The sequence below is a fragment of the Cannabis sativa genome, chromosome 4 (genome assembly GCF_029168945.1).
Source record: "Cannabis sativa cultivar Pink pepper isolate KNU-18-1 chromosome 4, ASM2916894v1, whole genome shotgun sequence".
NCBI classification, from domain to species: domain Eukaryota; kingdom Viridiplantae; phylum Streptophyta; class Magnoliopsida; order Rosales; family Cannabaceae; genus Cannabis; species Cannabis sativa.
Window position 1 is genome coordinate 3542832 of NC_083604.1, and position 67674 is coordinate 3610505.

General features: G+C 28.0%; 3 protein-coding genes across 7 annotated transcripts; 2 read left to right on the forward strand and 1 right to left on the reverse strand.

The window, feature by feature from the left end:
- The first annotated feature begins 11313 nt into the window (after positions 1-11313).
- Positions 11314-14802, forward strand: LOC115714566 (transmembrane 9 superfamily member 12). Of its 3 annotated transcripts, none has more exons than XM_030643305.2 (3): positions 11330-11746; positions 12018-12066; positions 12360-14802. In XM_030643305.2, exon 3 carries the CDS (start codon positions 12451-12453, stop codon positions 14428-14430), a length of 1980 nt encoding a protein of 659 aa, XP_030499165.2. In that variant the 5' UTR covers positions 11330-11746; positions 12018-12066; positions 12360-12450; the 3' UTR covers positions 14431-14802. The 3 variants fall into 3 exon arrangements, with proteins under 3 accessions (XP_060970785.1, XP_030499165.2, XP_030499164.2); XM_030643304.2 differs by having other exon boundaries at positions 12018-12056; XM_061114802.1 differs by lacking the exon at positions 12018-12066 and having other exon boundaries at positions 11314-11746.
- A 15847-nt stretch (positions 14803-30649) lies between these two features.
- Positions 30650-32826, forward strand: LOC115714913 (glutathione S-transferase U17). Its single transcript, XM_030643671.2, is given in 3 exon segments — positions 30650-30783; positions 30786-31004; positions 32252-32826. Coding segments are annotated over 3 exon segments (693 nt in total). The 5' UTR covers positions 30650-30678; the 3' UTR covers positions 32621-32826.
- A 1157-nt stretch (positions 32827-33983) lies between these two features.
- Positions 33984-38785, reverse strand: LOC115713987 (potassium transporter 6). Of its 3 annotated transcripts, none has more exons than XM_030642487.2 (9): positions 38713-38785; positions 38154-38360; positions 37567-38053; positions 37432-37485; positions 36743-37003; positions 36580-36632; positions 35888-36011; positions 35552-35806; positions 33984-35478 (listed from the first exon to the last, which is right to left on the reverse strand). In XM_030642487.2, exons 2-9 carry the CDS (start codon positions 38190-38192, stop codon positions 34409-34411), a joined length of 2343 nt encoding a protein of 780 aa, XP_030498347.2. In that variant the 5' UTR covers positions 38193-38360; positions 38713-38785; the 3' UTR covers positions 33984-34408. The 3 variants fall into 3 exon arrangements, with proteins under 3 accessions (XP_030498347.2, XP_030498348.2, XP_030498349.2); XM_030642488.2 differs by lacking the exon at positions 38713-38785 and adding an exon at positions 38602-38707; XM_030642489.2 differs by lacking the exon at positions 38713-38785 and adding an exon at positions 38457-38530.
- Between the last annotated feature and the right edge of the window lie 28889 nt (positions 38786-67674).

Sequence of the window (67674 nt, forward strand, 5' to 3'; positions counted from 1 at the left end):
ATTAATGGACGTTTTTTTTTTCAAAAAAAAAAAAAGAAAAGATAGGTAATAATGTGTACATGTAATAATAATAATGGGGAAAATAAATAAATTTTATAATGTTATTTTATAAAAATGGCACTTATTTTATTTGATTCTTAAGGTACTTATTTTTTACCACGATGTATAGTTTATGTTGCTTGTACTAATAATGTGGTGTAAAGGATTTTATTATGCTACATCAAATTAAAATTTGAGACATTTAAAAAAAAAAAGAATTGAGAAAAAAAAAAGGAAAACTATTTTTTTTTTTTATAATAAAAGTAAGTTTAGATTAATACTAAAAATTACACTACACGGTCATTACATAAAATGTTATCTGAAATCTCGACAATATCGACTATCACAGTTACATTCTTAGCAAAAGCCCATTTAGCCATTTAGCTATAAATGTGGTGTATTGTTATTTTTTAGAATATTTTGCTAAATTTTTTTTCTAATGGTGATGTAAAATGTCTGCTAAATTTGATACAAGCTAAAAATTGTATCAAATTCGGCACAAAATATAGTATGGGCCAAATTTTAGCCCACCATAAATACTACATTTTTTAAATTACATCTTTACCACTTTGAATCAGATATTAAAACAATATAAATAATATAAATTATTTTGTTTATTTTAAATGAGCATTAATGGTAATATTAATTTTTATAGTTAATTTGAATCTTGTGCATTTGAGCACAAATATAAAAAATAGACTAAATATAACTTTATGGTATATTTTAGATTAAATTTAACCTAAAATATACACTATCTATTGAAAATGGTCTTATAAACCACATGATTATATTATCTAGAAATAAAAATAAAAGTTACAACTTATTAAGAGATTTGAGAATTGTTTACATTATCTAGAAAAAAAAAATTGGTAGAATGTGAGTTGTATATATGGTAAAAAGTATTTCAGTATTTACCCTTTTTTGAAAATTAATAACCGAATAAATTTATAATCTTGTAAATAAGTTTATAAGCTCTTAACCCAAATTAACTAACACAATTTCGATAAATTTATTTATAAATGAAATGTTATGAAAGTGATGTACATATTATTAGGTAATTTTATAGTACAATTTTCTTAAAAAGACATTTTAGTACACTCTTTATTTATTTCAGCAATTAAAAAAACTTTTTCTTTTTCTTAACTGTGTATTATATGTTGTAGTTATTTTCTATTTTTCATAAAATTTTAAATACTTTATAATAACAAAATAATTTTTCTATTGAATTTTATTTTTAACATTGTATAATATACCAAATATTATAAAATTTCATAAATATGTGTAAATAACAATGATATATATAATTATATATAAAAAAAAATTACTCAAAAATTTACCTAATTATCCAAACAAATAGATAATTGATGTGATCAATGCATGATCAAACACCTCGCAAACAACACAATACAAAGAACTCGATTAAGAACAGAACTATACAACTGAAAATTAAACAATACAACTGTGAAATAAAATCAGTAAACCAGTTGCAGAAAAACCAGTAACAAGAACTTGAATTTGGCAATAATGGATAATCAATTTTAACAGTAAAAGAATTAAAGAAGAGAGATCAAACACAATAGATTTACGAGGTTCGAACAAGTGATTGATAGTCACTTGTCTACTCCTCGGCCAGAACAGCCCCAGTGGCTTTGAGTCTTTATTAATGCTAGATTGAGAGAGAATTACAAGTTGTTTTACAAAGTGTTCATGACACACATACACTCGAGAAGCAAAGCTTCAATTACAACTTATCTCACCAGAACTCTCTCACTGTTTTACAGTCTAAACTAGCTCTCAATAGTCTATCTCTCTTCTTCTTCTAAAAGATTGTAACTCATGGCTTTATATAGCCTTTGGCCTTTAATCTTGATCCTAACTGTCATAACTGACAGTTAGGTAAGTTAGTTAGAGTTAGTTGCTAACTTCTTAGCTAAAAATAGACCTCTATTAGTGACCAAACTCCACAAATAAAATCAAAATAGATAAAAAAGAAAATATAAGAGTTTTTTATTTTTATATTTTAAAATATTTTTTTTTTTGTATTTTTATAAAATTTTACACAAAATTTTTGTGGTAATTAATGAAATAAATTAAATGGGAACCAAAATTCTTATAACAATTCTATATGAAATTATACTTGGAGAAAAATTAGTAATGTGGTATGTGATTGTAAAGAGTAAAAAGTAAAGAGCGTGAGAAAGATAAATTGCAATGTTAAAGGAAGAAGGTAGTGAGTGAGAGTGTGGTGTAGGGGGGTGGGACCCAGTGATCAGATGGCCGCGTTTATCGGGATGATAAGGCTGGTTCGTTCATCTCTATCCAAACTCATCCGTGGGACCCATTCCAACCCATCACGCGCCATATATCCACTCTCAAAACTCTAATCCAAACCTATTTTCCACCTCACTCCCCAAATCCTTTTAATCTTTTTCTCTAAATTAATTTTTTTTTTGGTAAGAATTCGGTTTGGCTTTTCAATCCTTGTGCATCTGACGTGGATTACATGGAAGAAACGAGAGTCCTGGTGAAGTCGCCGGAATTAATGGTGGTTCTCTTTCTTATTACATTTTCGTTTCGATTACGTTGGGTTGCTGTGTAGTTGCACGATAGTTTCCCAGGAAGTATGTATCCTAAGTTGAAGGTGTGTAAGTGGTATTTGTGTAATTTTTTTTTTATTTAGATTGTATATTATTTATTTAGCCAGTTAAAAATATTTTTGTAATATTATTATTTTTTTTTGGTTAAAATTAAAAAAAAACCCTTATATTTAGCAGTAAAATCTCAATCTTGGTTGTAATATTAATTTCTAAGTTGGTAATAATAAAGAACTAATATTGTAATAAAATGGATTTTTTTTGCTAAAAAATTTACATTGGTAAAACGAAAAAATTTTGCTGCCATATTTTTTCTCGAATAATTAGTTGCATAAATACTTAAAATTTTAAATTTATAAGTAACATAAATTTAATATTTATTTTTAACAACATAAGTACTTAATATTTATAAAATTGTATTTATTCTCTAATTTTTTTAGTACATACTCTGTTATTGTTTTAAATAGGGTACATATAAGGCGCAGATTCTAGATCATTGAGTTTAAACAAAAACATGTAGTATTAGTTACTTTTAAATATTCCTTTAATAATTTTAAAATAAAGTCTCTACTAATGAAACTAGATAAAAATTAGAGTTTTATAAATATTTGGTATTTATTCCGCTAAAAAGAAACATTAAATTTATAATACATAAAAATCTAAAATTTTGAATATTTATGCCTCTATTTATTCTTTGATAATAATGAAATAAGGTAGCATTTGATTGGGAAGAATAAAAACATAAAAATATAAATGGGAATGCGAATTGGAATAATAATGAAATAGAAGAAACTTTAAAATACTTAAAACAAATTAATAAAAAAATCATTAAATTTTTTCTCATGTTACATTGAAATAATTTTTCCTTTTATTTCAAAATGAAATAATCATTCTACCGACATGATAAAAGAATATTCAATTAAAATAATATTTTAATACTTTAAAATACAATCGAATAAAGAAATGAAATAACTAGTTATTTCATTTCATTTTTTATAAAAATTCTATTTCATTTTATTACCTCAAATTAAACGACACCTAAATGAAAGTAGGAGGAAAAAAAAAAGTGTCTTTTCGGATATATTAGCCAATTACACACTGACTCGACCTATATATAACAAATAATAATATCTCCTTCAGTGGCGGAACTATGTTATTGTATGGGGTGGCCATGGCCCCCCCTAATATTTTGGGGAATCATTTTTTATATATTTATAATTTATAACAATTAAATTTAGTTATTAAAGAAATACAATTAGTTTAGTTTACCTCAATGTACATAAATAGATGGTGTATTATTATATAGGGTTGTATAGGTGTATTTTATTTCTTATATTAATTTAAAGGCTATGTGTAGAATTTGTCCCTCGAATTAATACGGTTATCAAATCGTCTTTTAAATTTATTTACTATTCCCTTTGAACTATGTCACAATGCTGAAATATAAGTCTTCTAATAAGTTTTGTCCAATGTTGCTAATAAAATAGTAATGAGAATTGTGTGTTATTGTCACATAAGTGCCACAAGTATAATTTAAATAAAAAATAATTTAAAATTTAAGAAATTTATTTTCTTATCAATAATTTTTAAGAAAATTTAAGATTAATTTATTTTTATTCATATAATTTAGGGTAAATACTATTTTGGATCTTGTATTTTGTAAAAAGTTACTAATTGGACTTTCTATTTTATTAAATGATAAAATGGACCCTATATTTTTTGAAAAATGTACAAATAGAACCCTGAATTGATTTTTTGTCAAAATAAAACTTAATAATAATCTAATCTAAATATGTTATAACAAATCTAGTTACATTTTTTGTATCTGTTTGTGTTAGAAATTATCTTAAAGTTAATTATATTAAAAAATAAAATTGTTAAAAGAGTTCAGGTCCTATTTTACCATTTTAAAAAATATAGGGTCTATTTTGTCATTTAACAAACATAGGGTCCGAAATAGTATTTATCCTATAATTTATAGGTAATAAGAAAATATTTTTTAAAATTTTAAATTAAATATGTGACACTGACAATAATATATCAAATACATTGACATGTTTTAGTAGAAAATTTTTTAAGGGGTATGATACGATCATTGATCATTGTAATAATTCAAGGTTATAAAATTTCTAAATAGCCTAATTTTATTATTATTTTCTAAAAAGAAAAAAGGTAAAATTACAATTTTCTTGACCTTCATGTTTGGCCCCTCCTTGGGTCTTTGTCTAGTTCCGCCACTGATCTCCTTCATCAAATATAAAATAAAGGTGTCGTTTGGTAACACTTTTGTTTTTTAATTTTTTAATCTAAAAATGAAAGTAAAATTTTTGTTTTTAAAAAATTTATTTTTGAAAAACAAAAATGCGTTCTGTAACTATTTTTGTTTTTCAATTTTAAAAACAGAAAACAAAAGTGTGTTCTGTAAAGTTCATTTTTATTTTTATTTTTTGATTTTATTTAAGTCGGGTCTAGGTCCGGGGTCGGATTCAGGTTCAAGTCAAAAGCCGGGTTCAGCGCCAGGGCCGTGGGGAGGGGATTTGGGGATTTGGGTCCGGGTCTGGTCGTAATCCAAAAGATTGATTAAGAAAAAAAAAACTGTTTAAAAAAATATTGAAAGTAATTTTTGTTGTTTTTAAAATTTTGATTCTAATTATAAAATTGAAAAGTAAAAACAGTTTTATAGAACATGTTTTTGAAAAATATTTTCACTTTTCTACTTTTAAAAACAGAAAATTGATTAAAAAAGTGTTACCAAACGCCACCAAAATTATTTGATTAGTTTTCTACTTTGTTTAATAATATTATATTAGTAGTTTCTAAAATATATATATATATATAGCTTTCTTGTGAAACCTTATGAAATACAACAAAGCATGAGGAGGATAAGTTTGTGGTTCTCCATTTATGTTTTTTTTTTATATAATATAAATTTAAATAAACAAGTTATAATTTATACACAAAATCTAAAGTTTTTTTAAGTTTACAAGTCAAACAAACCTACAAAATGAATCATGAAATTTATTAATGTTATGATTATTATTTGACGTTGATTAATGCAATGAAACTTGTTTGCTGATCTATGAACTCTTTGGATATTTTTTTAAATAATCGACTTAATTTAAATATTTTTTTTTTCTTAAGAACAACTAAATTTAGATCTTACGTTATTAATATCCTTATATAGTTAAGGATAATGTCATATTTATCAATAAAGAAAACGTTGACATAATTTTTTTTTTTAAATCTGAGTTGACATAATTATCATTATTATTTTGTTTTATCTATTTTTGCAAGAAAACGTTGACATTATTTAAACAAGTATAACAATAAAAATCATGACAAAATTGTAGTGGTGTCAATTTTGCAAAATTAAAAATAGTCAAAATAATTTACAAAAAATGAACTGTTGTTCTACAATCAGCTATGTCATATAGGTAAACTCTATATCTATGTCGCGTTGACTTTTACTAATTTAAATCATAATATAATTTTTTTTTTTTTTTGAAAGAACAAAAAAAAGAAGAAGAAAATTTGAGTTGGCACTTGTGATTTGTGAAGAGACTGAAGAAGGGTGATTAAAAAGGTACATGAATCATCTTTATCCAGTTGGAAAGGTAATATTGAGTACAATAATTACATAAATAAGTGGGGTTAATGTGGCAATCAACACACCCTAAGTCTTACCCTAGTTTCTTCTCCACTTAAACTTATATCATATTAATTTTTTGTAATTTCTAAATATAGATAAAGAGTTTACTTTCTTTTTTTTTTTTTTTTTTTTGAAAAGGGATAAAGAGTTTACTTTGTTTTTGAGTTTTGGACTTTTTTTAAGAGTAGAAGAAATAGCATACTGATTGGCTAAGGCTAAACAATATTGGATATGGATACCCTTTAGCTAATTGGATTAGTGCCAAGGCCCATATTGAAGTAGTCCAACTTCAAGTGAATACCCATATTTCATACCCAAGAACAACTAGACTCTCTAATATGGGATAAATTGATAACTACTATTTTTTTATTACACATTAACCAAATATAACTGTAAAATAATTTTATATCATATTAATTTTTTGTAATTAAGAAAAAATATTGATAAAGAGTTTACTTTGTTTTTGAGTTTTGGACTTTTTTTTAGGAAAATTTACATGTTATACTAACTTTTGTCATTTTTTTACAAAAATACTGTCAGGCGGTTTTTTTTACTTTTTTACTGTATTTTTTTATAAGTTTCATACTGCAGTATACTGTGTTAAGTTTTCACTGGTGTTCTACTGGTGTTTTACTAGTGTTCTACTGTTGTTTTGAGTTGTTCTGCTTTGTGTTTTACTGGTGTTTTATAAAAACACATTATTTTTGTAAAGATTTCCGTGTGAGTATTTTTGTAAAAATTAACCCAAATTCCAGTATTTTTGTAAGTTTCCCTTTTTTTAAGAGTAGAAGAAATAGCATACTGATGGGCAAAGGCTAAATAATATTGGATATGGATACCCTTACTAATTAGACTAGTACCAAGGTCCATATTGAAGTGGTCCAACTCCAAGTGAATACCCATATTTCATACCCAAGAACAACTAGACTCTCTAATATGGGATAAATTGATAACTACCATTTTCATTACATATTAATCAAATATATTTAATTGATAAATACTTTCTTTTATAATCAAAGTACTAAATATAACCTCACATAACTTATTAAAATTAGAGTCCTTAACGCACATAATGAGAATATAACTTATAAAACTGGGTATAAGTTAAAGAGTAATAAAATGAAGATAAAAATTAAAATAAAAAATGAAAAATGAGTATACCGTGTAATTTTCTACTCTAATAGCAACTATTTTGTTATGGATTGATTGTATTGAGAGTTTGGGGTCTTATGTTTCTTTTAGGTTTTTACACAAATTATTATATTTTACGTATGTGTTAACTTAAAATTTCGTTAACATTAAATGAAGTTTAGGTAATTAGGGCCCGTTTGGCACAGCTTTTGGAAAAGCTAAAAGCTGCTTTTCAAAAAAGCTGTGACAAAAAGGTGTTTGGTAAGCAGTTAAAAAGCAGCTTATTGAAGAAATTATGGAAAAGCTACAGCTAAAAGCTAAAGCTGGTACAACCCAACTTTTAGAAAAAGCTGTTTTGATTAAAAGACTTTATAATAAATTATTTTTACTAAAAATTTATTTAATTATTTATTATATATTATAAAAAATAAAAATATTTTTTAAATGAAAAAATATTTAAAAATAAATAATATTTAAATTTCTAATTTTTTATTTTATTTTAAAAAATATTTTATATTTATATTTTTATTATTAACAAATAATATCAATTTATGTTTCTTATAAACTACAATTTTATCTTTTGCAAGTGATAAAAATATAATTTAAAAATATTAAAAATTATTTTTATCAAATGCATATAAATTTATACTATAGAAAAAAATAATTAAAAATATATAAAAAAATAAAAAATTTATATAACATATTTTTATATATATATTTGTAATTATAATGAACTAAATTAAAATATTATCATTATTGTAATAGAATCTTAACAACTCACAGCACTTTAAAAATTATAATTTACCAAACACTCAGCTCAACTTTTTTCCACAGTTCTGCTACAGCTGCTTTTTCCCACAGCACAGCTACAGCTGCTTTTCCCCACAGCACAGCTGTGCCAAACTGGCCCTTAATACTTTCAATATGAACATTAATCTAAACAATATATGCAATACTAAATAATTAATAAAAGATAGGGAATTTTTAACGTTGTTTTATAGTTAATTTTACATACTTCATGAGTCTATTTTTTTTTTAGAATCATTTGAATAAAAATACAAGATTGGCAATATTTCTTTTAGTAGGAAATTTGGCCATCCTTTTTACATTGTGATTAAGGCTCAAATTGGTACATTTTAAGTCTTTTTTTTTTTAATATATATATATATATATAAATAAACTGGATCGATTTTATTACCAATCGGCCAATAAAATGACCCTTAACCCATTGGGAACAGGTTCCACAATGGAAAGACGATCAGGATTAGAACATGAATAGCGAGCCAACCAATGAGCCGCCTTGTTCCCAGATCGTTTAACAAAAGAAATAACAATAGTAGGGAGAGTTTGAAGCAAATATTTACAATTTGAAATTATTAAACCAAAAGGAGAAAATAAAGGAACCGAATTAGACAAGGATTGCACAAGGACAAGACAGTCCGATTCAACATAGATAGTCGCAGTCTTGTAGATAGAATGGGAAGTCTCGTCTTCAATTTTTCTTTTAAACTAGCTGAGAACTTCCTTGAGGCCAATTGCTTCTACCATGTGAGGGTCGACACAACCAGTTTTGCACCGTGTTGCAGGCTTGCAGCTTCCAACAAACAATTTCGTGATCTCACACTAGCAAGCCAAAGCCGAACCAATTATCAGTAGCAAATAAGGCAGCATCACAATTAATCTTAAATATTTTATAATTTTAATGGTAAATTTATTTTTATTAGAAATATTTAATTTACTTTAATTTTAAATTTTATGTTATTTTTCATATTTAAAAAGAAAATTGTATATATGAAATTAGAGTCTAATGACACAAGCCCATTAAAAGCAAATGAAGCATCAAGATTAGAATCCTTTGGACTCACATGATATATGTCTTCAATCAAAGCTGGATACATATGGAATGGATCCTTTATTTCAAGCAAGAGAAAGTTGGTCCATGATTAAATTGGTTCCATTTCCAGCGTTTTCCTCCCTTCCATCACACACCGACGCACGCATAAAGCCAGCAATAGAAGCGCACCACATGTCCGCATGTTCCCACTCTCTCTACCATTATCTCATTTTTATCAGCTTTTTATGCCACTAAATTAACTGGTACACGAAAATACTAATTTTATGAGCAATATTTATCAATAAATAGAACCCAAAATTATTGTAAAAGAATTATATTTTAACTAGTGGTTATTATACCAACATTTTATCTTTTTCTTCCTTCTTTTTTATTTTGGTGTAAAGATAATATTTTTTTAGGTTAATTTCTTTGGCAAGACTCAAGTGTAAGTTCATGCAATTTTTATTTTTCTAATATATTGATTCTCTTTGGTGCCAAAATAAAATTTAATAATAATCCGATCTAAAGGTATTATGACAAAACTGTTTACATTTTCTGTATCTGTTCGTGTTAGGAATTCTCTTCAAGTTGGTTATATATAAAAAAAAAAGTTGTTAAAAATTAAGCTTAATGTCTTATTTTTACCATTTTGGAAAATACAAGGTCTATTTTATCATTAAACAAAATAGAAGGTCCAATTGGTAACTTTTGCAAAACACAAGGTCCAAAATGGTATTTACCCTAATTATAAATATAATTATAAAGAAATTATAAAATAACCAAAAATGGTTTATTATTTTTACTGAAGATGTCTTTTTGTAAATAAAAAAATTCAAAAAGTAAAAATAATTTTTTTTTTGTATTGATGTATTTTTGTAATTATTTTCAAATTTTTGGTTTGTTATTATGTAAATTTTTGAAAAAAAAAGATGTAATTTGTTTTAATTAAAATAGGGAATGAAATGTTATGTTTGGTTGGACCCAAATCTTATGAAAAAAATATTATTTTATGTATAGTATGAATTCTTGAACACCTGTTTTGTAATGATTGCACGAGGTTTAACTATTTTTTTTATCTAATACATGAACGCTTTTTTTTTAAAAAAAAAAATGTAATAGTACATTTTTTTTTTTTAAAAAAAAATGTAATGTAAAAAATGTAGGAATTCAATTGACTATATTAAAATTATTTATTCTGTTAAATTACTCTAATATTTTGTAAATATTGATAAAAATCCAATAAGTCATTAGTGGAAGTTTGGGTAACCTAACTAAATCACCACACTATTTTAGTGGGTAATCACATGTAACATGTATATATGAAAGCTCCTAATTATATTTTATTAATATAATTCCATCCAATAATAGTCTAGGTTTAACCTTGTTGATCTATTCCATTAAAAATTAGACAAAGTCATACTATTATCCCTATGTAATTATCCGTTTATAGGGATTATTTTACAAATATACAAAAATAATAAAAAAATTACAAAAATACAGTTTTACAGAATTTTAAACATTTTACGATTTTTTCGATTTTATTTTACAGAAAATACGATTTTTTTTTGTACTCTTGTTAATTTGATGTTGATTTTTTGTTATTTCCATGTTATTTTTTGTTCTTATTTTGATGTTATTTAGATATTATTTTTATGTAATTTTCTTAATGTTTTCGTACTATTTTTATAAAAAATTTTAAAAATGTAAAAAAAAAAATCTTTAAACATATAAGTATAATTTAAAGAAAATACGATATATTATGTGATTATTCATTATTTATATATATTATAATATTGTATATGATAATATAATAAATAATTTTATTTTTATTTTTACACTTTAAAATAGTTTTTTATATATATATTTTTATAAAATTTCACGCACAAAAGCAACTTAAATTCATATAAAAGTCCACATAAAAACTATTAGAGGAAACCTAAACTGTAAATTAAATAAAAAATTAAAAATAAAATAATTTCCGTATATTAAATAATCAAATTAAATAATTAAAAATATTTGATAGTGTGGTGACTAACACTGATTGAAATAAATAACTATAAAATAATATGCTTTATTTTTTATTTTTGGAAACAACTTTGAACCCCATATTTAAACCAACGAAAGTTGTCTCACCTTCTCTGTGACTCCCAATCCAATCCCATCAAAGGAGATCCAAATCCAACCTTTCTTCTTCTTCTTCTTCCACTCTCCTACCCTCCTTTGCTTCCATTTCACTCCTAACGGAACCCTTCAGATCTGATCTGGTTTTGCCTCCATCTCCATCTCAACTTCAGATGCGTTTTCTATTTTCTTCATCTTAAGGAAAGGTGCGTTTTTTTTATCTGATCTGGTCGACCGTCTTCTCCAATCATCGGCCGCAATCTATCGCAGAATCTAACTCTCTCCATTTCCCAGCCAGCCATACTTGGAAGGCAGGCAGCGACAACACCAAGCTTAATTCCATTTCCTTTATTCGTTGGCAACCAACGACACCTCACTGTAAGCCATCTCCAATCTCCAAAGTTTTTATCGTTTTTTCTATGAGAACTTTGTCTTTGTTTGTTTCAAGATCACTGTTAATGATTTAGACATTTTTAATTTGGTTTGCTTGTAGTTTTTATGAAACAGATCAGGGTGTGGCCATTATTTAGGGTTTGGGTTCTTGATTTTTGATATGTGTATATATATACATATTAATCTCATTTTATCTCACGATCTCATCTTATATATATCAAATTTGAAATTAACGCTTTGTACTTGGGAAATTTAGGTATATGGGTTGTTGCCGCAACATCCATCCATTTGCATGGTGGGTTTTGGTTAGATCTCTTTTTGTGGTTCACTTGAATTTGTATATATTTATGTATATATATGTGCATAATGTTGTTGCCTTTTATTTCTGTTGGTAAATTAATTTGCTTTGGTGGGCTTCATTCTCAATTTTTACTTTTGGATCTGGTTTCATATTTGTGCTTTTGATTTAGTAGATCTTGTTGTAGATTGGTAATACCTTTGCCCACATTATGATTTGGGAATTTTAATTATGATTTTGGTAATACCTTAATTGAGTTTCAAGAGGCTGACATTGAAAAATTTGTTTATTGTGATGTAGATTGCATATTTGGCTTTATGAATGTTAGAATAGCATAGATCCACAAGTGGGGCATTTTCTCAAACACTTGGCGGGCGTTCGTTTTATTTCGATGGGATTATCGAATATGAGGTCGCCCTCAATCCAACGTGCTTTGCTTGTGTTGGCCTTTTTAGCACATGCTTGTAATGGGTTTTATCTCCCTGGAAGCTACATGCACACGTACTCTAAACAAGATGAGATCTATGCAAAAGTTAATTCCTTGACTTCTATTGAAACCGAGCTTCCATTTAGCTATTACAGCCTTCCTTATTGCAAGCCCAGAGGTGGTATAAAGAAGAGTGCTGAGAATCTTGGTGAACTTCTTATGGGAGATCAGATTGATAACTCCCCTTACCGATTTCGGATGAACACAAATGAGACAATATACCTCTGTACTACTAGCCCGTTGAATGAGAATGAGGTGAAGCTTTTGAAACAGAGAACTCGTGATTTGTATCAAGTGAATATGATCTTGGATAACTTGCCTGCCATGAGATATGCCCAGCAAAATGGAGTTAACATTCAGTGGACTGGGTTCCCTGTTGGGTACACTCCACCAAACAGCAATGATGATTACATTATTAACCATTTGAAGTTTAAAGTCCTGATTCATGAGTATGAAGGGAGTGGTGTGGAGATAATTGGAACTGGGGAGGAAGGTATGGGTGTTATTTCTGAAGCTGATAAAAAGAAGGCTTCTGGATTTGAAATAGTAGGTTTTGAGGTGTTCCCTTGCAGCGTCAAACATGATCCGGAGGCCATGTTGAAACTTCACATGTATGACAACATCTCAGCCATAAGCTGCCCTGGGGAGCTTGAGAAGTCTCAAATAATAAGGGAACAAGAAAGAGTGTCATTCACTTATGAGGTAGAGTTTGTTAAGAGTGAAACAAGATGGCCTTCAAGGTGGGATGCTTATTTGAGGATGGAGGGAGCCCGAGTGCACTGGTTTTCTATTCTTAATTCACTAATGGTCATAACTTTCCTTGCTGGTATTGTCTTTGTCATATTTCTAAGGACTGTGAGAAGAGACTTGACAAAGTATGAGGAATTGGACAAAGAAGCGCAAGCCCAGATGAATGAGGAGCTATCTGGATGGAAGCTGGTTGTGGGAGATGTTTTCAGAGAACCAGAATGCTCAAAACTTCTGTGTGTGATGGTTGGGGATGGAGTTCAAATTACAGGGATGGCAGTTGTTACAATTGTATTTGCAGCCTTTGGTTTTATGTCACCAGCTTCACGAGGAATGCTTTTGACTGGAATGATTATTCTTTATCTTTTCCTGGGAATATCTGCTGGTTATGTTGGTGTGCGCATGTGGAGAACTCTCAAAGGAACCTCTGAAGGATGGAGGTCTGTCTCTTGGTCTGTGGCTTGCTTCTTCCCCGGAGTTGCATTTGCTATCCTAACAGTACTTAATTTCATACTTTGGGCTAACAACAGTACTGGTGCTATTCCCATTTCCTTGTATTTTGTGCTCTTTGCTCTCTGGTTTTGCGTTTCAGTTCCACTTACCCTTCTGGGAGGATTCCTTGGGACAAGAGCCGAACCAATATCTTTTCCTGTGAGGACCAACCAAATTCCAAGGGAAATCCCTGCCCGAAAATATCCATCATGGCTCCTTGTTCTTGGTGCTGGCACCCTTCCATTTGGAACCCTCTTCATTGAACTTTTCTTTATCCTTTCCAGCATCTGGCTTGGAAGGTTCTATTATGTCTTTGGCTTCCTGCTAATAGTTCTTCTATTGCTGGTAATCGTCTGTGCTGAAGTGTCGGTGGTCCTCACCTACATGCATCTCTGCGTAGAGGATTGGCGGTGGTGGTGGAAGGCATTCTTCGCATCAGGTTCAGTTGCCCTTTATGTATTCTTGTACTCTATCAATTACTTGGTGTTTGACCTGCAGAGTTTGAGTGGACCCGTCTCCGCTGTACTTTATCTTGGCTATTCACTTTTAATGGCGGTTGCAATCATGTTGTCAACGGGCACCATTGGTTTCCTCATGTCTTTCTACTTTGTTCACTATCTGTTCTCATCTGTGAAAATTGATTAGAACCCATCCCAACTGGAGGAGAAGAGTCTACATAGGAAGATGAAGTTATTTTTTTTTCTTTAGTTTTTCACTTTGTTGCTACTTAAAGGTGATTGTGTAAGGCATGTTAGAAATATCTTAAATATATTGTATTTAGGCTTATCATAAGTTTAATGCTTTAGGGGAGGATTTCATTGTTGTTTGCTATCATGATCTGCACCATTCATCACCTTCCTATTTTTTGATCACTTTTTAACTAGTGTTGAGCTGTCTTTGGTTTCTACCTCTTTAAGTTGAATCAATTTGTTCTAGGAAGTGGTTATCAATGAATATGGTCATCACTTTCAAAAAAAAAAAAATAAGAAAAAAAAGATGAGCTTTCAATATTATAAATCATGTGTAAAGTTTCATTATTTTTAATTTTTTTACATTGAATTGCAAATGTGATGGTTAAAGTAGTTGTTTAATTATTTTAATTGGTCTGAATCTGGGATAATCAAAGTATTAGCTGTAGTTGGAACCAATCACTTCTCAGAAGTATTTTATTTTTACTTTATATATTATAGAAACTACTAGAACACTCATAAAAAAAAATATATTATAGAAACTATAAAAGGTACATTATTTATCACAATTGGTTTAAGAAATTAATATTAAAAAAATAATTATTTTGACAAATTTAGTAATATTGTATATTAGAGAAGGTTAAAAGTTATGGTCACCAAAAACAAAATTATAATATTTTGTTACATAATTATTTTTTCATCAGTGAATAGTATTAATGAGTGATAAAGAGATAATTAAAAAGTCATGTTATCTTTTGTGCCAAATTTAACACAATTCTTAACTTGAACTAAATTTGACACACATTTTATATCATTATTAGAATTAAGTTTTAGCAAAATGCTCTAAAACAAAAATGATATGAAATGGGGGGAAAGTTGCGTGAACTTGAAGCTTATAGGTACATGGACAAGTCCATTTGTTTTGAGGACTCAGATTGGGCTTGAAACGTGTTAAGTGTGAGTTCATTAAATAGAAGTACAGACCAAAAAGTGATTTGCTTCTCAAGTCCAACCCAGTCCACAAGAAAGTCCCAATTCTTATCCATGCACATAAACCCATTCCTCAATCTTTACCTATTCTTCAATACATTGATGAAGTACGGGTGCTTTCAAGAAACAAAGAGAACCATCTGGTGGCCAATTGAAAGACCCAACGCTCAGGTTGATAAGGTGCTAGGGTCATTGACATTTCCAAGCATTCTTCCTATAAAGTCTCCCAAGAATTTTTTCCATTTTCATCAATAATGAATATACAAGTGTTCTGAGGAAGCAAAAGAGATGATTTGATGGCCAAAACATGTACCCAACGCACGGTCGACACTGGTGTTGGGCCTGCACCTAGACTGACATTTAACTTGGTTGGCATGTTTTTACTACTCAAAAGTAAATTTTGCTCTGGACATTCCTCTTATCTTGGTCCAAAACAGAGTAAGAGACCTTGCTTGTAATCTGAAATGACATAGAAGTACCAGAACAAGTTCTGGGAAGCTCATTAATGAACACACAATGCCTAGGTTGGCATGTGACCTAGTGCGTTAGGTTCTGTTTATTCGATTCTAGTTCCGTCTTGAGCATCTAATTATTTTTTCAAAGTAAATGAGAGCTACAACTTGTGACAATTGAAAATCTACTTTTATAATTTACCTTTTTTGGCAAAGTGTAACATCAGCAAATTAGTTGCAAATATGGAAGTTTCGTGTCTACCCTATTTCGGGGAAAAGCAACATCTTTGAGAACTAGTAAACAACTTTACCAGAACTAAGAAATTGACTAAGTGATGTCAAAATATTACTTAGACATCAAAAAATACAAGTCTGACACGTTTTTTCACTCATACAATGTCTAGGTTAACATTAGGATGTCAACCTGGGTGTTGATTGTTGAACAACCTTCAATTAACAACCATAACCCACTCAATATTAATTCGATTGACACAATTTAAGTTGTGTTTAAAATATCTTTTCAAGATCTTTCTATGCATGTCTCACTTTCATATCTCAATTCTAAAGATTTAAAGTCGAAAATTCATCCCCAAGTCAAGGGCGATTTTTATCTACAAAAAGCTTGAAAAGTGATCCAACAGAATTGTTTCGAGCTCCAAAAATTTACAATTATAACCCAAAGTCATTTTAACCATTAGATCTTGACCAATGGTCAAGATTAGCCTTGAAATATTTTTTCATATTTTTTGTATTATTTATTAATATTTTAATAGATCTCTTTGCCTATAAAAGGAGAGCTCCACAAGCTCATTTTTTTACATTCTGCTAAGTCACCATAGGTGAGAGCATCTCTCTCTAAAAATTTGAGCTCTTTCCTTAATCAATTTTCTTGTAATTCTCATGAGAAATAAAAACGTAGCTCCATTACCATCGCGACATGGGGAGTGAACTACTATAAATTGTGGTGTCTCTGTTATTCAATTTCTTTCATCTATTATTTTTTTTGCCTATCTAACGAGTCGGCATTAGCTAATTTTTCAGCGGCAACATGCTCATTGTTGAGGCTAAACCAAGAACTCAATTATCTTTTGAACCTTATCATCATTGTTGACCGAGGTTTTCGGCAACCAATAAAATATTATAAGATTAGAGAGCTGTAAGAAAATTAGAGAAGGATCAATCCTAAAACATAATATTCTATTGAGATTTTTTTAACAATATTATAAATCATGTGTAAAGTTTAATTAGTTTTTTAATTTTTTACATTGAATTGTAAAGGATTCCTATTACCAAATTTTGGGCTACAAAGTTGATGGTTAAAGTAGTTGTTAAATTAATTTAATTGGTCTGAATCTGGGATAATCAAAGTATTAGCGGTATTTGGAACCAATCAATTCTCATAAGTGTATTTTTACTTTACTAGCAAAAAGTTACGTGCGAGGCACGTAACTAAATTTTATACTAATTTTTTTCTATGTTATTTGAAAGTTATACAATTAAAAATTAAAGAAAAAATGTTATTAGTTATTCGGTGAGATTATTATTATTATGTGTATAGGAAGAAATCACAAATTAATTAATCTTATAATCTTAACTTTAATCAAATAGGATTCTAGATATATAAACAATAAATAATCACGTAAAAATCAAAAATAATTATTTGAATAAAGAATTCAATATACAAAGTTATATATATGAATCTCATTAATCAAAAATAATTATTCAATATATGAACAATAATTTGTCACGCTATATGTTTCCCAATAAAGAAATCCACCTCCTCATAGTCAAAAATAAATAATACATGTAATACAGATCTTTGTAATGGAGTACCTAAAAGAAACAAAACTTCAGTTATCATAATCGGAAAAAGTTTAAGTGAACTAAATAATGACTAAGAAAATCTAAATTACAAAATGAAAATAACATGTCTATATGAGTATGATTTTTTTGCTATATGAGCATGATTGATCTAAGAGAAAATAGATAAACCTATAAACATATAAATATACTTAATATTAATTTTGTCAAAGAAGCAATTCAATTATAAACAATTCTAAATATCTGCTTGACAATTTCAACACACTAATTACTCATTAAATAACCATAATGTATATTTCATGATAATTTGATTTTATTTGATATCAAATGATAGAGATTATTGAGGTTTTCAGCCATGGAAAACACACTATGATCAAAAAGTAATGCTCATTAATCGTATATTTCAAAGAAACCCAAATTTCCATGAATGTCCCTAATAAGATATAAACAATCAAGTTGTAAATTAAAAAAAAAAAGTAGCAAAATTTCAGTTAATATAAGAAATAGAACAAATTGAAGATTTATACAATATTGGAATTTGAACTTTTAGAGGCCATTAGCGAAGGAGCGAAACTCGTTAGATCGATCCCTTAGGAGAACACTACCTTAATAGTCTGAACACAAAAATTGTAGAAATCAAAATATGAATAAATTAGCATCATCAACAAAAGGAAAATTAAAGGGAAAAGACTTAATAATTACGTGACAAATAATTATTGATTGAATTAAAAAGTTAAGATTATAAGATTAATTCAAATTATTATTCATATATTGATTCTAAAAAGAGTAAGAAAAAGAAACATCATTTCTTTGTGCCCAAACTCTTTCGGATTTTACAAACTCTTTGATATTAAAAAAATTGTTGCTTTAATTTTTCATCACACTGGAAACATATTGTTTTAGCTCTATTAGACAACCATATTTTCCCTCCTAAAAAGTCGTTTTTTTTTATAATTGAAAGATGTGATGTTTGAGTAATTACATGTATTGTGTAGTTGAAGATTTGATGTTGAGTAATTTACATGCTGTGTAATTGAAGATTTGATGTTGAGTCATTTCACACTGGAAACATATTGTTTTAGCTCTATTAGACAACCATATTTTCCCTCTTAAAAAGTCATTTTTTTTTTTTATAATTGAAAGATGTGATGTTTGAGTAATTACATGTATTGTGTAGTTGAAGATTTGATGTTGAGTAATTTACATGGTGTGTAATTGAAGATTTGATGTTGAGTCATTTTTTTTTATTTAATGATGTTTTTTTTTTTAGATTTAATGGGATTTATTTTATTATATATAAATAGGAAGTGATCCATGAATTTCTCATAAACCATTTTATTTTTAATAATAAATTATTTTATTTTTAATATAAATAAAAAGTCACCCACGAATTTCTCATAAACCAAGAATTCGGTTATATAGACACACTTTATTCTCATAAACCATTTTATTTTTAATAATAAATTATTTTATTTTTAATATAAATAAAAAGTCACCCACGAATTTCTCATAAACCAAGAATTCGGTTATATAGACACACTTTATATAGAATAGATATATTATAGTAACTTACTTTATATCTCAAAGCATTCTTCGATTGAGGATGTGGTGTCAACAACTTCTCTTAACTTTGTTTTTTTAGAGTGATGCTCAAAAAAAGTTTTCTAACTCTCCTAATAACTTGGGTCATGAGCGATGTGTTGAGCATTGGACTAAATCGAATTTACCATAGATCAAAGTTAATGTTGATGGCGCTATTTTCTCAGACGATGTTCGTTTTGGTTTTGGAATGGTTGCTAGGGATAGCATCGCCTCTGTTTCGGAGGCAGTTCAAATATGTTGTTTTGGTTCTTGGAGTCCTTTAATGGTGAAAGCAATGGGTCTCAAGGAAGCTCGAAGTTGTATCAAGAGGAAAGGGTGGCATCATGTAATAGTGGAGTCCGATTGCCTTACACTTATCAATGATCTTAAGAATGCTAAGACTTTAGCTTCTCCTTATGGTTTAGTGTTAAAAGATTGTAGAGGCTTGTTAACCTCTTTATTTTCTGTTGAATGTTGTTTGGTTAAACGATCTGTTAATAGGCTTGCGCATGCTTTTGCGAGAGCTTTTTTTTTTTAGGCTAATCGTGTTCTTAGTGGAGTATCTTTACCTGCTTGCTATTCTTCCATAGTTTTGGAAGATTTGAGTTGAATAAAGTTTTGATTTTCTCGAAAAAAAAAAAAAAACTATAAAGGGTAGGGTACATTATTTTTCACAATTGGTTTAAGAAATTAATATTTAAAAAATAATTATTTTTACAAATTTACTAATATTGTATATTTAAGAATGTTAAAGTTATGGTCACCAATTTTTTTATCACCCTAAACAAATGCAAAATATTATTTTAGATAAGTTCATAGTACGCCCTCTTAAAAAGTTGTTTCGATAAATTTTTTATCTATTTCGGTTAGAAGAGTTTTTAATTTTTTTTTTTAAGATCACGTTCGTTGCAGCTATATAAAATTATCTGTAGATTTTTAAAGAATTTTTGAATAATTTAAAGTGTCAAAAATAAAATTTTAATATTTTGTTACACACAATTATTTTTTCATTAGTGAATAGTATTAATGAGTGACAAAAAGGTAATTAAAAAATATAATATTTATTGTGAGCTAAAATTTGGCTATGCTATCTTTTGTGTCAAATTTGACACAATTTAAACTAAATTTAACACACATTTTATATCACTATTAGAATTAAGTTTTAGTAAAATACTCTAAAAAAAAAATGAAAATACATCATATTTTATAGCCATTGGAGAATAAGATATGAAATAGGGGAAAGTTGCGTGAAGCTTATAGGTACATGGACAAGTCCATTTGTTTTGAGGACTCAGATTGGGCTTGAAACGTGTTAAGTGTGAGTTCATTAAATAGAAGTACAGACCAAAAAGTGATTTGCTTCTCAAGTCCAACCCAGTCCACAAGAAAGCCCAATTCTTATCCATGCACATAAACCCATTCCTGAATCTTTACCTATTCTTCAATACATTGATGAAGACCCAAGGCTCAGGTTGATAAGGTGCTAGGGTCGCAACTCCCTGATTGACATTTCTAAGCATTTTTCCTAGAAAGTCTCCCAAGAGTTTTCTCCATTTTCATCAATAATGAATATACAAGTGTTCTCAAGAAGCAAAATAAATGATTTGATGGCCAAAACATGGACCCAACGCCAAGGTTGACACTGGTGTTGGGCCCTGCACCTAGACGAACATTTAACTTGGTTCGCATGCGGACATTCCTCTTATCTTGGTCCAAAAGAGAGTAAGAGACCTTGCTTGTAATCTGAAATGACATAGAAGTACCAGAACAAGTTTTGGGAAGCTCATTAATGAACACACAACGCCTAAGTTGACATATGACCTGGTGCGTTAGGTTATGTTTATTCGATTCTAGTTCCGTTTTGAGCATTTAACTATTTTTTCACAGTAAACGAGATCTACAACTTGTGACAATTGAAATTCTTACTTTTATAATTTACCTTTTTGGCAAAGTGGAATATTAGCAAACTAGTCGCAACTTTGGAAGTTTCGTACCTTATTTCGCGGAAAAGCAACATCTTTGAGAACTAGTAAACAACTTCACCAGAACTGAGAAATTAGTTAAGTGATGTCAGAATATTGCTTAGGCATCAAAAAATACAAGTTTGACACGTGTTTTCACTCATACAACGTATAGGTTAACATTAGGATGTCAACCTGGGTACTGATCGTTGAACAACCTTCAGTTAACGACCATAACTCACTTAATATTAATTCGATTAACACAATTCAAGTTGTGTTTAAAATATCTTTTCAAGATGTTTCTATGCATGTCTCACATTCATATCTCAATTCTAAAGATTTAAAGTCGAAAATTCATTCCCAAGTCAAGTGCGATTTTTATTTATAAAAAGCTTGAAAAATGATCCAACATAAACATTTCGAGCTCTAAAAACTGACGATTATCATCCGGAGTCGTTTTAACCATTAGATCTTGATCAATGGTCAAGATTAATCTTGAAATATTTTTTCGTATTTTTTCGTATTATTTATTAATATTTTAATAGATCTCATTGCCTGTAAAAGGAAAGCTCCATAAGCTCATTTTCACATTCTTCTAAGTCACCATAGGTCAGAGCATCTCTCTCTAGAAATTTGAGCTCTTTTCTTAATCAATTTTCTTGTAATTCTCGTGAGAAATAAAAACGTAGCTTCATTACCATCGCGACATGAAGAGTAAACTACTATATATTGTGCTGTCTCTAGGAATGGCAAATGGGGCGGGTCTGCCCCGCCCCGCTTCTGACCCGCCCCGCCCCGACAAGCTTTTGCCCCGCCCCGCCCCGCCCCGATTACCTTAAACAAGTCGGTGTTGGCCAATTTTTCAGCAGCAACATGCTCATTGTTGAGGCTAAACCAAGAACTCAATTATCTTTTGAACTTTATCATATATTGATCCTTATGAGTGGTGGTAGATCTGAAAGATTACAGTGTAAATTCATTACATTTATGGAATTCAACTTACGTAAAAAGATAGCAATGAACCTTGATAGTTCTTCAAGAGGTAAATTTTTCTATTAATCGTAATATATATGGAGGATCCTTGGGCTGTTACGAGGATAAACATAACTAATTTATTACCCAAAAATTAAAAGTAGAAAAGATGAATTTTGAAAGGTCATGATCACTAAAGGCGGTTGCAAGCACTCGAGGTTGCCATTGGAAAGAATTTTAATTCTCTAGCTTAATAGAAAGTTTGTAAGAAAAAATCACTAGAGCCATCATAACAGTGGAGAAACAAAGAAATATTACTGAGAAAAAAAAATAAGAATTGAGTTGAAAGAAAAAATTCACTAATATTATGTAAAAGTATGAATTTTGGACTCGTTTAGAATGTCGTATTAGGTCGTATTGTATTGTATTGTATTATATTGAATTAGATTATACATTATATTTTTATATAATATTATGTTAAACTTTAAGTTATACTAAAATATTATATATTTAGGTGTCCATAAAAGTTAATACCACATATAGTTTTATATAAAAATATTATATAAAATACAATTCAATATAATACAATACAATACGACCTAATACGGCGTTCCAAACAAACCCTTTATGAATTATATTTTTATTACTCGATGAATTTAGCACTATACAAAGTAATTATAGAGTAGTTAGTTAGATATGAAAAATTTATCATAAGCAATTAACTGAAAACTAGCTAGCACTAACTAACTTTCTAACTAAAACTAATTGACATTCAAAACTAACTTTCTAACTAAAACTAACTAACTCCAACACAGATGAAAAATTAAAGTAAACAAAGACATTGTTAAACTAAAACAATAGATTCTTTAATCACTATTTTAGTTTTTAGGCCCTCGCAAGCTACTTATAACTTCTATCTATATTTAACTTTTAAAAACTAAAATAATAGGTTCTCCCATTAGTATTTTCAATTTTTAAGAAAAAGTTTTTATCGATAGGCACATAGCATAAAAAGGTCAAAAAGTCATAATTAACTAAAACAATAAAAAAATATTGGGTCCATATAATTTAATATAGGAATAATTACATAAGGCACAATTTTTTGTAAAATATTTACATTTTTACGTTCAAAGAATGTTTTTTTACATTTTTACGGTTTTTCAAAAAATAACACGAAAACAACATAAAATCAACAAGAAAACAACATAAAAGTAATATGAAAATAACACCAAAATAACAACAAAAAAACAAAAAAAAAATAACATACATATAACAAAAAATTAACAGCAAATGAATAAAATTTCAACATAAAAAGACCGTATTTTATGTAAATAAAATCAAAAAAATCGTAAAAATGTTTAAAATTCCGTGAAACCGTATTTTTGTTGTTTTTGTGCATTTGTGAAATTAACCCTTTAATATAAGGAAGAAGTTGAAAAATATCTTTTTTTTTATACATTAACCAAATTTACCTTCAAATAAAATTTAATTCAAATATACATCTTTTTTATAAGTATTGTACACAGAGGCGGAGCCAAGATAAAAAATTAAGGGGGGCCAAACTATATTATAAATTTAAGTGATAAATATATTAGAAATACTTTATTAAATGAGATATTCGCAGTAAAATTTTCTTAGTATTTACATTTATTACATATGATCCTAATATACAAAAGTAGTAAAAAATATTTTACTTTACGATTTTTCACTAAAAAAAGCTTTTATTTATTTAACTTAAGAAAAATTGATTTTATTTTTCTATTCAAATTTGTATATTTTTAATTAAAAATATAAATAATTAATATCGTAAGATAAGATAATTTTGTCGCTATTTTTTTTGGATCATATGTGTACTGCAAATATTATGGGAGTTTCATTGTAAATATTCTTTATTAAATTCATAATTAAATTAAAATACATAATTTTTTTCTTGTATATCACAAAATTCATCGATAAAGGAATTTATACTAAATTTTTTGGCGATTTCTCTTTTAATATATATTTACAAACAATCACGTAAAAATTCATTCTATCTTTTCGGAGAATGTAATCTTCACTATAATTGTAGTTGAGAAAAATCACTTTGTGGTAGCTATAAAAAATGAAAGAGTAAGAGAAAGAATTATCATTTTATACTTAGGAAAATCTAAAATAGCTTATCTTACCAAGTAAATTAGTATTATTAGAGAAAAAAATAAATATCTTAAAAAAAAGAAAATAAAATAGAATTTTATAAAATTAATTCTAGAACATACCATTTATATATATATATATATATATATATATAATTTTAGTTTGACTTTGTCAAACAAGATCTCCAATACTCAATTATCAAAACAAATTGAATTACATAACTAACAAAAGAAGAAAAAAAAATCAAATAAAATATAGAAACTTAACCACAGGCATATAGAATATCTAGGGGGGCCATGGCCTCTTTATGCTATATAGTACGTCCGCCCGTCTGCCCCTGATTGTACTTAAATTATCCTCACATTCTCACATAATTAAGACATAATTTCAAACATAATAGATTTATGTTCTTTGGAGATGAATGTGTAGGTTTGTGAGAAAGTTTGGGCAAAATTTTAATTAAAGAAAAATGGAGACTATCGAGAAGTGATAGGGTAAAACTGGTAGAATAATTAAAAAAAATGTTAACATAATAAATTTTGAAATAGGAGGTAAAAATCAAATGCATCAATTTAAAAGAAATATGTAATGTAATTTGCTCTTAATATAATAACTTTTAGAGAGTATCGTTAGCCAATCACAAGGCGACATGCCTAAAAGTACTAGATATCACTTATACCTAATAACAATATATATATAGAAGAAGTATGAGGCGGTGACGTGCCGGTCTAAAAATAGTTTAAGGTCATCTTTCTTTTCTCCTTAATTAATTTATTAATTATGTATATATATTAATTAATATAAAATATATTTTTTCCTTAATTTATTTATTTTTTTTAAAAAAAATGATAACAAAAAATTTAGTTATTAGATTTTTTTGGCCACGTTTTAGCTTCTTTTTTTTTAAAAATAAAAAAATTAAAATTTAAAAAATAACATACAATTAATATATTTTTTCCTTAATTCATTTATTTAAAAAAAAATGATAACTCAACAAAAAATTTATTTATTAGATTGTTTTTGGCCACGTTTTGGCTTTTTTAATATTAAAATTTTAAAAAATAATATACAATTTTTTAAAATTTTAAAAAATCTATATCTTATCATATATACAAAGTTATTTTTTAATTATTTTATTATTTTTTAAAAAATTCTTCTACTACCATACAAAAATTTATTTTCTTTTTTTTTTTTTAAAAAAAAATCTTCTACCAAATTCTAAAAAAAATATAAATAATAATTATCTATATATATACATTAATTCTAAATGATGCATAAATCACATCACTTTTCCTAATATTTATATATATATACATTCATTTTTTTCATTTTTATTCTCTCATTTGGATTACAATATACAATATAGTTTATATAAGATGGTAATTTTATTAGGGTATTTTACAAAAATACTGAATTTGGGTTAATACTTTTCAATTTTACTGCCACACGGCAGATGTTACATTTATACTGTCCTTCCTTTTTTTTTCTTTTATACTGTAAATACCAAAAAAAAGGTATGAGACCTCTATCTTTCACAACCACAGACATAATCACTACAACAACACCAGGACAACCAGAAACAACCATTAATTCCGACAATATTGAGCAAAAACAGTGAAATTGACATCAAATAAATAATCATGAAAAAATAACTGTAAAACAACACTAAAACAATCAAACAAAACAAAAGAAAAAAATGATTTAAAAAAACAAACAATTTACTGCAGAGCCTCAACACCAGATGCAAAATCAACTATATTTGCAAGTTCATTCCTAAAAAATCATAATAAAAAAAACTACTAAAACAACACTGAAACAACACAAAAACAAATGAAACAAATATAATCACTTAGAAAAATATAAAAGAACCACACACCTCAAAACTATTTTGTCAGTGAGCTCGTTAAATGTATTTATAGGAGAACCAGAATAAAAAAAACTACAAAAATAACCAAAGAGAACGAAGAAGAAATGTATTTATAACCTTCATCTTCCACACCCACGGACAAAACCACCACAACAACACGAAAATACCCAGAAAATAACTATTAATTCCAGCGAGATGGAGCAAGAGCAGTGAAATCGGCGTCAAATAAATAAATTATGAAAAACAACAGTAAAACAACACTAAAACAAATAAAAAAAATGATTAAAAAATTAACTATCTTATGCACATCCTCAATACTAGATGCACTATATTTGCAAGAAAGTTATGGAAAATTAGAACAAAAAAAAAATCACACTAACTCTTATATTTTCCAAAAACGTGACTAAGAACTTCAAAAAAAATAAAAGAAAAATGAAAAGAAGATCTGAACAAGAAAAAAAATAAAAAATTTATATGTTAATGGAAAAAAATAGGGAGAACTTGAGGAAGTAGAGAGTGAAAAAAAAAAAGAAGAAGATGATGAATAGTAAGAGAGAATAATAGGGAAGTGAGATTAAATGAAAGAAATGGGTATTAATTTAGGGTATCATATTTTTATCTTCAATTTTAATTAAAAGAAAATTAAAAAAAAAAAAAAAGGAAATATGTCACTAAAGTGACAACACAAGTCACATCAAACTTTTATATCATTTAAAATATAATATATTTTTTTTTGAGGGAAAATATAATATAATTTTAATTAAAAGAAAATAAAAAATAAATAAAAAAATCTACCACTCCCACACATTTTTTTAATTTTGTTTAGTTTATATATATAATATGTGGATGGACAATTGTGAAAAGTAAAAAAGTAAAAAAATAAAAATAAAAAACAGTACACATATATAGTACAGAAAAAAACAGTAAAAATGTAATATTTCCCTTACAACAGTAAAATTGAAACAAAATAGGAAAAAACAGTATGTGGTGTAAATTTCCCTTTTATTATTATATTGTTCTCTTTAGTGTTTCTTTATTCTTTGAACCATACATATACCTATATTAGTTTGATTTTATTGACTTAGATACAGATCGTTAAGACTTTACTAGTAGATAATTTTTTATTTATAGACTCAATTACTATTAGTTTTATATTACCTTAATGAATTACAAGAGATAATTTTGACTTTTGTGATATGCTCTTTTTTATTTTTGTTTATTATGGTTTTTAATGAGTGTGCATTGTGATAGGAGTAGAAGGCTATAGAGAGGCTCTTAATGAATTAAGAGAGATAATTTTGACTTTTGTGATATGCTCTTTTTTATTTTTATTTATTATAGTTTTTAATGAGTGTGTATTGTGATAGGAGCAGAAAGCTATAGAAAGGCTCTTGCTCTTGATCTAAAGTCATTTATGTAAATCTCTAATAAACTTTTTTTTGAACTCTAATAAATTATTTAGATAATCACTTTTACAATTTTAGAAAATTTATGCATTGTTATGATGACAAATCACCTTTTGTATATGTATTTGTTCTCATATACATAAATTTAGATTTTTCACTTATGTACTTTATTATTAAAAATAAAAAAAAATTAACAAATTAGAGAGATTATATCTTTAATGAAACAATCACAAATTGGAATCTTAGGGCATAAAGTTACAAATTAATATTTTACAAATTATAAATGAGAAGTATGAGGCGGTGACGTGACGGTCTAAAATCTCTCTAAAGTTATTTTTTTTTCTCCTTAATTCTCTTAATTTTAAATATTTTATTAGAGCATAAATTTACAAATTAATATTTTATTATTATTTTAATAAATTTTCTATAAAAATATCTATCTTAAATTAATTATTTTTTCAAAAACATATAATAATAAATATAAACTAAATTAATAATATAAAATTAAATAATTATTCAATAATATATATATGTATTTATAACTATATATACGTGTGAATTTTTTTTTTACTTTGATGAATATAGAAAAAGTATTTTTTTAATAGAAAAAATTTATAATGAATTAAACATTATGAATTGAACAAAAAAAAAAAGCAAGTGTGATATTATGTAGAAGAAAAAACATGTGCGAGATTATGAATTAAATTTTTTCATAATGCATTATTTTTATATTACAATCTTATAAAGTTGATGTCATTATTGTAGCTCATATCCTCAAATTTCTAAACTTAACACTCAATTTATCGTTCTCTTAGTTGATTAATAAAGTGCCACATGTAAATATAGTATTGGCCAAACTAATAATTCTTTTAGAAAAAATAATTTTAAAAAATAAAAATTAATTAAAATAAATTCATATTATTTAAAAAAAATATATATTATATATATATTAAATAAAAATCAATTTTTCCATCTTCTTCCAGCCATATTATCTTTACAGATTAACAAACAAATTTTTTTGTAAGGAGATTAACTATAAACTTTGATTCTCGATTCAAATGCTATTTTTCAATTCTATTTTCATATATTCAAAATTGGGTTTTTTTCAATAATATACTTAACATTGATTTTATTTGCAAAAATACCTTTAACAAATTTATTTGCACAAAAACCGATGTGCCACATCAGCATAAATGCCAAAATTTAAAATTATTACCGAAAATGAAAAAAACTTAAAAATTCTCGCTTCCAGAAATTTCAGTGTTTTGCAAGTAAAAAAAATAAAGTAATCTTTTAGTTGCTTTTGATATAAATAATATATCAATTAGTTACTTTTCATTAAAAAAAATATATTTCAAAATAATTTTTCTCATACACATTTAGTTGCTTATTTTGATCAAATAACTTTAAAACTACGATTTTTTTTTTTTAAAAAAATTAGGCTATATTATTTAAAATACTTTGAGGTTACCTTTTTTTTAGCAATTTTAAATCATATTTTAAGTTGTTAGAAACACATATTTTTTCCGATATAAAAAAAGATGAACAAGATAAAAGTAACATTTCCCTTTCTTTTATAAATTATTAATAACTAAATATTATATTTGGATAAAATAAGTATACTATCTAATTTTATGGGTTACTACAATAAATATTATAATAGTTTATATTTAAGAGTTTGCTAGAATCTAAATAAATTTACTTTAAATAAGTAACACCAACACATCCTATCTAACAGAGAAGATATCATGTTTAAAAATTTGGTTTCTTATAAATTATTTTAGAAATTAGTTGATATTTAAAAATTCGATTTTCTAGTAAAGAAACTAAAAGGTTACTTCTGATTTTAATTATTTTTTCCGACAACAGTAATAAAATATATGCTTCCCATGTGTTAAAACGATCTCCTTGAAAAGTAGATCGTGGTGATATAATTTTTGAGCTCAAATAATTATCGGTGTAACCAAAAAAACTGTTTAAACTTTTTTTAAAAAAGACAAAAAAAAAAAGAGTTATTTTTTAATATTAAAGAAAATTATGAATATATTATGTATATATATTTTTTTAAGCCTACTAATTCCTCTCACGTAGCTACTGTTTTGGTGAAATGAAAGTGGCCAATAAAATGATATGGAATGCTTACAGGAGAGAGAAAACAATTTAGAAAAAGAAAAAGTTTAAGAGAAATAAAATGATATGAAATAAAACTTATCCTAATTTGAATGTATACCGCTTAGCAATTTAAGAGAATTAATATTGGGTATATCCTTAAATTAAATAAGTCATCATATATCTATAAATAAAATATAATTAACGTCTCCTGCTGTAATTAATCCTTCAAAATTCTCATTCCATAAACTTTCTAATATTTTTCAATCCATGAAAGAAAAATGCAAACTTTAATTCCCATATGAAAAATCACTCTCAATCCCAATAATCAATAGAAAGAACATCAAATTTCAAGTTCTCAAAATTTATAAAAATAAATAAATAAAAAAACAGATCTCATAAATACAAACTCAAATATGAAAACCTCAATAAAACACTAAAATTCAAACATTAAAAATACACACAGTAAAATTCGAACCCAGAATTTAACACACACATCAGAATGAAAATTAAACCATAAATGAAGATTTATGCTACTATTTTTCGAATTTCGGTATTTATTAGCAACAAATTTAATATTTTAAGTATTTATGTTAAAATTTTTTTAATAGTAAAGTTAAAATTTCAATATAATTTTACTAAGTAATTATTATTAATTAAACTACATAATCTATTTTTTATATATAATTTAAAATATTTTATATATTTGCCACGAAGCGCGGGATGTTTACTAGTATTCTATTGTTATTAGTGTAATTATGTATAGACTCCCACATAATTTAATTTAAAAATTATTAAAAAAAATTTATTGGTAAGTAAGAGACTATTCCACTCCACTCCCTATATAAATAAAGATATAATTCTCATATTGGTTCTCTTCTCACCTAATAAAAGAGTTAGAAATCATACGAAATGGGAGAAAGTTGCGTGAAGCTCATAGGTACATGGACAAGTCCATTTGTTTTGAGGACTCAGATTGGGCTTGGCATGAAACGTGTCCAGTATGAGTTCATTGGATTGAAGAGAAGTATGGACCAAAGAGTGACTTGCTTCTTAAGTCCAACCCAGTCCACAAGAAAGTCCCAGTTCTAATCCATGAAGATAAACCCATTCCTGAATCCTTAGCTATTCTTCAATACATTGATGAAGTTTGGGCCTCATCTGGACCCTCCATTCTCTCTCCTCATCCATTTGATCGCTCCGTTGATCGGTTTTGGGCCACTTATATTGATCAGAAGGTAGATATAATTGTTTATTACACCGTATGTATTTTATTATATAGTATTAGATTAAATTATGTTATATCATATTTCTAAGGGAAATTTACATGTTATACTAACTTTTGCCATTTTTTTACAAAAATACTGCCAGGCGGTATTTTTTACTTTTTTACTGTGTTTTTTTATAAGTTTCATACTGCAGTATACTGTGTTAAGTTTTCACTGGTGTTCTACTGGTGTTTTACTGGTGTTCTACTGTTGTTTTGAGTTGTTCTGCTTTGTGTTTTACTGGTGTTTTATAAAAACACAGTATTTTTGTAAAAATTTCCGTGTGACAGTATTTTTGTAAAAGTTAACCCAAATTCCAGTATTATTGTAAGTTTTTCTATTTCTAATATAGTATTATGTTTTGTATTAACTTGTACGTGTATATATATTTTGATATATAAAAGAAATTTTTAATAATGTTATACAAAATTTTCAAATATTATTATTATTTGAATTAATAATTTTTATTTTTTATATATTATAAAAAAAAATTAATTAAGAGACAAGTAATATTTGCTATATCTATTTAACCGCGTGGATTTGGTAATTAGATAATTTTTTTTTTGTGTGATTGAAAAAGCAAACATATTTGTTATATTGTACTAGTTATTATTTACTTTTACAACTTCTACAAATATTTATTAGTCATCTGTGTTAATCGATTGCCATCAAATATTGAGAAAATTATACTTTATAATATTTTATATTGTCCTATTTTATTTTTACCATCTTTTTTAAAGTCTGTTATTTTTACCTTTTTTTTTAAACATTGTACTAATTTTGTCCCTGTCACTTCAAGATACTCTCCATGTGACTCTCTTACGTCAGGGTATTTTGGGTACAATACATATAAAAATAGGTATATTTCAATTAAATATAAAATTAATGGTAAATTTGATTAATTGATTAATAAAAGTGGTAATTTTCAAATTACTTGTCAAATATTTTGTAACAAATAAATTGTAAAAAATAATAGTATTGAATTGATGTCATGTATATATGATTTGTTAATTAATTTTTTCACAACTAACCAAATATTTTTATGAATTGTTGTCTTTCATCTTTTTTCCGGAAATTGTTTTCTTGCTATGAAAACATAGTATAATATTGCAGCAATATGAAAATAATATATTTTTTAAAAAAATAACTAAACGTAAAGTTTTTACCATTTTTAAATATTTATGAAATAATTTCTAATTAAAAATGAGTTCATGCAGATGAGTTCAATCATTGGAGGTCTTGCAATAAAACCAGGTAAGGATGGAAAAGAAGCCACAATTGAGCAATTCAAGAGAGGGATAATGCTACTAGAAAGAACTTTCAATGAACGTAGCAAAGAAAAAGGAAAGGCTTTCTTTGGTGGAAATGAAATTGGGTTTATTGACATTGTATTTGGAAGCTTATTGGGCTGGATTAAGGTTTCACAACTTCGACATGGGCTGCAGTTATTTGACCCAATAACTGCACCATTGTTAGCCCATTGGGCTGAGAGGTTCGAGCAACACCCTCTTGTCTCTCCTCATGTACCTGATACACTTAAGCTTGCTGAGTTTGCTGAGTATCGTTTTATTCATGATAAAGATTAAAGCCTAACCTAAGAAGAAATAAGAATAAATTATTATACAATATTTGTGTTTTCAATAATACATATGAATTCTATGAAGGTAAGAGTGGTTATGAATGTTCTTACTACTCCATAGATTGTATTTTCTATGTTGAAGAACTTTTTTTATTTTTCCTTTTATGTTAACCTTACACATATATCAATATACAATGATTATATTAATAACTATTTTTAGATAGTCATGTAATTTCTAATCATAACTTATATAACAGTTATGATCAATTTATTTATGTTTTAACATCAACTAAATTAAAAAAAAATGAGGGATTCTCCTTCCTAAATTTATAGTTATAGGAAGTTGTCTTTTTTCTCTGATAAGACTTATTTGTCTTTTTTGGGCATATGTGCAACTTGGTCGAGGTTGTATTTTGCTATTGCGATTCAATTTTTACTACCGTGATTAGTCTTATTTTTGTGACATAGTTTTTATGGTTTAATATTTATCTCTATGATATTATTTTGTGTGTCTTGTCTATGTGACTTTGATTTTATTTTGTTGTTGGTTCTTCTTTGTTCTTCGATGGCTCGCCAATAACAAGTTCTCTATGACTAAAGGAGTTGTTAGTAGTGCAGACTGTGCAGTTACGTACCTTGCACAATAGTTAAGTGCTCAAGTTACGAGATTGAAGAAACCTGCTACAATAATTTCTATTGTTGTATCTTCTAAGTGGTAAATGAAACTGAATATAGGTATTCTTAAAGTTAACTGTGATGTTGTAATCTTTTTCATCTGATTTTTTGAATTTTTTTGTTAAACAATCTGGGAATTAAACGACTCGTTTTTATAAATATAATCTTGGTCATGTCTCCAATAAAAGAGATATCCCAATTGAATTTCAGGTTATTATTTTAGCTAATTCTTATCAATAAAATTGTATAATTTATTAAAAAGAAAATTTACTTATGTTTTTAAACAAAAGAAAATGTCAACTTAGCATTTTTTATAAGCAATGAATACATCATTCAATTAATAAACCAATATTAAAACAACTTAATAAACTACAAGAACTAAAAAATCCAAAATATAAAACAAGTTGTCCATTCTCTAAACATTAGCAATATTCTATAATAGTTATTACACTAAAATTTATAAAATATAATACTTAATTACATCAATAACAATATAATACTTCATAGTAATGCTAAGCGCCATTAATATATTTTAATTTTATTAGAGTAATAATATGACAAATTTTTTAACCAATACTTTGGTGTACATTTTGATACACATATCATTACTTAAACTAACAAATTAACACAGCTTCTTTGTTTTCTAACACGTTCTAAAGTGGCCATCTTGTCTTGTCTTGAGTTCAAACTCATAATTTCACTAATGTGTCCATTGGTGACACAGTTGAATTGAATTTGATATGCTCCAAAAAATTGGAAAGAACACTCTCAAATCTCAATAACCACAATGAATGAATAAAATAAACAAATAAACATATTAGTTTGACTCAGCTTTTCTAAGGAAATTAATAGAATATTACTAAATTTTTACATGGCTGTCTGTGGCTGCTGGTTAAGAAAATATTCCCTCTTCCATTAAACACAAAAAAGAAAGAGAGCCCTGCACCAACCACCAAAATGACTCCCACAATTCCTGTGCACAATCTCTTTCAACCACCTTGAAATCAACACACTTTGGTGGGTTTTCACTATTTTGCACAATATTACAACATGTACAGTTTGTGCTATAAGTTTCTATCTTTTTTCTTCTTCTTCTTTTTCCTTTATTTTTAGGCCAAAACTAAACATGGTAGATCATCCCCACCTCGAGAGTGGAAGCTCGGGGCACGTTTAGATCATAAGTGGCTCCTCTGCTGTTTCTTCTCAAGAACTCGTATCCATAATCGATTGCAATCCTCTTCGTTATACCTGATCCGGGATTTGCTCTCATGTAAGTGTTCCCTAATATGTAAGCTATTCCGGTTTCCTTAGCTTCCATCAACTCTGCGAGTTCTGCCCTCATACTCGTGTCAATCTTGGGACTCTCCGGCAAAACAAACCTCACCTTCTTTTTTCTTGGAATAGCTGGTGGTGATGGTGATGTTATCTCCCTATGATTTGATGTTCCAACTGTACATTCTTGTTCTTCGTTGTCTTCCCTTATTTGAATCCCACCCGCCTTGGCAGTTGACCTTGTTCCAACAACTGTCATTTTCTCATCTTCTTTTTCGATAAATTCGTTTGAAAGGCTGTTAGTAGTACTGTTCTCGCGAATGAACTCAGCTATACTACAGATGAGATCATTTTCGAATTCCACATCATCCTTGTGAATGTCACGATACCCGTATCTAACAATGCACCTGTATAGCCTGTATTCTTTTGGGCCGATTTGCCCCACGAGAAACCGCTCCTCGGGTTTGACATGTGGGACAGGTACAGATTTTATGCAGAGGAAAACCAGGACTTGGTGGAAGGCTGGAACATTGGTTACAAAGTGGGAAAAGATTGCTGGAATTCCCGAAACAAGCTCAGTTTGTATGATTCCAATCCCGCGAACTCTGACAATGCCTAGGCTGGGACCAAGGCTAAGTAACCAATTGAGTGAAACTTTGTTATGTATTTCAAACTCATATTTTTTTATAGTGCCATAGTGCCAAGTATACATGATGATTAAGAATATGAAAGAAAGGGCAACAGGTACCCAAGCTCCTTCAAGAAACTTGATAAGAGAAGCAGAGAAGTACAGAGCTTCAATTGCACCGAAGAAGACTACAAAGGCAATTGCAAAGAAGACACTTCGGTTCCAGCATAAAACAATCACTAGAGACATTAAGCACGTCGTGACCAGCATAACCGTAATTACAGCCAAGCCTGTTTCATGCAGATCAGTGAGTAAAGAACCAAACATAAAGAATAATTATTCAACTAATCCAAATCATCATACCTGATGCATTTCCCAACCGCTTAGTGTCTCTAAAACCAATTGTAACAGCCAAACATAGTATCATTAATATCCAATTGATCTCTGGTATATAGATCTGACCATGGAATTTGGATGAGGTGTGGACTATTTTAACCCTTGGGAAGCAACCCAAAGCAGAACATTGTTTAATGATTGAAAATGTTCCAGTTATAATGGCCTGGCTTCCTACTATGGCAGCAAGTACAGCTATTATGAGAACTGGCCATCTTATATTTTCTGGAATATAAAATTCAGTGCTTTTAGTATAGTATTATATAAAAACTCAATATTTTAAAAAGAACAAGGTAAACTTCTTACCTGGTACAGACACATAAAACCCGATTTGGGAACCATTTTCGCTAAAATGGTGCTGAGACAGATATGCAGCTTGACCCATGTATGCAAGAACTAAAGCCGGATAAACAATGGAAGTGAAAGCAATCTGCAGAGAACATGGAAACCAATTAGAAAATGTTTTCTCGAAAATAAAGTGCCAACTTCCCTAAAATGTTCTTAGATAGTTCACACCCAACAACAAGTGAAACTTTGACAAGGAAAGTCAAAGTTTTTTCTTTCATTGGGAAGTTTGAAAAGTCTAGCACTTGCAGTAATCATATAGACTTGTGTTTTTTAATGAATGTATGCAACTTTCAATCGAAACCAAACTTCTTCGAAAAGGAATTCTGATAATAGTCAAGTATATGTATCGGTCAAAGCTCAGGCTACTAGATCATATATCGATGGTGAAATGATAATTTCTATCAAAAATCAAGACATGTGAAGCTGGTGAATCTGCCACAATTAAAGACTGGCTAGAAATCGGGGTGACTTTGTCACCATGGATGGAGGCAAAGAGCCAACCGGTGAGTATATTCTATTGCAAGGAAAGATATTCTTAATCTAAGAGATCAAATAGTCAAACACTACAAAAAGGGCATGGCAAGTAGTTAAACGAGTACAGTGACCCCAATAAGAATTGCAAGTTCTGTTCATCACTATTTGAATTATACCTTAATTGACAATTGTGAAAAGTGTCCAAGATCAGCAAACATGGCTTCTGAACCTGTCAAAGTCAAATTGCTTATAAGAATATATTCCAAGGCCCCCCTTTTCTTGCTTGTCTTAGATAACAAGACCAATCAATTTTCTTTATGCAACAGTAGAAAATTTTACCTGTTATACACAACAATATTCCACCCAAGGACTTCCAACCTTCGGATTGAGTTTTCCTCAAGAACTCATACATATAATACGGAGAAAGAGCTCGGTACACATGACGATTCCATTTGAAAATATTATAGACACCAATGGTACTGATGCATAGTAGCCAAGTCATAACTATAGGAGCAAAAAGGAAGCCAACCCTGTGAGTACCGTAATGTTGAAGCGAAAACAAGCCAATTAGAATGATACATGCAATTGGGACCTCAACATCTGCAAAAAAAAGCATGATGAAACTCTGTTTTAGAACACTATAGCAACTAAATGCACTGTGGAGAAAGGTAAAGATAAAAGAGTGTTATTGAATCTAACTGCTTATGAAAACAAAACCACACGTGGTGTCAAACAAAGTTCAACTTTTTCTTTCCCCACCTTATTTCCTCCTCTCTCCTGAGAAAGAAGAAGAAGTTTGGCCCTCTATCCAGTCAGTATAGCAAGCTTAAATGACAAGTTTTAGTACTTTGGTCTGGGAAAAATTTAAGGATTATAATTGGGAAAAATACACAAAATGAAAAAAGGAAAGACTATTATTAATAAGGAAAGAGATGAGATTTTCTACTGTAGTTAAATCAAAGCAACAAATCCATTAAACTATGAATATTTTGATAATGATGATATTAGACAGAAATTAAAGATCTTACATTTGTGATGCTCCTTGGACATAGAAAGCTCAAGACCAGAAACAGCAGAAAAAACTGCCCAAAATTCAAATTAAGTAAGTCAGTTCCAAATTTGCATCAAACAAGGAAAATCCCAGAGACCAAAAAGATTTTTACCTGAAATAGCTGGTGTAAGGACACCATCACCAATCACCATACAAGTCCCAATCAAAGCCAGAATAAGCAGAAGCCTCTGCAGAACCCTGTGCCTCTCCAACATGGACTTCAACCTTGACCCAATACTTGAGTTTTTTTGTGTGTTATTGTCTTTCTTGTACTCAGAGAGCTCCTCATCTGCCACCTGGCAATTGGGCAGTGAGCTAACTCGGGCGTGTCTACACAGTAAGGAGTAAAGAGCAAATGTCCCTCCTTCACCATTATCGTTGGCATGAAGAACAATAAACACGTATTTGAGAAGAGGAACAAGAGTGAGAGTCCAGAACACAAAAGACAACACACCATAAATCTCTTCATTGGTTTCTGAATGAGAAATATCTTCAGCAAATGTACTCTTATATACATATAAAGGGGAAGTGCTTAAATCTCCATAAACAACTCCAAGACTCTGAAAAGCCAGAGTAAGAATAGTCTTCCATGATCCTTTCTGTAATCCCAAAAACAAGAAAAGATTACCAAACTAAAACAGATTACAGAATGTGTTGAAAAACTCAAGAAAAGAAATGAAAAAAGTTACTTTCTCTAACCTTAGCTTGGTTATGAAAACCCCCAGTTTCCAGATCCATAGTGATTGGTTTTAGTGATTCAAAAAAGCCATTGTTGCTCTGGATTGAAAGGGATTTAACAAAGACCCATTTGCAGAAACCACACCGTTCTTCTTTTGTTGCTTAGGAAAAAGATTAATTTTTTATTTATAGACTTAACTTTCCAACTCTATGATGGGTTGCCTTTGCCTTGCAAATATAGAAAAAAAGAAAAGAAAAGATTAGATAGACTCAACACAAAGACCCTTCTTTTATAAAAGGAAAAAAACAATAAAATCTCATCACCCTGCTCTTGAAAAACTACAAAGAACGTTTGACACGAGATTAAATTCTCAGGAGAAAAATATATATAAAAATTCCATTTCTTTTTTTTAGAAAAAAAACTCTTTAGTTGAACAACCATTAATGTAAACAACAACAATAAGATTACCAAACACGAAAAGCCACAGAAAAATTGAAAAGGGTACTCAAATTTAGAACAAAAGTATATAAAAGAGTAGAATAATATTTGGAATGAGACTTTTTTTTCTTTTCTTTTTACCAGAGAGAGAGATTTTGTAGCATAGTTGGTGACTGACTGTGAGACTTGGCTCTATGAGTCTTGGCCACTAAAGTGGGCAATTGTGGTGTCTTTAAAACAGCAGTTAAATTCGGAGTGAGTGGATGATGATGAAAATAACTGACTATTATTTACCAACACTAAATCAGAATTTTTTCTCTTAAATTTTGACACTTTTTTATTTGTTAAAAATTTCTCAAAATTATTAGATTTTCATTCAATTTTAATAATTCAGTAATTGTTTATATATTAAATCATGTTCTTTATATTTTAATATCTTTCAAATCATACCACTCGAGCTTTCACATGTCTACCAGATCATGTTCTCTGAAGTTTTAACATTTATCCATAAAAGTGATTTAATTTAATAATCTCAATAATTTAGAAAAAAATTTTAACGATCTTAAAAATTTTAAAAATATAATTTAATATATGTCAAAATTCAAGAAATAAAAATCTTAATTAGTCTTTATAAACACTCCTCTAAGAAAATACAATCTTTCTCTTATGAGGAAAAAAAAGTTCACATTTTTATTCCTTATATACCATTTTCAATGGTATGGTTAATGGTAAAAAAGTATAAGGAATAATAATAATGTTAATAGAATAAAATAATGTGACAAATTGGTTTCTTGTGTTGACTGAAAACTACCGAGTTTATTTAAAAAGGAAAAAAAGAAATATATGATAAAGTTCCAAACTTTTATAATAAAGTTGTAATAATAATAATCCAAAGAGCAAGCTGCTTTCATTATGATGACTATCCAAACCTGTGTGAATGAGATTGAGTTTGACCCAAAAATATATCTAGGGTTTTTTGATAGGCTATCAGAGAGGTGGCTAGTATAAGCAAATTGTGATATTTGAGATTAATTGAGAGAAAGAAAGAAAAAAAGTTAAGACTTAGGCTTAGTCATGCCCATGTTTTTTCCCATTTGTCCACCCTATATATACACTATTTTCAGATATTTTTTTCTTTTTTTTTTAAAAAAAAATGGAATCTTTGTAGGAATCATTCCAAGTTTAGAAGGGTGTGGATAGGATACTCTATATGGAGCCATAGTATAAGGATTTTGGACCAATGTTTAAGAGAGTTAATGGAATAGTTATTATATTATTGATATTGATTTAAAACCCAAAACTTACTATAGTGATGTGATAATTAATATTGGATATTAAATGTTGGGTTGGTACATAATAATAAATGCAACTACTATTTTGGAATTTTATAACTCATTTGACCGACTAGCTTTATGTTCCATCCATATGTGTGACACTAATGAGGGGACAAAGTTTAATTTACAAGCTATTTTAAGTTCTCTCTATAGTTTTGTGTCACCTATAGGCTATAGCTCAATATTGAAAAAATAATTCATTTGTCTTCTTCTTCTTCTAATTAATATTAATATTAATATTATAATTATTATTAAAAAAACCCCTCTACTTTCCAAAAATAAAAAAAGCTTGCCCTTTTCATGGCATTTGAACTTAAGGCATATAGTTCCTAAGAGCAAATTACAATATGGTATTGTATTTGTTATAAATGCAATAATTCAATTTAATAGTGTTGGGTTCAATTCAAGCTACTGCGAAAGAATTTATCGAAAGAGTGGAACGAGCTTTCTTATTAAAAGCTTTAAGTGAATTCTTAAAGTAAATTAGTTTAACCAATAACACTTGTCTTTGTAGAAGTAGAACCAAAATTTTACTTGGTATAATTACAATATGATGATATATTTAACTGACTAAAGCTAGCTGAGATCGAGAACTTTCTTATCATGCAGCTCCTTTGCTTCAACCAGCATCATACTTAGGCCCGATTTGGATATTCTTTTGTTTTTAATTTTAACTTTTCAAAAAGTTTTTCTTGGAAAAATTTCTAAGTTAATTTTTTGTTAAAAAAATTTTTTAGAGCTTGAATTTAAAATTACTAATTACACAATCAATAGTTAAAATGCTTTGGAGCTTTCGAAGTCCAAAAATAAATTTTAAAAGCCTAACCAAAAAGATTTTGATATCATATTGTCGTGTATGTTATAGTATAAGATACATTTATTGTGCACTATAATTTTTCCTTTTTTTTTTTGGATTTCAACATTAATATTTTTAATTTTATATATAATTATTATTATTTTTTTGAGATGATATAATTATTATTATTATAAAGTGTATATTTTAATTTAACTTTTGCTGTTGTATTTGAAAAAAATAATGGTATATTTAGTGTTTGGTACTGCATCAATATAGTCAATGACATTTTGTACAATTCTTAAGAGTATTTTTTTTTATCATTTTTATAAAAAAAATTTATCAAAAAAACAATTTTATTATTTGATTGTAGTTATCATGTTCTCATTTATTTAAGTCAATGTGTGGAGAAAAGTATATAAAATTTTAAAAACAGACTAATATATTACTAAAAGAAAAAGGATTCTAATACTTGAAGTGGATAGGTAGTTGAGAAATATGGTGACTATAAAAGAATATACTAACAACTTGTATTAAACGATTTGGAATAAAATTTATTGAAGAAAACTATAATAAAAATATTTCCATAAATATTTATCAAAAAATATGTACATCCCCATAAAACTTCTAGCTAGTAATCTATTTCGGCTTTTAGAAAAGAAATTTAATTCAATTTTTGTATTGGAGGTGTGTTTGGATATGAGGTGGTAATTATATATGAATTCCTAATATCTTACTTGGCAAAATAGTTAGTAATTACATGGGAAAATAATATTTTTTAGTAGCTAATGTTTAATATGGAAAGTTTTTAGTAATTACACAGTGTAATTACATTCAATTCTCATGGGGGACCATGAGAATTGGAGAGTGTTATTGGAACCCCTCAATTACTTCCAATTACACACATGGTCAGAAAAACATGTCAAATTGTGTAATTACCTCTAATTACATACAAATCCAATTATATTGTGGCTTTCCAAACGCACCCTTAAAGTATTTTGTAAAATTTTGAGAATTTTTAAATAATTTACAACATAGAAAACAGTGTTCAAATAGTTTATTTAATACGCGTATAAAATAAAATAGTTACGCGTGCAATACATTATTTAAACCTTATTTTTAGCATGTTAAATCTTTTTGAATTTCTCAAAATTTTACAGGATGTCATAAATAACTATAACACATATGATGATGAGAAAAAAATTGGCTAAAAAATTAGTTTAGATACTAAAACAGATAAAAATAAATCGGTACATCTATTCTAAAAGGTGCATTGTAGAATTTTTTATTAGTTTATTTAGTATGTTTCTTTAGTTATATTAGGTTAATATCAATTGTGTTGTTTGAGCATCTTTCTATTAAGAAGAAAATTAATTATGTTAATTAATATTTTGGGGTCTACAAATGGATCTATGTTGCTTAATTAGTTCAAAAACGGCAACCCTTTCTTCAGTCTTCTCTATATATTTATTTTATTTATTATTATATTATTATTATCATCACGCTTTCAATTTTTGGTGAGTCTTAAACACTTCATCAACTAATTAATTTTTTATATAATTAGATAATATATATAATTAATAAATATATACAAATCGTGCAAATATCTGATATATTCTCTTATTGAACTGGTTTTGTTTTTTCCTTGGTGGGTTTTCTTCCTTCTCTTACACACATATTATATAAATTTGATATATATTATTATCTACATATATATACGTACCCCACTAAAATAAATTATTTTAAAATTCAGCCACAGCTCACAAAACTGAAAACAACACATATATTATTAGGAAATTTAAAAAAAAGTGTTTCGATAAACTCATTATTTATTTTAGCATACAAGTAAATTTTTTAATTTATTTTTTTTATAATTATAATTGTTATAATTATTTAATATTAGTTGTAAATTTCTAAATTTTTTTTAAATAATTAAAATAAAATTTACATATTTTATTACAAATAACTGTTTTTCTCGTATAACTGTTTAAACCTTATTTTTTAAAAATTTATAAATAATCTTAAATATATACAATGCGATCATACAAAAAAATAAACTAAAAAATTTTCTTAGATATGGAAATGAGTTTACTAAATCAAATAACCCTTTAGAAGGTTTATTACATAAGTTATTATTATTATTATTGTAGTCTTTGTAGATCGATACATAATGTTATATATATATATTTATAGTGATATAATATAATAGTGAGTTTGATAAAGTTTCAACACGCTTTTAGCTGAACCAAAGTCCAAATCTTGCACGAATTGGAAGAATCTGGAAACCAAAGCAATCGAGTCGAGCGTACCAAAACAAAATCTTTATTATTATTATTATTATTATTATTATTATAAAATGTTTCCAAATTTAATAATCCAGAAACTTCATTACAATTTTCAATCTAATAATTTACGTAATAACTTAATTAAATTATCTCATCATACCAATTAAGTTTATTTTACTTCACTACTATTTCAAATGACTACCTACTTCTTATGCAATACCATTCTTTGTTTCTAATTAACTTTAAATATTGTTTAAAGCCCTATAATTAATAATAGAATATGAAAAATTCAATATTAAATTACATTAATTATTGTATTTTCTATGGTTGCAAGACAATATTGCACCCCACCCAAAAGTTTATATATTTTTTTTATTTTTTACATTTATACTCTTTTTTTTTTTCCTACATTTATGCTAGATAAATTTTTTTGTCCCTAATATGAACAAAATTCCTAAATATATATGCCACTTTTGTAATAGTATCATCAATACATAGTGTTGGACCATATATATTCATAATTCTATTTTTCTTGCGTTAGCAAAAAATGAAAGTTCTATGTTTCACATGCATATTTCAAATTAATGCATGATTTTCCAATAAGGGTGGTTTGATTTGATAGAAATTAATAAAAGTTTGATTAATTAATAATGATGATTATTCATATTAATTTGGTTCTCTCTTTTCACTTACCTTTTCGGCTGCTTAATAAAAATGGTTGGTGAACAATCTCATTGACACAAGTATTCATAAATTGCTCTTTTGTATTATATATACTTTATTTTAGGTGTAATTAATATTAATGTTAATATATATATTTGTGAGGTGGGATTTTAATTTTCAACTATATAATTTTCTTCAACAACATATACTTGATGCTATCCTATGCTCTCACACATGACACATCGATCGTTTCATCCACCAATAACAATATTTGGTAACCATTACTATTCCCTAATTTATACATAAAAATCAAAAGATATTCTAACCATGAATCTTTATTGGGAAAAAAAAGTAAAAGCGAAATAGTAATATAAGCCAATTAATGTTGATGAATATTCTTAATAGAATGGTTAATTAAGATTTTTGGACTATTGAGATTGTTAGATCGATTTAAGGATTTTTGTCTAATTTTATTTAGTTTTACTAATTCGATAATTGTTCATGTACTAAATTATGATGTCTAGACTTTAATATCTATCAAATCATACCCTTCAAACTTTAACATGTACCAAATTATGTTTCCTAAACTTTAGTTCATGTTAGATTTTTTTAATTAAAATTTGACAAAAGTCGTTAAATTTAATAATCTCAATCGTTTAGGAGGAATTTTAAATTTTTAACGGCCTTAAAAGTTTAGAGAGTATGATTTGGTACAAGTAAAAGTTCAGGGACAAAAATTTTAATTAGACTAATATAATTTATCTCTACTATATATGTCATGCACGTTAAATGAATATAACATAAGATGAATGATAACATTAAAAAATTGTTATTATTAATAAATTATAACAATATTAAAATGTAATATTTTCTTATATATAACATAATAATAATGTAATTAAAACATATATGATTACATTTTGAAAATGTTATTAATAAATGTAACATAATAAACCATAACACTAAATTAATGTTACTATTTATAATATATAACACTAAAATAATATCATAATATACTATTTAATAACATGTAAAAAATGTAATTAAATGTCAATACTTTTAATTACATGGCCTGTCTTAACAGTTGCTAAAATGTTATAAAATACATTTAATTACATTTTTTCAGTGTTATCGTAAATGTTTTTTCTTGTAGTGTTTCTTTGGTGTCGTACTACTATTGATATAATTAAGTATCAGGTTCATATAATTTAAGAAAATAACATTTTAGAGATATCACTAACTAATTACAAGACATATGTGTTATTTTTGTCAACCACGTGGCATCAATATCATGGTTTTTTTTAAAAAAAAATAATAAAAATAAATAAAGTATGATTCAAGTGATTGACTTTTTTTTTTTCTTCTCATAGATTTAGAAAATAATTTTATATATAATTATTTTTTTGCTGTTTATTTGCTAATTTTAGACGTTATAAATTTGGTCATACCTTGTGAGACTTTATTTTAACTTGTTTACAAAGAAAAGTATAAATATGATTCCGGTCAATTTGGGGACTCAGTACAAAATCAGAAATATTGAAATGTGTGGTTATAATAATTCTCTTCAATTTATTCACAGTTTCACACTTACATATAAACTGAAATTTTTATAGTAATTACGTGCGTCTTATAACATTGTGTTTTTCCATTTCAAAGTGTACATTTTCTTTGCCCCAATATATAGGTAATTAAAAAAGTTTATAAATAATAAATATTGTTGATTTTTGTTGGTGTTTTTTTTTTTTTTTTTGACAAAGTGATTAAAATCACTCATGAATTTACGACGCCCACGTCCGCCACCGGCGCTGGAACCTCCTCGAACCAGGATAGCTCATCGTCTAACCGCAGAGCATGCTTTGCCAACCATGGGCTGCTAAAATCTTAGAGCGAGCCCCATGGGACAAAACTGCCCCCGGAAATTTAGACAATAAAGCTATAACATCTTCAAACAACGCTCCTAACTCAATAAAATAGTTCCACCTGAAAAAAACATCAAAAAACAGCATAAAACTTTAATTAGAAAACTATTCAAACTGAAGAGAATCAACCAACCACCAAGACTAAGATCTCCCTATAAAATACTAGAACTAGCCAAAGGGATTACCCTTTGGCTAGTAACAACTAAATTATAGCATTCTACTTCATAACCTTCATAGGATCTCTATTCCTTACTTTAACCCTTTTAAAATCAAACATAAATAAAAAATTTCCTTTTAATACCCATTATTCCTTAAATATTCAAAATATTATATACTAATTATTTAATTTTATCTCTTAAAAATATTACTTATTTATAGACTAAAACATGTTAAAATCCTTAATAAGTCAAATTATTTATTATTTTATTTACAGCGTAAAACATAGTATCTATAATCTTTATTCAGCCTAAATTAAATCAAAATTGTATTAATATCCTTAAAACTTAAAATTGCACTTTTCACATTCAAAAAGTACCATTTTCCTATTACCACTTCATCATACATTTAATTAATAATATTAAATTAATATTAATTAATCCAATTCGGTATTATCATAACATAATGCTTTCTTATTTATTATTTAAATAGATAACCTCCTAATTATTATACCATTCAAATTATTATAAAAACTATTCATATTAGTATTTTCTTGTACAACTAATAAGGCAATAATCTCAATACTTCATTAGCATTTACTTTCCATTTATTTCAATATCTTCCCAAAAATAAAAAATAAAATAAAACAAAGTATTCTCAATTCACAATTAATGTCCCTATCTCCAATTTATTACAAAATCCCACATTTATAATTTATATACCAAAATTAATATTATGTTATATAATAAACTCATATTTATAATTGATATACCCAAAATTAATATTGTGTTATCTATAATAAACTAATAAGGTAATAATCTTATAATTATATACCATAATTGTTAGCTATTAAATTTTATAATATTTTTAAAATTCATGATATCTTGTAATTTTAACCAATTACTCAAATAATTAGGGGCCAACCATAAATCATGCGCGAAAACCTTAAAAGGCACCAAAGCCATAAACAATGGCACAGCTCATCCATCAAATTTGTACTTCCATTTCTTCCATCAAAAAACTAATACCAATCATCCAGAAATTCTTTAAAAATACAAATAATATAATAATTTTGGTACATTCCCATAACAAACTAAATTTTCATAATAATTTGACTTTCCAAATATATCTAGACCAATATATTCTCATTAGAGCATAAGTGTTTCCACCTCCCTTTATTACAAGATCCTCAAGATTCTTATTCTTCAATTTACTTAATTAATTCTAATATTAAAATTTGAATACTAAAATTCAAAACACTTTCCTTTTATGCTGAAAATTTCTAAAAAAATATAAACCAAAACATAGCTAATAGGAATTAGCGTTTAAAGTAAACCCTCTTAAACCTTATTTCAGTTTAAAATATTCTTTAAATCATACCTTAACCAAAATAATCATTTTATTCCGACTAATAAATCTGTATAGTGCATACTTATTAACTTTTAAAATATTATTGTGTCAAAATTTTCTTAAACATTCAATACCGAAAAACATGAAAATTTAAACAAACTACCCTAAATAATTAGGGGCCCAACCATATAATAGGTGCTAAAGCCTTATAAGGCGCCAAAGTCATATATAATTACGCAAAATAGAACAAAATCAATATAAATAATGCTATATTTATCCATTAAAAAATGCTATATTTATAATCATGACTCCAAAAAAAGGTAAACGTATAAATATAATTATTACTCCCAAAATAAAAGAAAATGCAAATTAAATTAAATACCATAAATGTAGAAACCATAATTATAGAAAAAATTAACACTGATATCAATCAATAATTAAGTATACACAAACTTACGAAAATTAAGTAACGTCCTTCAATTTCGTCTTCAGCTAAGTGGTCAAATCGAATATCCACCACATCCTCACTCAACAAAAACCAGGGTTGGTCACATCCAATGTACAGTAATGGGACACAACAATGACAAAAGCTTAACGCCAGCATTATAGAGAGAAAAAAATATCAATAAAGATATGAATCCTTTTAGCACACAATACCATAATCCTGAACAGATCTAAATATGGACGGAAATAACAATAGAACTACCAAAATCTCTACCACACTGTTAGCAAAACACATATATACAATGAAAAAATTAATTAACACAAAACTCATACAAAATTATAGAACACATTACAATTCAAAGTTATACACAAAACTGAACAATATAACATATTAAGTTCAAGAATGTAATAAAAAGACCAAAAAATTCTAGCTTGCCGAAGTCCTCACTTGAGCACCACCACTATCGTCGAATCTTCCTCTTCAATGAGATTCGGAGGCTCTTGGATCTAACTCGAGAATCCTCGTTCACGGTGGTTTCTTAACAGCAAGCCCTTGGCGGTTTCAGAAGCTAAGGACAATCTAGTGCCAAAATTAATAAATTAATAAAGAAAGAAAGAAGTCGAGAGAGAGAGAGAGAGAGAGAGTTGGTCTCCTCTACATTGTTCGCCGACGACATGAGAAAGGCCCTGGTTGGTCTCCTCTAGCGCTGTACCAAGATAAAAAGAAAAAGGTAAAAATAGAAAATATGAGATGGGGAGCTGATTGCGTACGAAAAGATGTAGGATTTTGTATTGTTTTTTTTTTTTTGTTGGTGTTTTTAATGTGTCATATCGTTGAAAATGAGTTACCATATATATTAATTGGCTTGAAATGGAACTGAAAAAAAAAAAATTATTTTATTCCTTTAGGGTCCATTTGAAATTCGAGATTAGATTTGACTGAAATTCGAGATTAGATTAGATTATGCTAAAAATAATCTTATATTCTGTTTTAGAATAGGCTAAAATAAAAATATATATAATAAATAAATAAATAAATAAAAATTATATTGTAAATAAAATAATAAATTTTTATAAAAAATATATTTTTATAAGTAATATATCACATATAATTAAATATATATGATAGTTATAACTAATTTCATATTTTTTTTGACATGATTTCATATTTTTATTTAGTAAATAATTAAAATAATAAAATAAAAATACTTTAATAATATAAAATTATTTTTGCTAAAAGATAATTTAAACTAATCTCGAACTTATAATACAAATATTAGTTTTGTAAAATCTTGGTATAAATTTTGTAGTAATTTAAAGGGAATATGTAATTTTAGTATCATATTTTTTCTCTTAAATCAATTTAATAAGTAATTATTGTTTGATTAATATCTTTTTTAAATTTTAAAAGCTTATTTATGATAATTTAAAATTACATATTTTCACTAATTGTAATATATACCCCAATGACATATAGAGAATGGGGGATCGAAAAAATTCTCTATAATAAACACTTTCATTAATATAATAACTTGTGGACTAAAATTCATTAATGTTCCAACCACAAAAAAAAAAAATATCTCTTCTAACATATATTAATCACTTCTCGCAACTTTAATTAATAGTTGTCGAAAATTTTGATCAACATTATCCAATAATGTATTTAATTTAATAATTAAAAGATAATTAATAAATTTATTATATTTATTTTAATAGTAAAACAATCAAACAAAATTATCACTGGCCTTTATATATCACTCTATACGTGTGGGCTAGGCCGACACTTGTGGACCATATTTTAAAGTACAAAAATTAATTTCTTAATTTTACCACAAATAAAATTTATTATTTCTTTTGCCAGTAAATAATAATTAATTAATTCTCATTAATCTGTTATTTCACAAGGATTAAAATAAATATTATTTTTTCTTAAAAAAATATATTTATCTCTTTAATATTATTTAAGAATAATATTATATTTAACTAGTTAATATAGTTTTATCAAATAAAACTAAATAATTAAATACTATTTAATTACACAATTCATAATTGTTAAAATTATAATAATTTTTATAAATTATTATTTTGCCCTTAAGAATTATTTCTCATAGAAATTAATTCTCACTCAAATTTACTCATCAAATAAAACCTTCCCTTGTACAGTGTTGTATAAATGAGACCTACATTTCAAAACTCCAATAAATACTTGATTATTATCGATCTCATCAATAGAATAATCCAATTTATTAATTTCATTATTAATCAACTATAAATATGGAATTACACTCTTTGACAATATAGAATTATATTTATAAAATTCTTACTAGTATTGATATAATTAATATAAGTAGTTCGCCCTCCAATTATTAGTTCATAATTAGAGTTGGTCAAAATTATTATTTTACCCATCTAATTATTTTATGACTCCTTATGTATCATTAATTCAATGTGAATAGTTAATGTATAACTTATTATAAATTTAGATCTAACTGTTAGCACTCGAGAATTAAAACTATAAGATAATTAATATTTGATCCGTTTAGAAAGCTTTGATTCCATTATTGTATAACATGTTCCCAACCACTCATGTTAATAAGCTCCAAAAACAGAAGTTGTAAGAATTATCTTCTTTGAGAAACTTTAACGAGAGAATCAAAGAACTCAATAAACACAAATAAGAGTTCATGTATTCTCAATGTTTAGACTGATCTACTAATGATCATCGTTGTGATATGAATAACTCTTTTATAGTAAACAACATGTTAATAAAAGATGTTATTACATATCGGTCCATATAATCAAATTATACACATCACTTTTACCACATGTCTATCCACATATTTGTTTCGAATCAAAATCACAAACACTATAGTATAGTGTAGAGTAAATCGTACTTAGCAGTTCTATATTAAAGATTCTAAAACTTTAATACACTACCGACTAGTTTTATTCATATCGTATAATTTTAATTCTCTTGTACATCCTTACGAGATTATACTTCTCCATATGAATAAGAATTTTTGGATATTTATTAATTATACTTCTGTAATTAATGTATTCATTTATTATCTTATAATTGTATCATATATTCTGTAACATATTATCTATTAATTGCTTTAAGAGCATAAATCCCAACAAGTCTAGGTTTCGGTCCCAGACTCGGACCCCGATCCCGACTTAAATAAAACAAATAAGTAAAATTTATAAAACACACTTTTATTTTTTATTTTTAAAATTGAAAAATAAAAATAATTATAAAATATATTTTTGTTTTTCAAAAATAAAATTTTACTTGTATTTTTAAAATTAAAAATTTTAAAAATAAAAGTGTTTCTAAATACTAAATGCCACCTAAGTTATAGTGTGTGTCTACTTAAAAAAAAAGAACTAAATTAATATGAAAAATTTATTGATGCAGCAATGATAGACTTATAATACTTAATTAAAGACGAAAAAGATATTTATACATAAATAAATTGTGTGAAGAAAAGTACTTGAACATTAGTGCAATATTCTAATTATTACTTCAACTGGCTATTTAAAGTTGCAAATTTAATTGATATTATTCTTTAAAGTATTTATTTTTGTATTTGTGCGTAGTCTTAACTAAACTAAGTTATTATTATTTTATTTTATTATTTTATTTTATTTTTTAATTTTTGAAAGCAAACTAAGTTATTATTAAAAGAGATGACATTTGGAAGGATGATATAGATAGTAAATTTTTTGCCTTTTTTTTAACATATCATTTTAATTGACTATAGAAGGAAGGAGAGAGGGAAGCACATGATGAAGAAACATTTCATTAAATCAATTAATTAATTAACTATTAATATCTCTCTAAGCATTGAATAATGTGTACTAAGATAGTGACATATAGAGAAGGAAGGAGGCATATAAAGAAGAGTAATTAATAATTAGTAATAACAAAGTAATGTCGGCCTAATTAATTATTTTATACTAAGTGAGAGTACATCCTATATAATTATTGAGAAATGCTAAAGGGCATCACTGGTCCCTAGCACCCTCTTATGTGTTAATATCGCTATTGGTTTAACTAAGTATTAGGTCCCACATAATTTAATATAATAGCTTTTAGGAAGTATCGCTAGCCAATCGCAACGCGACATGTCAAGAAGGTGCTAGGCACCACTGGTGCCTAATAGCGATGCTCATAATTATTTTATGTCTAGCACTTTTTACAGATGGTGTCTCGTAATTGGTTAGTAATATTGTCTAAAAATTATTTTTTAAGTTATATGAGACTCAATACTTAATTATACTAATTAATAACAATATATCACTGAAAAAGGTGCTATACACCAATATAGTATATTCATACAATTCTCTAAATAATATTAGTATCATAAGTTATAAGTTATGACTAATGAAGTTAGAGGACTATATAAAAGTAGGTTTTTTTTATTTTTTTTTATTAAGTATATATACAATTTAAATATGACCTATATATCAATATTGTATCTTATATGATGCAATTCATTAAGTATTGCTATTTGTGTTCAAAACAACACAACATTTAGAATGAGAGTAATTTGCAACATAAATATTTTAGTTTAATTTTTAACAGTAATAATGTAATATCCAGATTAAAATCGGCTTTTAATTATTATTTTTTTTTTTGGATATTAATTGAGCGAGGATAATTATCTTGTTTCTTTGTGTTGTTAGTGAGTTGATATTATTGCTTAGAGTAGTTGTACCAATTTTCTAGAGAGAGTTAAAGTTGTATTAACTACGAAAGTAAAATATTATGGTATTTTTACAGAGTAAGTAATCGTTTAATTAAAGCCCAATATGAAGGTCCATTAGGGTTTTATAATATGTTTAGTGAGTTTAATTAATTAATGTTAAAAATTCGTAGGTTTGGATAAATTCGCAGGATTAAAAACTGTTTTACTAAAACGATCATATCTGGAGTTCTAGAGCTCGGATTGAGGTGATTTCAGTGGCGTTGGAAAGATAATTCAAAGATCTATCAATTATGTAGAAATAGATTTATCGTAATTTTAACTTTATTGGGGTCAAAATTAGGTTACAAAGTGACGACCTGTTAAGTTTAGTATAGAAACCCTAAGTTTTAAAATTTAAATTTAAAACTTATATCTAACAAATAAGATTTTTATTTAATTATTCTATTTAGAGTTAAATTAGCATTAGATTACAGGGGTTATTTTATTATTTTCTTTTATGGGTTTAATTAGATTATAAAACCTAAATCTATCACATTCTTGATACGTAATATGCAGAGCCTCTAACCCTGAGAAAAATAAAACTCAATCTCAATCTCTTTCTTTCAGCCTGAATACAATTCTTAGAGAAGACACTCATAAAATCCTATACCCTACAAGTTATCCATCTCGCTATCTATCAAAGATTTATAATTTTCCTTCTTGTTTCATTCTCTTCGCCAAACAACTCAGGATTTTCATCAACATAACATTGAGATCATCATCACCATTCTAATAATTTGAGATTTCAAGATCTAGCACTGATTAAGAAGAGTCATCAAGAGGTAAGAGAGTTCTTCCACTTATTGTTGTGAACTTTTAGGTTAAACTATGAAATCTCGTTTTTTATTTTTTTTTCTGAAAATTATTGTCTTAGTAAAATAGTCATATCTCTCTCAATATTGATCCGTTTTCAGCGATTTTTATATCGTTAGAAAGCTTATTCGATGATCTAAAATTTTTATGAAGAAACTATTCACCATTTCGGTGATATTCTATGTCGAAAATTATCATCTTTCTGATATTATTGTAAATCGTTTTTTTCATATTCCCAGAAAAAGTACTTTCACTTAAAATACCATAACTCTCTCAATTCTTGTCCATTTTTAATGATCTATATATGGTTTCAAAGCTTATTCAATTTTCCATAAGTTTCATGAAGAAACATTTCGTGAATTCGGAGTTATACTATGTCGAAAAGTTAGTTTCCTTCTGTATCATGTAATTCGTTTCTGGAATCTTGTTCTTCCAAAACTGTTTTGGTAAAATTGTAATATCTCTTTGAATATAATTCTAATTTCAGAGATTTTGGTATCATTGGAAAGGAAATTTAATTTTCTAAAACTTTTATGAAGATGTTATCTTCTAGTTCTGAACCTTTCAATGCAAAAAGTTTGTATTTTTGCTAAGTCGTATAATTCGTTACTCCATATTCCTTCTCAGAAATAGTTTCAATAAAACAATCATAACTCTCTCAGTTTTAATCCATTTTTAATGATCTATATATCATTGGAAAGATAATGAAATTTTCTATAATTTTTATGAAGACAACTTTTACTGAATTAGTGTAGTTGTTGGTCAAAAATAGTAATCTTTCTGCTGTACTGTAAGAGTACGAATTTTAATATTAGGGCCTTGACCCATGTCTTATTATAGGTAGTAGTGACGAGATAACAACTCTTAAGCAGCGGGATTTGAGGTAAGGAAATTAGATAGTTTTGTATGTGTTTATCTGCATAAATTTAGATTCTTTATGTATTGAAATATGACTTATGATTTGTTTTTATGAATATGTATATGGTACTGAGAATGTGTGGTATGGACACAATAGTTTGTGAATTGATACATAGATTATGGTTGTATGACTTGTATATGTTGTATGTTGTATGTTGTGTATTGTATGTTGTATGGTGTATGGTTTATGTTGTATGTTATATGTTGTATGCTAACGTCTCAGGTAAAGTGAGGGACCATGGTGGGGTATGATACGGGATAAGGCCGTTGAATGTAGAGATACCCTACCCTACATTTTACTGAGTCGTGTATGAGATTGTTATGGTGGGTATGATACAGTGATGTTACTGTTGAATATAGAGATACCCTATCCTATAACAATGGTAGGGCTGCATAGGCCCATGTTATTATATGGGCAGATTAGGCCCAGGATATTGTAGGGTCAGGCTAGGCCCGGGTTATGTAAGTAATGGCTATGATATGCCAATGTTGTGATAATGTTATTATTATTTATAGTATTGATATGATTATGTTATGAGTATGATATTGGAGTTATGATCTCTGTATATGTGTACGGTGTGAACAAATAGTATAGACTTGTATGATAAAGGTTTCCATATGTACAGTTATTTGGTTATAGTTATAAAAGAGCATGTATGATATTGCTAAAACTTAATAAATACATTAATGGTATGTGTGATATTATATGGTATTGTTTGATAAGCATTTCCTTACTGAGCTTTTAGCTCACCCCCTTACTTTCCCCCTACAGGTATTAGACAGGGAAGTATGTATAGTGAGCAGGGTCAGTTCTGGTACGTATACTGTGAGAGGCTACGGGCGCACAAACGATCTAGAACGCTGGTGGTGCCTTAGTTTTATTTTAAGCAGTTGATAAATCTAACACAGTGGAAATGCATTATTTAAAATTATTTACTTACTGTATCTTGTTTTACAAATGAAGGATCCTTCTCTGTTGCATTTTGATTTTTTTAAAATCCACTGTTGTATTTAAATTATTTTTTTTATCTTTTCAAATTATGCATGAAAATAGTATTTTTGTAAAATAAGGCAAAATATTGGGGCGTTACAGTTGGTATCAGAGCCGATCGTCCGTTAGCCCGAAGGATACTCACGGTATACATACAGAAGACTGAAAAAGATCCCTCTCATTATTATGTAAGTGTTAGTTTTAATTTTCTTAGTATTGCCATTAATAGTCTTATATGTGATACATATAATTAAAGCCTCATCTTAGGTGGTGCTTAGAGACATCAATAGTACCCTCTATCTCTTATGATTGATTACACTTTTTAGGAAGAAGATGTATAGGTTTATATTTCTTTATTGTCTTGAATTGAACTAGGAAGGACCGTGTTCCTTTCTTGAAAATTTAGAATAAATTATATTAGGAGTTCATAAGACTTTATTTGATAAATAGAATATTACTAGTTAAGCTTGACAACATTAAGTTTAGATATATTCATGGAATCTTCTCTCCCTATAATTGAACTCTTTTGTTTCTATTAAATTAACCTTTCTTGTAAGAGCTCACACATGAAACTAGAAGATCAGTTAGAATCAATGTGAAAAGAACGACCAATAGAGGTGGGGGCTAAGGATGTGTGTTCCGCTGACCCACAGATGGTTGATGTTCTAGAAAACCCAATAATAGTTAAGGCTAACGATCTAATAGAGGTATTGGAAGGACTACGAGCATGACTAAGACAATTTGTTGAAGAGTTTTCACAGGCTCAGCAAAATATCACCAACACTAGTAGTGGAACTTGAAGCACATAATGAAATGTACCAATAGCCAACTAAGTACCGACGCATATATTTTCACCTATCTATGAATGGTTGAAGAAGCGGTCTCTACACCTAGCCATGAATGGAAGCCCAACATATAGGAAGTAGGGATGACTTAGAATAGTAGACGTTATACCAGACTGGGACAGTATAATTTACGAAACCTACTTATTAAGAAGGATGAAATAATAGATCTTTAAGGAGAAGGTACTATCTTGTTGGATATTCTATAAGTTACACACTCCTAAGTTAGATGGTAAGAAGTATGAGTACTGTATGCAAAGACATTGGAGATAAGTATGTTATAGAAATGAGTCAGGAGAGGACGATGCCATCATATAGAAAGGAGTGTAGTGTGCTGAATAGAATCCAAAATGAGAAGTTAGAAAGAGACATGATAAAATTACTAGAGGTAATAACTTATGAAGGTATCTTAAACACTAAGAGATAAGCAGAGCATCAACAAATATTAGATTACCGAAGGAAAGTTGTAAACTTTAAACTCAAGGTCATCTACTTGGTGGAGGAGATAATAGAGAAAAATGTGTATGGTTTCGACAGAGACATTTTCAAAGGAGAAAGACAAAAAAAAAAAAAAGGTCCAAGCACAGCTAACAATTTGGGTACAACATGAATGAGAGACAACTAAGAGGGTGACTACTCGGAATTGATCATAACTACACAACTAAGAGATTGTGGATGCAGCTTTGTGGCGGGTGTACAACAAACAACTATAGAGAGTAGATCGCAAATTCAAAACTTGAGAAAGAGGAGGAATTAGCATTCAAGGGTGACATCCCTAGATTCCAAATACTCACTGATACAACAACAATGGTGTGGAGTATAGCTCAATGAGAAAATGTTAGGAAAGCCTCACTTAGAGACAGGAGAAAAGTGAGACACAATTAGGACCAAAGTAACATATATTGAAGAATGTCATGGCATGTCAAGGACTATACAAGTTTTTGATAAGTGTTGGGATTAGGAAATACACTCATGCAACATAAAGGAATTCAAGGCACAACGTAAGCAAAGGATACTACAATCCAATTACGACTTATATTATGGGCAATATGTTGGAGTGTCATCTAATGAGAAACTAAGAGGAAAACTCACAAAGTTCAGCCCTGCTGAAAAGAGATGGTGTTTCTAGGTCCTATAGTGCCCGAGAAGAAAATGACTATGGATTTGTCAAAAGCTAAAATTGTTAAGAGCAAAAAAAAAAGGAAAAATATTAGATATTTTTCTCAATCTAAAAAGCCAGTAATAGAGATCTTTGGAAGGACTCTCTCAAGCTGACAATAACTAACTTATTGCACACTACTAAGTCTTGTCCAATTGAAAGTGCAAAGTTAGAAGAAGAAAAAAAAAACAAGATAGGTATTGATAATTTGGTGGCGTTTGGATGTAAAATGAGACGCTTGAATGAATTATTGACTTGTGCTTAAAGGTAGTATGGGAAGTAAGAATAAAAAATTCCTGACTAAGGAATTATAAATAGTGAGTCTCCAGTAATAAATCAAATACAAGTAGGGGTATAGGAGGTATAATAGTGATGGACAGAGTAAGGTCTGTTCGGCATAGTTTGCAAATTATATATATAGTATCCTTACCCTGATAACTTGGATGATCAATACATTATGAGATTGGTATTGTTGACTTATTGTTAAAAGTCAACAAATAATAAATAGTTGGGCTACGATAAGCTATGGTAGGATTGAACTTATTTTAAAGGGGTTATTAGTGTGCTTTATATGTTTTAATACATATATGTTATAGTCTTAAGTAAATAATCAGTATTGGAATGTATGTTTAAGAGATTTGGAAGATTTAGAGGTACAATTAAGAAGTTGAGATATTTTTTTTTTTGGTGAATTAAAGAAGGCTACAATATATATAGGATATGAATATGGCTGGAATAATCAATGCTATGATAAGTATGAAGTTATGTGATACCTCAGATGGCTGGTATATTAGAAGAAGCAATCATTGAGCATAACTATCAGAATCTATCGGCATTACAGATTTAAACTTCTTCACTATATCGATGTAATACCAAAGTAGATAAAAGTTAGTATAGAAAACTAGCTAATCTCATAATCAAGTCAACTTGATTGAAGGGGGTAATGGAGGACCAAGCACCATAAGAGAGATTAGCAAAGAAAATACAATAGAGTGATACAAAAATCAGACAACAAAAGGATCCAAAGACGATTATCTTGGAAAATGGGAAGTCATGACAAGTGCAACGAATGCATGGATAAAGGAAATTAAGAAGTGAACGTTAGACAAAAAGGTGGTCGGATAGATAGTTAAATATTTATACATAGAAGACCTTTTAAAGAGATTCCATGTTTATTTCCAAGTGCCATGGAAAAAGTATCTATCGATGAGTAACAACTATGAAACTGCAAGAATGACACCGTAGCTTTACAGTGGAAAAAAAAAAAAGACAGAGAGAGAGTAAGATTTTAGTCTGTAATAACATTCAACGAGAGAATGGGAATAATTAAAGAGAAGTTTGCATAAGATCTTTTACCCTACTCTTTGTGTTTGTTATTTTGTATTGTTTAATGTGTTCTCAAGTGACATGTAAGGATGCTCATAGAAGAATAAATAATTTCACTCTTAATGGCATGTAAGGATGCTCATAGAAGAATAAATAATTTCACTCTTAATGGCATGTAAGGATGGTCATAAGAGAAAGAAAAACTTTTCATATATTACGAGCATGTGATTGCAAAACTTATGTATTCAAAGAATGTATATGTAAGTTATTATGATGGAGTATATTTTGGTATTTAAAGTAATGTATAGAGAAATAATAATACTTAATTAAGTTGTGTATATTTTATGTGTTATGGATTGACCGATAAGACATAGGTTAAATGCATGTTTATTGGGTCCATATATATATGGTAGATAATGAGGTAATGCAGTAAGTGGTGAAAGACATGACGACTCAACACCCCGAGTGTTGGTAAGTTAAATTTCGAGGACGAAATTTCTTTTAAGGAGGGTAGAATGTAATATCCAGATTAAAATCGGCTTTTAATTATTTTTTTATTTTTTTTTTTGGATATTAATTGAGCGAGGATAATTATCTTGTTTCTTTGTGTTGTTAGTGAGTTGATATTATTGCTTAGAGTAGTTGTACCAATTTTCTAGAGAGAGTTAAAGTTGTATTAACTACGAAAGTAAAATATTATGGTATTTTTACAGAGTAAGTAATCGTTTAATTAAAGCCCAATATGAAGGTCCATTAGGGTTTTATAATATGTTTAGTGAGTTTAATTAATTAATGTTAAAAATTCGTAGGTTTGGATAAATTCAACGGGATTAAAAAACAGTTTTACTAAAACGATCATATCTGGAGTTCTAGAGCTCGGATTGAGGTGATTTCAGTGGCGTTGGAAAGATAATTCAAAGATCTATCAATTATGTAGAAATAGATTTATCGTAATTTTAACTTTATTGGGGTCAAAATTAGGTTACAAAGTGACGACCTGTTAAGTTTAGTATAGAAACCCTAAGTTTTAAAATTTAAATTTAAAACTTATATCTAACAAATAAGATTTTTATTTAATTATTCTATTTAGAGTTAAATTAGCATTAGATTACAGGGGTTATTTTATTATTTTCTTTTATGGGTTTAATTAGATTATAAAACCTAAATCTATCACATTCTTGATACGTAATATGCAGAGCCTCTAACCCTGAGAAAAATAAAACTCAATCTCAATCTCTTTCTGTCAAATTTCGAATACGATTAACTTAGAGAAGGCACACTCATAAAATCCTATACCCTACAAGTTATCCATCTCGCTATCTATCAAAGATTTATAATTTTCCTTCTTGTTTCATTCTCTTCGCCAAACAACTCAGGATTTTCATCAACATAACATTGAGATCATCATCACCATTCTAATAATTTGAGATTTCAAGATCTAGCGATTAAGAAGAGTCATCAAGAGGTAAGAGAGTTCTTCCACTTATTGTTGTGAACTTTTAGGTTAAACTATGAAATCTCGTTTTTTATTTTTTTTTCTGAAAATTATTGTCTTAGTAAAATAGTCATATCTCTCTCAATATTGATCCGTTTTCAGCGATTTTTATATCGTTAGAAAGCTTATTCGATGATCTAAAATTTTTATGAAGAAACTATTCACCATTTCGGTGATATTCTATGTCGAAAATTATCATCTTTCTGATATTATTGTAAATCGTTTTTTTCATATTCCCAGAAAAAGTACTTTCACTTAAAATACCATAACTCTCTCAATTCTTGTCCATTTTTAATGATCTATATATGGTTTCAAAGCTTATTCAATTTTCCATAAGTTTCATGAAGAAACATTTCGTGAATTCGGAGTTATACTATGTCGAAAAGTTAGTTTCCTTCTGTATCATGTAATTCGTTTCTGGAATCTTGTTCTTCCAAAACTGTTTTGGTAAAATTGTAATATCTCTTTGAATATAATTCTAATTTCAGAGATTTTGGTATCATTGGAAAGGAAATTTAATTTTCTAAAACTTTTATGAAGATGTTATCTTCTAGTTCTGAACCTTTCAATGCAAAAAGTTTGTATTTTTGCTAAGTCGTATAATTCGTTACTCCATATTCCTTCTCAGAAATAGTTTCAATAAAACAATCATAACTCTCTCAGTTTTAATCCATTTTTAATGATCTATATATCATTGGAAAGATAATGAAATTTTCTATAATTTTTATGAAGACAACTTTTACTGAATTAGTGTAGTTGTTGGTCAAAAATAGTAATCTTTCTGCTGTACTGTAAGAGTACGAATTTTAATATTAGGGCCTTGACCCATGTCTTATTATAGGTAGTAGTGACGAGATAACAACTCTTAAGCAGCGGGATTTGAGGTAAGGAAATTAGATAGTTTTGTATGTGTTTATCTGCATAAATTTAGATTCTTTATGTATTGAAATATGACTTATGATTTGTTTTTATGAATATGTATATGGTACTGAGAATGTGTGGTATGGACACAATAGTTTGTGAATTGATACATAGATTATGGTTGTATGACTTGTATATGTTGTATGTTGTATGTTGTGTATTGTATGTTGTATGGTGTATGGTTTATGTTGTATGTTATATGTTGTATGCTAACGTCTCAGGTAAAGTGAGGGACCATGGTGGGGTATGATACGGGATAAGGCCGTTGAATGTAGAGATACCCTACCCTACATTTTACTGAGTCGTGTATGAGATTGTTATGGTGGGTATGATACAGTGATGTTACTGTTGAATATAGAGATACCCTATCCTATAACAATGGTAGGGCTGCATAGGCTCATGTTATTATATGGGCAGATTAGGCCCAGGATATTGTAGGGTCAGGCTAGGCCCGGGTTATGTAAGTAATGGCTATGATATGCCAATGTTGTGATAATGTTATTATTATTTATAGTATTGATATGATTATGTTATGAGTATGATATTGGAGTTATGATCTCTGTATATGTGTACGGTGTGAACAAATAGTATAGACTTGTATGATAAAGGTTTCCATATGTACAGTTATTTGGTTATAGTTATAAAAGAGCATGTATGATATTGCTAAAACTTAATAAATACATTAATGGTATGTGTGATATTATATGGTATTGTTTGATAAGCATTTCCTTACTGAGCTTTTAGCTCACCCCCCTTACTTTCCCCCTACAGGTATTAGACAGGGAAGTATGTATAGTGAGCGAGGGTCGGTTAAGTACGTATACTGTGAGAGGCTACGGGCGCACAAACGATCTAGAACGCTGGTGGTGCCTTAGTTTTATTTTAAGCAGTTGATAAATCTAACACAGTGGAAATGCATTATTTAAAATTATTTACTTACTGTATCTTGTTTTACAAATGAAGGATCCTTCTCTGTTGCATTTTGATTTTTTTTAAAATCCACTGTTGTATTTAAATTATTTTTTTTATCTTTTCAAATTATGCATGAAAATAGTATTTTTGTAAAATAAGGCAAAATATTGGGGCGTTACAAATAATATCTAAGTTATAAATTTTTTAAATTATTTGTAAGTACCTGACCATTAAATGTCAAATAAATTATCACGTTGCAGTTCTTAATTGTATATATCATTAAATTTTTATTTTTTATTTAAAAATTAAAAGAAAATAATGCGTAGATAAAACTTGACACTTAACGATTAAGTACCTAAAAAATTTTAGAAATATAACTTAGGTATTATTACCATAAAGAATTAAACTTAAATATTTATATAAAACCGATAATTAAATTTAAGTATTTATGCCACAAATTAAGAATAATTAATTTTTTTTATAATAATTATTAAATTAATTATTTAATACTTATATTTTCTTTTTTAAAAAATAGAATTGAGAAAAATACTAATTACAATGGAATTGAAAGTCTTTAACAAAGGCAACACTATTTCAAATACCACTAACTCCACAATCTAGACTCTAGAGTGTACTTAAAACTATACAAGACCATACAATTTAATTAGAAAAAATGTTTTAACTATATAAATAAATACCAATTACCAAGTACAGAATGGATAATCCAATTTCAAATAGCACTAACTCTACAATTCAAAGTGTACAAGAGCAACAAAGTTCGATTCTCTAAAAGTGAACTTAAAACTAACAGAACAATTACACTTAGGGGTGGCAATTCGTGTTCGCAGGTCGTGTTCGTATCATGTCGAGATCCATGTATAACAGTTGGTACATGCTCGACCCAAAAATGACCCGTTTGTATCAAAAAAATGAAACTTAAACACGATCTGTTTATAAACGGGTTGACAAGATCCGTGTAACTCGTTTATAAGCATATTTTGTTTAAACATGTCAATCAACAACACATTTATAACAAATTTATGACACGTTAAAGTACTAAAATAACTTTAAATAAATCATTAACAGATCAATTTCGTGTTAGCCGTGTCAATTCGAATACAACATATTTATTAAACGGGTTAGACGAATCAATCCGAACACGACTCAAACCCATTTAAGGCAAATCCAAACTCGCTAACTCTCGTGTGGGTTTCAAGTCTTGTTATCGTGTGACCCGTTTTACCTGCCCTAATTACAATGGATGCGTGTTCACAAAATTTTTTAAGATGCTGTCTAAATATTGCCATATTAGAAATTATGAGATCAGAAATCAGAGAAAGATAAATTTCTTACAATCTCATTCGATAGAGTGAACTCAATTTTCTTAACGTAAGATATATAGGAAGCAACACCTTACATACTTAATGTTATATTATACCAATAATAATATGAAATCTCAAATAATGTTACACACCATCTTTTAGCAATTCTTATCTAATTAAGAGTCATAACTATTAGGTCAATTGGCAAAACATCATATGATAATTAATTACTATTATTGGCCATTTGTTTGTTTTAAGTCAAGCTAGCTATAACCTAACGAAATACATATATTTATGTTTTAAATTAATGGGTGATTAAATTTGAAAGGGTATATATATTTTGTAAATGACAGTCCTTGGAATATCAACAATATATTGTTATTATTACCACAATTTTTTTTATTTATAATATATATATATATTTTCACGAATCTCCTTTAATTCAGGATCTAAATTGAACTATATTGAATTATATTATAAACTCTTTCCTACGAATCTCTGAAAAGAGAATGAGAAAGTACAAAAGAAAAGAAAAGACGAAAAGCTAAGTAGCTATAGCTAATTACACAGCTTGGTATTAGCTAATTAAGAATGATATAATATAATTAATTAATTGGTTTAATTAATTAATAGTTTAACATTACCAAATTAAACATGTTATAGCTACCTAAGAGCTTCTCCAAGGAAGCGGCATTTTATATAAATGCCGTTCCTTTTTGTTCCAAGGAGACACCATTCAACACAGCATTTTGAGGTTAATGCTACAGTGCACGGCATATATGCCGTGCACTGTAGACCACGGTATATGTTTTTTTTTTTTTTTTTTAATATTTATATTATTTGATTTATTTATTAAATTAAAATTTTAATTTTGAGAAATTTTACAATACACCTTTTTAAATGTAATGTATTATTTCAGTATCTCACAAATTTTTTTAGTCTAACATTTTTATAGTTGTGCATATTATAATTATTTAAGACATTTTGTAAAATTTTGAAAAATTTAGAAAAATTTAACACGCCAAAAATAATGTATCTTTTTAAAAGTGGTGCACTGATATACTCCTATCTATTTTAGCATTCAAGACACTTTTTTAGTCTATTATTATTTCATAGTCGTGTACATTATAGTTATTAAATATAGCTTGCAAAATTTCAAAAAATCAGAGAAATTTAACACGTCGAAAATAAAATTTAAATTGTGTGTTGTATGCATCACTTTTTCATTTAGAGGTGTACATTGTTGTGATTTTAGTTAATTAATATGATATTAATTTTTTTAATTTTATTAAAAAAATAATATAATAATAAGGAATATTTTTTTAGTGTAATTTTTGGTGTTGTGGTTGGAGTGGTAATACTTTTTGACACTAAATTTAGTGATAGTGTAACACCAAATTTAGTGTGCTCCTCGGAGATACTCTAACTAGCTATATAGTACAACATCTTGGCTAATTTGGAGTGACGGCTATGACTTGTTCATGTGTACATATTTAATATCATCATATCACAGTTATTATTAATATAGAGTTATTCATTTTCATTAAATAAATTAAAAATAATAAAGAGTTATTCATGAAAATGAACTTCCACAGCTGTTTTTGTTAATAGTGCTCATCAACCAAGCCAAACACATCAATGAATTATATGTACACGTATATATATATATATATGCTAAAATGTTAAAATGGCCTTGAGTTTGGGGCTTTTTTCGGCAAATCATTTGAGTTTTCTTATTTTTACAGTTGAGGTTGATTCTACAATTGGGTAAATAATCTAAACTCTAATATTGTTTTTCAACAAATTATTAATGATATAATTTTATTGTTAGTATGTAACAGATAATCTTTCATGCACAATTTGTTAGATAAATTAACAATTAACCCAAGATCTATTTGTATATAACATAGAACATAATAATAAGATATAATAATTAGGTATGTGTACCTGATTGATCCATAGCAATTATCTCTGATTGATCCACAGCAGTTACTCCAATTCGATAGTGCAATACTATCAACTAAGTCTTCCTCCCTAGATCTCTAAATCAGAAGCAATTTATTTTATCTGATTATCAAAAGGTATACAATTGTGATGAGACAATATGTATTTATAGAGTTAGGGAGGGGACTTAGCTACAAAACCCTAGTTGGACTGGGCCTGCTCATCAAAGGCTTCAGTTAACTAGAAAAGCCCACACTTCTGCTTCACCTAGACTTTACACACAGATGCTAAGCCCATTAACAATTGATCACCAACAACATGGGCTAACACAGCAAAGAACTATCCAATCAACCCAAGTTTTAATAAAACCAATAAAACTTAATGTAAGCCCAAATAAAAGTCTAACATTCTCCCACTTGGGCTACATTGATTTTAATACATATATATTATATATCAAAATAATTTTATTTGAAAACGACTCATGGGTTGAACAACAGGAAAACATTTGTGGCCACTTTAAAAAATGATAGTTCTCTGATAGCATCTCAACATACCGGTCCAATTTAACCTTTGATAATGAACTATGACAGTCATATTGTTTTTAACTCAACAAAAGACATTCATAATCACAAATACCAAAGTATTAAATCGACATGGTCAATAAGTCTAGTAGTGTGGTAAGGAATTATGTTCAACATGTGATCAATTTAAAATAACATAATATCCTTATCAGTCCTCAATTTCACTGATACCGTGATGCTTAATAAATAAGCCAGTGAAATTCATCATACACCACTTAAAATAAGTTAGTGTCACTAAATATGCTTAAAGAATTAAGCCAACAACATATCATTGTCATTAAGCAAATATACTTAAAATACAATGATCACAACAAGATATGAACTACATGCTTTCAATTCAATTATTCTCGAGAATATAACAAAGCCTAACTGAAAGCATAAACATCCAATAATCAAAAAAGTATTGGCCCACAAAGTAGTTCATAACATCAACAAGTAAATTACATATAAATGTAATCTCAAAAGATAAAGCAAGAAACTCCCACTAACCCAAAGGAACAAAAGATTCTAAAATGCCCATATTAACAACATGTTTATTAAACAGCACGGCACTTAACCCTTTGGTTAGAGGATCAGCTAACATCGACTCGGTCTTGCAATTTTCAATGACAATGTCTCCTTTCTTGACCAAGTCTCTGACAGTGAGATACTTTATTTCCATATGTTTAGAAGCACTACTAATCTTGTTATTCTTTGAAAAGAAAACAGCAGCATCATTATCACAATAGATTAGCATAGGTGTGGAAATAGAATCAACCACTCGTATCTCCGAAATAAAATTCTTCAGCCACAAAGCTTGCAAAGATGCCCCATAACATGCAACAAACTCAGCATACATAGTAGATGATGTGATCAAAGTCTGTTTAACACTTTTTCAAGAAATAGCAGCACCAACAAAAGTGAAAATATAGCCAGAAGTTGACTTTAAATCATCTACATAACCACCAAAATCTGAATCTGAATAACCAACAACTTAAAGATTGTTGACATGCTTATACACAAGCATAAAACTCTTCGTTCTATGCAAATATCTCAAAACTTTATTGGCTGCAACCCAATGATCATGGCCAGGATCAGATAAATATCTCCTAAGAACATCGACCATGAGAGCAATATCAGGTCTAGTGCAAACCTTAGCATACATCAAACTCCCTACTGCACTTGCATATGGGATATTCTTCATTGCTTCTCTTTTTAAGTCGTTCTTAGGACAATGTTGCTTAGTAAATTTGTCCCTTTCAAAATAGGAACGAAACCAGCTTTACACAAATTCATGTTGAACCTTTTGAGCACACGATTATTGTAAGCTTCTTGAGGTAAGCGAAGAAATTTTCAATTCTTATCATGATGAATCTCAATCTCCAAAACTAAAGATACCTTTCCAAGATCTTTCATATCAAAATTGGTAGACAAAAAACTTTTGGTCTCATTTAGTAATGACAAATCACTGCTGGCAAGTAAAATATCGTCTACATAAAGAACAAAAAAAAATATGATGACTCCCACTGATCTTCATATAAATACACTAGTCAAACTTGTTCTCGATGAAACCCAACAGTGTCACAACCTTATCAAACTTCAAGTACCACTGGTGAGATGCCTGTTTGAGACCATAAATGGATCGTTTTAACTTGCAAACCAAGTTGTCATTTCCATTTTCCTCGAAGCCTTCAGGTTGAGACATATAGACTTGCTCACTCAATTCTCCATTCAGAACAACAGTTTTAACAATCATTTGATGCAACTCTGAATCAGAGTGCACAACTAAATCCATAATAATTCTGAATGAATCTTTAGTGGAAACAGGTGAGAAAATTTTGAGTGTAATCAATACCTTCTCTTTGAGCAAAGCCTTTAGCCACTAAACGCGCTTTAAACCTTTCAATCTGTTTCTTTTTATCCCTTTTAGCCTTTAAAATCCACTTACAACCTATTGGTTTAAAACCATCAGGTAATAAAACTAGCTCCCATACACCATTTTTCTTCATATAGTCGATCTCATCATCCGTAGCTGCTAACCATTTTGAAGATTGTGGACTATTAAGTGCTTCACTAAAAGTGACAGGATCCACAAAATGATCAATATCATATTCTCCTTCTCCAAGATAAACAAAATTATCATGACACTTTGTTGACTTCTTTTGTCTCTGAGATCTTCTTAGAGGAGGTACTTCTGGAATAACT

Bases quoted from the DNA above. Each gene is read 5' to 3' on its own strand.
- LOC115714566 (XM_061114802.1), top strand. From the start codon at position 12,451: ATGGGATTATCGAATATGAGGTCGCCCTCAATCCAACGTGCTTTGCTT.
- LOC115713987 (XM_030642487.2), bottom strand. From the start codon at position 38,192: ATGGATCTGGAAACTGGGGGTTTTCATAACCAAGCTAAG. The intron at 37,486-37,566 runs GTAAAAATCTTT...AATTTTGGGCAG, and splicing joins CCTTACACCAGCTATTTCAG to TTTTTTCTGCTGTTTCTGGT. The intron at 37,004-37,431 runs GTAAGATCTTTA...TTTTTTTTGCAG, and splicing joins GTCCAAGGAGCATCACAAAT to ATGTTGAGGTCCCAATTGCA.